This window comes from Silurus meridionalis, chromosome 15, assembly GCF_014805685.1.
Source record: "Silurus meridionalis isolate SWU-2019-XX chromosome 15, ASM1480568v1, whole genome shotgun sequence".
In the NCBI taxonomy this organism is placed as follows: Eukaryota; Metazoa; Chordata; class Actinopteri; order Siluriformes; family Siluridae; genus Silurus; species Silurus meridionalis.
The window spans coordinates 23873416-23925915 of NC_060898.1; the positions used below are offsets into that span (position 1 = coordinate 23873416).

Consider the following 52500-nt stretch of genomic DNA (forward strand, 5'->3'; position numbering starts at 1 on the left):
TCAAACTTTATGCAGTAGACTCAGACTTTATGCAGTAGACACAGACTTTATGCAGTAGACTCAGACTTTATGCAGTAGATTTAGACTTTATGTAGAAGACTCAGACTTTATGCAGTAGATTTAGACTTTATGCAGTAGACTCAAACTTTATGCAGTAGACTCAGACTTTATGCAGTAGACACAGACTTTATGCAGTAGACTCAGACTTTATGCAGTAGACTCAGACTTTATGCAGTAGACACAGACTTTATGCAGTAGACTCAGACTTTATGCAGTAGATTTAGACTTTATGTAGAAGACTCAGACTTTATGCAGTAGATTTAGACTTTATGCAGTAGACTCAAACTTTATGCAGTAGACTCAGACTTTATGCAGTAGACTCAGACTTTATGCAGTAGACTCAGACTTTATGCAGTAAACTCAGACTTTATGCAGTAGACACAGACTTTATGCAGTAGGCTCAGACTTTATGCGGTAAACACAAACTTTATGCAGTAGACTCAGACTTTATGCAGTAGACACAGACTTTATGCAGTAGACTCAGACTTTATGCAGTAGACTCAGACTTCATGCAGTAGACTCAGACTTTAGAAGACTCAGACTTTATGCAGTAGACAGAGCCTTTATGCAGTAGACAGAGACTTTATGCCGTAGACTCAGACTTTATGCAGTAGACACAGACTTTATGCAGTAGACTCAGACTTTATGCAGTAGACTCAGACTTTATGCAGTAGGCTCAGACTTTATGCAGTAAACACAAACTTTATGCAGTAGACTCAGACTTTATGCAGTAGACACAGACTTTATGCAGTAGACTCAGACTTTATGCAGTAGACTCAGACTTCATGCAGTAGACTCAGACTTTAGAAGACTCAGACTTTATGCAGTAGACAGAGCCTTTTATGCAGTAGACACAGACTTTATGAAGTAGACTCAGACTTTATGCAGTAGACTCAGACTTTATGCAGTAAACTCAGACTTTAGAAGACTCAGACTTTATGCAGTAGACACAGACTTTATGCAGTAGACACAGACTTTATGCAGTAGACACAGACTTTATGAAGTAGACTCAGACTATATGCAGTAGACTCAGACTTCATGCAGTAGACTCAGACTTTAGAAGACTCAGACTTTATGCAGTAGACAGAGCCTTTATGCAGTAGACACAGACTTTATGCAGTAGACACAGACTTTATGAAGTAGACTCAGACTTTATGAAGTAGACTCAGACTTTATGCAGTAGACAGAGCCTTTATGCAGTAGACACAGACTTTATGCAGTAGACACAGCTTTTCCATTGTGTAACTGTGACTCTAATTGTGTTTGATTTCTGTTAATTTACTGATAAATCTTCCCTCTGCAGGAGACGGGCGGCTGTGAGCAGTGTGGAGGTTTGGGTGCCGCCCCGTGTTCCCTGTGCCATGGTAGTAAACTATCCATGTTGGCCAACCGCTTCAACGAGTCTATCCGAGAGTTACGCTGCCCCGCCTGCGATCCTCATGGCTTACAGCCATGTCACTCCTGCGTCCCATAGACTTCTACCTCCTTTATAGGTACCAACAAACCTCCTGGACTGTGACTATACACACTATAAAGGGTTACATTATCTATCCTGTCTGTGAAGTTCTGACTAGAAGTTTATAAGAATGTTAAGTATGTGTGTAATAAAAATCTATAAACATTGAGATATTAATGTACCATCAAGCTGATATTCACTTTCAAATAGCTTTTAATTCAAACATTCCACATTTTTCTCATTTTATTTTATTCAATTCTATTAGTTTTTAATCTATTCATGTCTCTTCTGTCCCAGGAGCGCATCCTTTTATTTATTATTAGAACTAATTATAAAACAGATTAATAATTTTTTTTAAATTGATGTTTTCCTTATGAGATATAAACACAATCACATATTTCCGACTAATAAATAAAACACAAACTTTTATTATATCTACATTAGTTTTTTTATGACCATCGAAATTTTGTGAATTAAATAAATTTAAAAAATTTACCCCAAGAGAGAGTTTTATTCTGAGATCTCAGAGTGTTTATTCGTGTTTATTCACATCTGTGGATTTAATTTAATCCCATTTCTTTTCATTATATTAATTTTGCAAAAAGTTTAAGGTTATTCTATCTAGTTTATATTATATATATATATAGTATTTACCTTTATTCTGGTGGAAGATCTGGAGCATCAGTCGTCCAGCCAACATCCTAAACATCCTGCATAACTAAGAAGTGTTTTATTTTTAAAATATTATTTATATATTTATAATATTTGATATTAAATACTTATTATTTTTACAATTCTATATAAATTTTTATTTTTATATTTTATCATTATTTATAAACTTTATTTATTTCTATTAGAAATAATCAATAAATAATTTTTTTCAAATCTTTTTTAAATAATATTTTTAGTTATAAATATTTTGTTGAACCTCTTAATAAGAAAATAAAACAGATTTGCATAAATATTATTAACATAAATTTTTTGGGAAGGTCATGGGTCTATTTTATTGGCTGATCTGTATTAGAGGCGTGGCTTGGGCGGGGTCATTTTTTTAGACAGAAAAAGCAACACCTGCTAAATTCAACGAAAGAAAGTTTTAAAATAGCAGGAAAGCTGTGGATCATCTTGGAATCTACAGAAGCTGAAAGAGAAGATCCAGATGACCTTCAAATTTGGTGAGAAATTAATTTTCATTTTGTTGTTGATGTGAGCAGAATGAAATGTGGAAATCTGGTGGAAATGAAGTTTTTGAAGCTGCTTGGTTTGGAATTTGTCTTTCTGATCTGCATTCAGTGATTATTTTCTGAATACATGTTGGTTTGCTCAGGGTTGGTCACAGTTCCTCCTTTCAGTAACATTATAAGAGAGAAAATATCTATAAAACAATATAATATAAATAATAAATAGGCTCCGCCCCTTTTATATCTCTAGGCTGGTTCATCTTCATTAGAACCATTTGTCATTTATATATTTTATAATATATTTTATATAATTTATAATCATTTGTATTATGATCAGAGGAATATTTATTAATTTCTCATTCCAGAAGATGATCCATGTGAATGTCGCTTCAGTTTCATCAGCGTTTATTTATCGTTGTCTGGATTAATTACAATCAATTACTTTAATCCTTGTAATCAGCAAAGTACTTAATGTCTTTGTTATCAATCATTCCGTGTAGATGAACATGGAGATGCTGCATGTAACGTGGCATTTAGGAGGCGTCTCTGTAGAGCATTCGGTGTCTAACAGCATGAGATAATGAGATTCTTCTCAGTGGTGTAGCAGAGAAAATGTTCAAGATCGAAAAATCTCAAGAGCAATTATCAATTACCCAATGACAGTCTGGGTACACACACACACACACACACACACACACACACACACACACCTACTGACAACCTAATTTTAAATATAAGATCATAAACCACACTAAGTGTATGACAGTATTTTATTGATTTGCAATCAGTTAATCAATTAATGAATCAATGTCTCTGGTGATATCTGTGTTTTTTCAAATAGCACATTTTTATACAGATTCTCTTTTCTCTCACTCTGAATATAAGGTTTAGAAATCCCCTGCAGAACACATTTCATCCTTACTGTACATAACATCCTGCACAAACACACTCGATGTCCATCTGCACCTTTTCAAAGTGAAGTGAAAGATAAAAATGCCTCACAGGGAAAAGTGTGTCAGAGCTGAAACAGAGAGAAATGTTGCTTCTGCTGGATTTCTGCAGGTGTCTGTTCTGTTCTTTAGTTTTTTTTGCTGATTGCTGCACTGCTTGCATGCTGATCTGGAATTCAAGATGTGTCTCTACATGAGTCTGTGTGTGTGTGTGTGTGTGTGTGTGTGTGTGTGTGTGTGTGTAGGTAGGTGTCTGTTTTTTTGCTTCTTTTTGTGTGTGTGTAGGTATGTGTGTCTTTTTGCCCTTATTTGTGTGTAGGTGTGTGTGTAGGTGTGTCTTTTCTCAAGACACCCTTCTTGTGTGTGTGTGTGAAACCTTGGCAATGAAAAACCTCTAAGTTGCGCAAAAAGAAAACAAACTCTGGGGGGAATCAGATAAAAGTTTTTTATTTACACTTTGATAGTTGATTTGCACGCTTTGTTCGCTTTTTAAACTGAACAATTTTTCGAGAGGGAAAAAAACAACACTAGTTTATTTTAAGTAGCTTAAAGCAGCATCTTTTCTAACCATAGGCAAACTAGGCAGTCATCTTCGGTTCGGCCAGCTGGGGGCGCCAGTGAGCGTAGAGGGTGGCAGGGAACATTGTCCGTGATTACCATATGCTCAAATTTGCAATATTGGGTTCAAGACCTTGTAGTTATTTACCAGTTACTTGTTTTAAACATGAATGTGCAGAGCTATTTGATTGAAAAAAGAGATGGAGATGAAGATCAGATGCTGTATTTTTTTGTTTGTTTTATTTCCGGGGTGAAGATTGATCCTGTCTCAAACTTCTCAGAATAAAACTAATAGTGCGCCTTGTTTGTATCTGTATAAAGTCTAATCAGAGGTTATTAAACTGCAAAATAATAGAAATGTGAGATCTAACGCACACCATAACCTTAATGTAAACACATGCAGGAGTGTGTGAGTAACATCACAACCCCAGGTGGCCAGAATTCATCATATCAGCTCACGACTCCACAAAAGATTAATTACCTCTTAGGAGAATCGGCGACTCTTAATAGCGAGGAAAATTGCTCTGGTGAATGTTTCTATGTGTAGATGAGAAGACGCTTCGGCTGAAATGAAGTGCATTATTAGGTGTTCCAGAGGAACCGTATCTCTGCTTCAGGGCAATTCATTAGTTTTCATGTTTGAAGACCTCCACACCTGCTATCTGCTGACGCCACTGACTTTATGAGAAGCGTTCACTGATATTCCTGCTACATTTATCATCCTGACTCGATTTGGATTAATTATATAATGAATAAAATGCGTACAGACCTGTACTGAGCTGTAATGACCCTCACTGGCTGGAGCAGAATAATGAGCGCTGGTGTGATTCTGGTGTCTGAGAATACAAACATCTGCACAGTTCCTTCATTTCTTTTCTATAGATGAGCAGATTAATAAGCAGCTGTAATTTCCTTCTAGCCGACACGATGAATGCTGTTTTTATATATTAATTCTCAAATTAAAATATAAATGTTCAGCATGTTCTTCCTTCATGACCCCAATGTCACAGATTTTTTTACATTTATTCTCCAAGACCACAATCAGATTCTCTTCCCTCATCTTATGCAATCTTTTTATTTATTTTGTATAAAGAATTGAGCAGCTGGAAAGTTGAGTTTTTGTTAAAAGGTCTTGATGGAGGCACAAAGTAGAGAATAAATCAGACGGATTGTCAGTGATTCCAGTGAAGAGAAGTTGGAATGGAGTTAAATTGGACTGATTATCTGCACTTGTTCAGCGTGTTCTTTCTTTCTGACCCCAATGTCATGATTTTTACATTTTTACCTCTGAGAGCACTGATCACTTTCTCCTTCCTGATTTTTAGGTGATTTATTAAATTTTTTATTTTTTTTACCGTCGGAATGTGACGTTTACTGTAGAAGTCTCTTTTGGGGATAAATTGGTGGGTAATTATTTTGTTCCCAGAAGATTATTATTTAATTTTTATGTGAAAATAATTCTGCCGTTTCCTCAGTAAGATGTCCAGCTGCGTTTTTGTTTTTGTTTTCTAAGAGCGAATAAAGAAAAGCTGGTGACAGATCCGGCTGTTTTTAGCTGCTATAATGTAAGCGTGAATGGGAACTAACATGTCTTCGGGAACGTCGTAGCTTTAAATGGATAAAAAGTAATACATGTTGTTGTTTGATAAATAAAACATTGTAATTATTGGTGAATTGCTGTGGAATAACAGGAATAAAACACGAGAATTAGTGTTATATAATCAGCTTCGTGTTATATAGCATGACGCTATCCAGTGTTACGCTGGTTGTTTTTCTATTTTCAGCACACCCTGTTGTGTGTTATAGATTTTATTATACATATACAGGCACCATGTGCATAAATTGTATCACAAAATCTGTTATTTGGCAGCTCGAGCCGTGACGACACAACACGGAGATAAATAACGGCAGCGATCGTAAACGCATTTCTTTGCTCGGACACTAGGTGTCAGTATAGTGCACATTCAATACCATTCTCCTAACTAAGCGGTAAATCATTAATGCTGGATTTAAATGTTTGTGTCTGTGTTCTGGTTGGAGTGCACCAATTTGCACTAATTCATCCGAGGACAGACTTTTTCTCCTCCAACTATTTTGTGCCAAATTATTTCCTTGTTTCTCAGTCACCGAGGCAACACAAGCAGACAAATTAATGCTCAACCTCCAGTGAAAAGCTTCCCTTTATTTTTAATCGGTTTCTCTCTCTACAGTAATCAAAAGCCACTGTGGTCTTTCTTTCTTTCTTTCTTTCTTTCTCTCTCTCTCTCTCTCTCTCTCTCTCTCTCTCTCTCTCTCTCTCTCTCTCTCTCTCTCTAAACGATCCTGGCTCACTGGTATGAATTGGATTTCGGCCCAGTGGTCTGTTAATTGCCATTTCCTCCATCTCGAGCTTCCTGATGTGTGTTAAAGATAAGTGCCTCCTGTGCCCCGTGACTCTGAGTAGACCAGCTGGCTAACAGTGCAGTATCATCAGGACCATCGGTGTAAAATGAAAGGATTTTCTACATTCTCTAATGCACAGAGTAAAATATTTCGCCGATGAAAGAAATGAAAACGATTGTTGCTCCTGGCAGAGACTAGACTTCAGTTAGATTTATGCATGAATGGTTTGGCACAGGTACACAAGCAGACAGTTACACACTGTGAGGTCACACACCCTGCTCTACACTTACTTACCTTCACTTAGATCTTGGAGGATTAGGATCTCGGCAGACAATGAAACCTTCAGGGTCTGATGTATAACCCCCCGGAGTTTTGACTGGTTCTCAGTCTGTAGCCTCCAGAGAGAGAAACAAGCTACACCATACAGAGCAGAACACTCAGGAGTCCCACACACACACACACACACACACACACACATACACACATACACACATACACGTGAAGTTCATTACTCACTCTTGATGCAGGTCATGCTGCTTAGGTCACATGACTTACCCCCATCCACTACCTTCTTAAAGGAGCTCCGGTCACATGTCTTACCTCCATCAGTTCAAATCCCAGCCACACCGAGATGCCACTCCTGAGCTCCTGAGCAATGCCCTTAACCCCCTCAGCTGCTCAGTGGAAAGTTTAAGTTCAAGTTTTTTTCTATTGGACTTTTCACAATGGACATTGTCTCAAAGCAGCTTTACAGAATTTTAGAATGAAGGTGAATGATGTGTGTTTATCCCTGATGATGAAGACTGGGGCGACTATGGTGAAGGAAAAACTTCCTTAGATGAATGAGGAAGAAACCGTGAGAGGAACCAGACTCAAAGGGGAACCTCATCCTCATTTAAACGATATCAAGAGTGTAATTATAAATATTAAAAGCAAAAGCAAACACCAGCACAAGTTCATAAAATCAAGCAGCTGCAGGTCAAAACTTTCAGTTCATCTTTACATCAGTGTGTGTGATCTGTGTACCTTCTAACCCTGGCGTGACTGTTGCTACTAGAGGATTTCTCCTGGGATTTTCACACACAGCAGTCTCTAGAGTTAACACACACACACACACAGTAGCATCTTGTTTATTTGAGAGCTCAGTGGAGAATCACCAGACTCAATGAAATGAGCACTCTTTACAACCACGCTGAGCAGAAAAGCATCTCAGTATAAAGAAGAGAACGCATCATAGGAGTGTGTGTAGATGTGGAGGTTATGTAGTGTAGATTATTCGCTTATGCACAGCATTAAAATCTCCTAAGTACTGGATCATCAGCAGGTTCTTGGAGGAGTTCTTTAAGCTCGATTCCTTGTTCGAGTTCACACGTGATGATTTCCAGTGGAGCTGTTATGTAATAATTATGTACATGATATAAAATTGCCATAGAAACCGTCAGTGTGTGTGTGTGTGTGTGTGTGTGTGTGTGTGTGTGTGAGTAATCCACAGCTGCCATGGGCTGCGTTATTGCTTCTGTGTTTCACATTTTGCAACGATGCATCCTTGAGCCTGGTTTCATCTCCATCACCCAAATTCGATAAGCCATCGCCTGGTCAGAACCCCCAACCACCCCCCCTCTTCTCTCTTTCTCTCTCACACACACACACACACACCACCAGCAGTCCCTGAGCTCATATTGTCATATTTTCTATTTCTATATTCTGAGCAGGTGAGAGGAGAGTGTTTGAGATTTGCTCGTGGCTCCACAGGACTCCAGACCATTCAGCCTGCAGGGAAAAACAGCATCTCTTTTTAGAGCTCTTCAAGATCAGCTTCAACAGATCAGGGTTTTTATCTCCACATCCCTGTAACACACACACACACACACACACACACACACACACACACACACACACACACACACGCACACCTCTCCAGCTCATGTGCTGCAGAAACAGACCTGCATGGTCTCACAGGATGGAAAGAGGAAAGTAACTGGAACTTGTTTAGCTTGTTGACATGTTTGTGTTTATATCTGAGATCCTATATATTGATATCCAGGCGAGTCAACAAACAGCAGAAATGTTTTTTTTATGCTTCATTACAGCATGAAGAGGATCAACACATGGTTACATCATTTATTTGAGAGTGAAAAAAAGAATGACATCATTCATCACTTAAGTTTGAAAATGAAGACATGGTGAGATCAAAAGTTGGTTTGGGTTGTGAGAACGTGGACGGAGCAGCTGCTGTATTTACTGGAGTATCTGTCAGTATTTTTGTTGTATACAAAACATCAGGGGAAACATCTGTGAAATTATTCATAGTTTTTTTTACATTGTGTCGAGTTCTAACTACTGAAGATTTTAAAAAGTGTGCAGTGGATAAAGTTGGCATTTGTATCACGATGCATCATTTTTAACATCTTTGTGTCAGTTATATAAATTTATATAAAATGATTAGTATATGTGTAACATTTTAATGATTTAGAACGTGACCAATAATTTCTGACCAATATTGGATATGTAGATTCTCAGCACCGCTGCTGCTACGTGAATACGATGTACTAACACATAGAGACCGAGGCGTGTCCTGAGAGTCACATGGAACACAGATTAACATGGCAGAGGTAGAGCTGCATCTTCCTGCAGACAGCAAAAGAAACAAAACGTCTTTTTTTTTATTTATTTATTTTTGCACTACAAAGGCGTGCTTGTGAAAGGGCAAAAAGTCAGAATGCATTGAAATTAAAAATGTATCTTTTTTGCTGTCTGTCTGAACCAAAGAAATTTTTCAAATAAAGAAAACTACTGTATCTGTACCATGTTGAATTGCAGAGCTTCATATTTTTCCGTTAAAGCAATGGAAATTAGATCGCACTGTATCGAAATAGCGGTGAATTTTAACGTATCTGTAGCTGCTTCAAATGTATCTTTTGAAGCAGTGGTCCCCAACCCCCGGGTCGTGGACCGGCACCGGTCCGTGAATCATTTGGTACCGGGCCACACAAAGAATACGTAACTTACATTATTTCAGTTTTATTTATGATCTGATTCTGAACGATGTTTAATTTTGGAAAATGACCGGCTTTTCTCCTTCACATGTGTCTATGACTCACTCTTGATGTATGTCATGATGCCTCAGTCACATGTCTTACCTCCATCCACTACCTTCTTAAAGGAGCTCCACTCACATGACTTACCTCTATCCACTACCTTCTTAAAGGAGCTCCGGTCACACGACTTACCTCCATCCACTACCTTCTTAAAGGAGCTCCGGTCACACGTCTTACCTCCATCCACTACCTTCTTAAAGGAGCTCCGGTCACACGACTTACCTCCATCCACTGCCTTCTTAAAGGAGCTCCGGTCACACGACTTACCTCCATCCACTACCTTCTTAAAGGAGCTCCAGTCACATGTCTTACCTCCATCCACTACCTTCTTAAAGGAGCTCCGCTCACATGACTTACCTCCATCCACTACCTTCTTAAAGGAGCTCCGGCCGCTAACACATAATACATTACTGCTAAATTTTAACCCCAAGAGAGCAAAATAAACAAACAACAACACAGTGATTCACATTTATTATTATATTTAGAAAATATCAGTTTTTATGTTCTTATCATTTTTTTGTTGTTGTTGTATTTATCCGCCACACCTTAAACGCCTGTCCGTGAAAATATTGTCTGACATTTAACCGGTCGCAACAGCTTCAGCTATGGAGATGCACATCCCTAATATATGAACCAGCCAGATTAATGTTTAAGGATTTCATAAGGCAAGCAGAATAAATTCCATCCAATTCTCCATTTCCATCATCTGGTTTTCAGATAATTTGTCTTGTTTTCAGTGCACCATGAGATTCCCTCTGAATAATGTTACATGAAACTCATAACATTAAAAATGTTCAAGGCTGTAGACCCTCAGAAGAGCCGCGCAGTGCAGTAAAGGAGACTTTCTCTAAATCCACAAACACACAATGCAACTCCTTCTGACCTTCTCTATACTTCTCCATCAACATTCTCAAAGCAAATAATGCATTTGTGGTGCTCTTCCTCAGCATGAAACCATACTGCTGCTCACAGATGGTCACCTCTTCTCTCAGCCTGGCTTCCACTACTCTTTCCCATAACTTCATGGTGTGACTGATCAACTTAATTCCCCTGTAGTTACTGCAGGTCTGCACATCTCCCTTATTCTTAAAGATCAGTACCAGCACACTCCTTCTCCATTCCTCAGGCATCTTCTCACCTTCCAAAATCCTGTTGAACAATCTGGTTAAAAACTCCCCTGCATCTCAACTAAACATCTCCACGCTTCTACCAGTATGTCATCTGGTCCAACCGACTTTCCACTCTTCATCCTCTTAATCGCTGCTCTCACTTCCTCCTTACTAATAATATCCACTTCCTGCTTCACATCTCCACACCATCCAACCTTCTCTCTCATTTTCCTCAATTATCAGCTGCTTAAAATATTCCCTCCATCTTCACTTATTTAGGTTCCTGAAGTTCTCCTGCACTCTCACAGCACTGAACCAAACTGCTGTCCTGCTTCAGGAGTGCTGAATTAATCCTTCTACCTCCAAAGGGCTTTTAACTCGCTACTGAATTAATCTTGTGACATGAAATCCAACACTGGAAACCAATAGGCAATTATTTGTTCCCCTGCTGTGAACTCAGGATGTCGGGTGACTTAAGTGGAGATTTATTTGGGCTTGTTGAGCTGCTGGAGCAACAGAACTGCTAGATTCTCTTTAGACGTGTTAAAAGGCTGTTGTTGAACACATTCAGTTAAACACAACTGCAGATTAGAGGTGACAAAGGATTTACAAGGTGAAGGAATAATGACAAGCAATTTTTCTTTTTTAAAAATTGTAATCTAAAGCAAAAAGCCTTTTAGGTGAGATTTCCAACTTTTTTTTATAGATTATTAATGGAGGGGAAGCATGTCAGATAGTTTTGATGATCAGATATTTGACTTCTAACTGGAGGTTCAAGTGTTTAAATAAACAGGAGTGAAAAACAGCAGCAGGAGGTATCTCCATCAGCTTCATTATTAGTAAAGATGCAGCACAGACACCCTCTCTCTTATGTAATCTTCTGGCACTACTTTATCTGTGTGTGTGATTCAGAGCAGCAGAACTGTAGATGAACGAGTCGTATATAAAATCTGTAATAAAAGTGTTATTTTGATCCATTCAGTCAGTTTCACTCTGCAAACATCAATAACAGCTTGAACTTCTCAATGCTGGAAGTGACCATGATATCAGGTGATCCACAGCTTGGTGTGAGACCATACACCATTATAATGCTCTCCACCTCACCTTCGGACCTTCTTCACCTCCACATCGTGGATCATCACTTACTTATTATACCTCATCTGCAGTATTAAATCACTTATAATCCCAAATATTTGGAGATGTGCAGATTTTGGTTTGAGTGGTTCTGTCAAATAATCTGATTTAAAAAAATTATTTTGTCTTCATCAGATGCAGATTCTCATTTATCTTGTGAAAAATCTGGTTTCATTTTATTCACCGCTTTTTTTTTTTCAAACCTGTCATGTTTCAAACCTGTCTCAGCCATCTCTGAGGCTTTAGATTACACACAGATATGATTTGCCCATCTGCAGGGTTTGGAATCTGAGCAATCGCTGATCTTCTGATTCCTCTGTAAGAAGATCAGCCTTGTGTATCCTGCTGAAGAAAAAGCTTCATGTTGGTGTTCTTGCTTTAATCCTGAGAGCAGCATGATCTCTCCTGGAGGAATGGCGTGGAGAGAGAGCAAGAACGTTCCAAAGGCCAATCATTTGTAGATTATCAAGTCCAACCCGTGCTCCAAATCTGATCCGATTTGGAAACATATCAAATCGCTTTCCTGTCAGATGTACTTTGAATTTTCTTTATCTTTAAGATAAATGCTGTAGATTTGTAGACACTTTAAACATGTAGTTAAATAATCTGTACACAATCAACATCATACATGGTCCTACCTGGAACCTGATCTTAAGCTTGTGGTTTTGGGTCCTTGAGGACTTCATGATCTTAAAACATACATAAATCTATTAAAAAGATGGAACATCAGGTGTCTTTTTTCCACCAGACTCCTTTTCTGAGGTAAATTTTCTTGTATGAAGAGATTTTCACCACAGCGTCTCTAAATACCAGCTACCATCCCAAATCCAAGTCTCAACCTCCAAACTCTAAAGTGGGATTGTTCTGGAGATAAATGTTTTCTTTCCTGTTCAGGTTTGATTTGGTCTGATCTGATCTGATCTGATTTGCAAATGAAATTGAACAATGCAACAGCTAATTTAAACAATGACATTCTCAAACTCCAGCATGTGTTTATTCAGTCATTTATTTATTTATACATAAAAACAATTTCAAATCCTGTTCTGTTTATTACTGAAGATCTTTCAGATCACACACTTCTGTTCTGTATCATGGAACAACATTCAGCTTTGAGAAAACAGTCGTCGAAACAATCCACACATTATTTTTATTCTGATTATATTTATATTAATTTCTTTGTTATATTGTAACGAATCAGATGATGTGTATAAAGTTATTGTTACTCCACGTGTGCACAATGTTCTGGTTCACAAATAAACCCTCATCATTCTAAACCCCTTTTGTGCTTTTTTGCTACGACTCGTGTCTCGTTCCTGAACGTGGCTGTGATCTTGGTGTGGATTTTATCGAAATAAAAGCATCGGATTAAAAGGAGACTTTGGATTTAAAGCTTGTGTTTCAGATACGAGTTGATTAATGAGTAAATTGAGCTGCAGGTCGAATAATTCAGGATTTAAAACGAATGTGACTTTTTTATTAATCTGTAACAAACAATTTTTCAAACCTTTTAACGAAAAAAACATCTCAGGATTTGTGTTTTATCATCGACATGATACTGAAAAGAGATTATCAGTGATTTGTTTGTTTTCTGGAGACAAATGATCTGATCTGGTTTGGTCTGTATGACACTGGTCTGATCTAATCAGTTGTTGTCTGTTTTGTTATGTTTCCATTTGATCGGATCTCTTCTGGCCTAATCTGGTTTGTTCTATTATGTTCTGTTTATCTCTCTTCTGATCTGGTCTGATCCGATTGGGTTTGGTCCGCTGTGCTCTGATCTATTCTGTCCTCTTCTGGTCTGATCTGGTTTGATCTATGTTCTATTCTGATTTGGTCTCTGCTATACTGCTCAGATCTAATCTGTTGTTGTCTGTCTTGTTCTGGTTTGATCTGATCTGATCTGGCCTAATTGGGTTTGTTCCATTATGTTCTGTTTAACTCTCTTCTGATCTAATCTAGTTTGATTTGATATGTTCTGTTCTAGTTTGATCTGATTTGGTTCATTATGTTCTGTTTAGCACTGTTCTGATGTGCTTATGTCTAATCTGGTTTATTCTGGTCTGATCTGTATTGGCCTGAACCGGTTTGGTCTGATCTATCCTCCTCTGTTATAGTCTGATCTCTTTTATTCTGTTTTGCCCTAGAATGATCTCTCCTGATCTGATGTTTTATCTGCATGTAGTTAATAAATTACTGGATCACCATCTGAACACGTGAGATTTTACTTCTGATCTGAGATGAATTGCACTGACGTGCAGAATTCTGGTGTAAAGATCTCAGACCGGGATGATCTGCTGACCTGGGATGAGCACCAGGGATCAGTATTCACTTTGTACACGTTTTCTTTCAAGTGCACAAACTCGATCTGAATATTCAATCTGAAAATCCAATCTCACATCAAACATTTAAACATTCCGACGTAGGACAGCAGGAAGTCTGTCATCTGTCACTGCACCGGCGTATAAACCCTGAATTATAAGGAATAACTCAGCAGCTTCAGGGTTCCATGGCCTGGAATGGTGTATAAACTGAGCCTCTTTTTTATTTTAATAGAAATCGTTTCATTTCTACAGAACAGCGAACAAACACTTCAGATCTACCTGACATTTGTTCTGTTTCTGCTTTCAGAGAATCCAATTTGGTTCTAGCAAAGTTCACAGACTTCCTACAGAATAACTAATGATGGTTCTGTTCTGCTGTCCAATCTCACACGCTCACACACACACACACACACACACACACACACACACACACACATGCAACACGTCGGATTTACACTTCACACTCCAGGTTTGAGCGTAACACGTCCCAGACTCGCGTCACGTGAAGGTGGAAAAGATCTGATCTATTCGGTGAGGGAAGTGAAAAACGTTTCCACAAAATAACATGGAGTGTGTTCGGGAGTTACATTTCTTAATGTTTCTTAATGTGACACCTGACCATATAAATGGTTTGTGCTTCTTTGTGAACATCCCATTCCACATTTATTTCAAATTTCCTGTGATAATGAGCTCCACTCTCCTGGGAAGATGTTCCACTAGATTTTGTGGAGATTCAATCTGCCACAAGAGTGTCAGTAAAGTCAGGTACTGATGTAGGTGAGAAGGTGAGGAGGTTCCTGGGGTGCAGTCAGTGTTCAGTCATCCCATAGGTGTTTGGAAGGGTTGGAGCTCTATAGCAGGAGTAATTCCACCAAATCCAACCCATGGACAGCAGATCTTCATGGAACTGGAACAGGTTTTGGGTCTCGTAGTTCAGGTGAAGGGAAAATTTCAATTCTTCTGCATCCAAAGACGTGTGATACAATTGGGTGTCTCAAAATTTGTGCCAACAGTTTGGTGAAGAACCACTTATGTGAGGAAAAGGCGGGTGTCCGAATATTTATGGCAACATGATGTAAGTTGCCCAAATCAATGAGATCTCGGTGCAATAGTGGAAATAAGGCACAGAATTGGGGTTTTGATGTTTTTGTTCTATTTAAATATGTTTAGGTTTGACAGGAGATGAACATGTGGATGGTGGAACTTCTAACTGGTGTATTTCCTTTGTGCTCTTTTGTTTGTTCACATGATAGTCACTTTATAACGATTTTAAATGCAGGCTTTAGTTCAGCATCTGCAGTGGTATTTACTGAACTGGGAAAGAATAATGCAACCGAAAACTCTGAAGATCTTTATGTTCAAATCTTTACGGAAAAACAAAAAACATTTGCTTTAATTTTATTCGAATAAATCATCCAAAATGTTTGAGTTTAGTTTGTGTTACTCTGTACTACATATATAGTATATAATAGTCGTAATATTTTGAGTAAATAATTCAAATTTGAGTACAATTTGCTAATCCTAACTTAAAGTATGATTTAACCGTATCCTCCACAATTATTTTAAATTTGACACAAAACTGCGAAACGTGTCTCACACTTCTGTGATTTTTCTCAAAATCTTTCCACTTGAATCATTTTATTCTCCTAATCTTAGATTTTGTAATTTTTATAATGTGGCCCTAAAAACGCTGTCGTAACTCTGGAAACTCATTTTTGTGGCGAGATTTTATTTTCAGTTGAATTTTTCCGTGGTTTTCTTTTCGTCTGACGTTTTGCAAGATGATGAGAGATTCTTCTATCACTTTTAAGGACGCAGGTAATTCGGATCCTGTGCAAATAAGCTGAGGATTTAAAAAAAATCCCTGGATTTCTTCGAGATTTATATTTCCGGTTTATTGTTTTAAACCTCAGAGCATTTAACCTGCCAATTTCACTGAATGTTTTTAAATCCATGATGAAAAAAATAAAAGTAAATGTGCATGTATTAAATACACCACATAATAAAAGAGCATTATTAATGCAATGTATAATTTATATACATGAAGTTTATATCCAGATTTCTTTTGATTTTCTGGATTTTTGAAGTTTAGGAGGATAATGAACTCAAACCTTCTGTAAAGCATCATTTATTATTGTTCTTAATTAAACTATTAAATGTTTAGTATCAGTAACTGGTACATTTAAAAGAAATGCTTTTCTGTTGTGATATTTTTTTATAACAAACAAATGAAAATTTTTATACATTTGCATATATTCTTTCTTTTTTGTTTTTACAAAACAAATTATTAAATAAATAACATTTGGTTTCAGTTCCTATTTATATAGTGGATTCATATCGATGTAAATATTTTATTAGAACAGTCATAGGTTTGATCATATATTTATTATTTGTGATTATTGATGCTCATGTTAATCTGTACAATCTTTACTCGGTAGTTACAGATGCAATTTTATTTAATTTTTTTCGTCCGGTGTACTTTTTTGTCCTTCATGCTTGTGTGTGTGTGTGTGTGTGTGTGTGTGTGTGTGTGTGTGTGTGTGTGTGTGTGTGTGTGTGTGTGTGTGTCTGTGTGTGTGTGTGTCTGTGTGTGTGTGTGTGTGTGTGTTTGTGTGTCTCTGTCCCTAAAATGCGTATCATATGTAAAATCCATCACACTTTCAGTTTTAAACTCTGGGTTTTGGATCGATGGAGTTCAAACTGTGGTTTCGACACATTTAGAGGAAAGCAGTGTTGAGTTTCCTCGAGCCCAGACCAAATCGACGTGGAGGCGTTTTTATATATATATATATATATATATATATATATATATATATATATATATATAAAAGGTGATTGGGCCGTGATGTCGTTTCAGGAAAGCAGATAGAAGGAAACATTTAGTCCTCTGTGCTTCTCGAAGTGCTGAAATGAAACCCTGGCTCTGGCGCGCAACAAAACGCTGGCTATTTTTAGAGAGGACACAATAGAGACGGGATGAATTATTTATGATTCACGGATGCACGTCCGCCACCGACCTCTGGACCATCTGAATGTGACCTCTAATGCTGTCAAGGTCACAAACGGACATATTCGTGCTGCGTACAAGCTGGCAAGCCAAAACACATAAATAAATAAATAAATAAATAAATAAATAAATGAAAATCCAACAATTGTGCTTTTTTAACAATACACATGAGCTTCAAGCAATCCGGAGTGAAACTGGCAGTTACACAGAAGACCCGCAGATCTGAGGCAGTGGAGAAGAATTCGTGCATCCGCACACCTCATAGCTTCAGAGTCCTCCTTCCAAATTGGTCCAAATTCCTAATTATCCTAAAAGAACTATTTCCCCTTCGCTCAAAGGCGGTACTTGCGGAGAAGGTCGGCCTGCCACATGTACTTGCGCTCTGGGAAGTGCTCAGGGATCTTGATCTTATGGAAGTCCTGGATGCACTTCTCCAGCTCCTGTTCCACGCTCATCTTCTCCTTTGTGGGTCGTTTCTTGCTGCCGCTGGTGTCCCGTGAGCTGCTGGTAAGCGTACGGAGGAGATCGCTCTTGCGCCGCTGCTCGGATTGCTGCTGCTGCAGGAGCTGACCTCCTGGCCTTTCTTTCTTGGGTGGTCGGTCGAGCGTTTGGACGCGAGCTTGTCGGCTGACAGGACCCCGAATGACCGTACCCTGAGGGGAACTGGCTTCTGATTGGCTCTCTGAGCTAGAGGTGGAGAGCTCGTTGAAGGAGGTGCCGCTCTCACCATCGCCTTCACCCTTGTGGCCTTTGCAGCAGCAGTCACAAGGCGGCGAGGACCAGCGAGATGATCCACCTGGAACAAGACCACGAGACACAATATGAACCACGAAGAGCATGATGTAATTCTGAAGGAAACTCACAACATGAAACCATAAAGCATCATGGGTAAATGAACACTGTGAATATATTGCATATGCAGTGGAAATGACAAAACAACCAATATGAAGAATGAATCCATTTCAGAATGCGATATTCATCATTTAGACCTTTTTTTCTTATAAACTATTAAAAATAAAATATGCATTGTTTTAGTATTATATATATATATAATATAATACACATTCACTTGAAAGTGGTTCAAAAATCTTACAAAGGATTACAGTAAATAATAAATTTTAAATAATTTTTAAAAAAATATAATAAAAATATCATTATTATATATATATATATATATATATATATATATATATATATATATATATATATATATATATATATATATTTCAATAAATTAAATATGAATATATAAATATATAATTTATGTGAATTAATATTGCTGTCAATCAATGAAAATATTTAATCACGATCAATCACATGGTTGTTACAAGTTAACTGGTGATTAATCATAACTTAATCATGCATTTGTATCTGTTTTAAATGTACCTTAAATTAATACTTTTCACGTTTTTAATACTCTAATCAACATGGACAAATATTGATGCTTTATGCAAATGTATGTTTATTAGTGAAACCAAAGTCAACATAGAGCATGAAGACTAAATATTATTGTAAATGTTTCAAAGTAATTTTGGTGCTTTATCTAATATTCAATTTAATTAATCATTTAATTTTGATAGATTTTAGTGCTGATTTGAGATTTGGCACAAAACAAATTTTTGGAAGAGTTTTTTTATGTATTTTTTTTATATCTGAGTAAAGAAAGAATGTTGTGAATATAATTGATGTTAAAATTAATTTGCGTTACAGTGTTATTTTGTATGTGTATGTATATATAATGGAAAATGGTTTGTCCAGGTCAAATATTGGACATCAAAGATATTAATACAACAAAACAAACACATATATATATATATAGATAGATAGATAGATAGATAGATAGATACAGTGAGGAAAATAAGTATTTGAACACACTGCTATTTTGCAAGTTCTCCCACTTAGAAATCATGGAGGGGTCTGAAATTGTCATCGTAGGTGCATGTCCACTGTGAGAGACATAATCTAAAAAAAAAAATCCAGAAATCACAATATATGATTTTTAAACTATTTATTTGTATGATACAGCTGCAAATAAGTATTTGAACACCTGAGAAAGTCAATGTTAATATTTTGTACAGGAGCCTTTGTTTGCATGGAGCCCCAGTCCGAGGGAGATCGACAGTCATGTTTAGCTTCTTCCATTTTCTAATGATTGCTCCAACAGTGGACCTTTTTTCACCAAGCTGCTTGGCAATTTCCCCGTAGCCCTTTCCAGCCTTGTGGAGGTGTACAATTTTGTCTCTAGTGTCTTTGGACAGCTCTTTGGTCTTGGCCATGTTAGTAGTTGGATTCTTACTGATTGTATGGGGTGGACAGGTGTCTTTATGCAGCTAACGACCTCAAACAGGTGCATCTAATTTAGGATAATAAATGTAGTGGAGGTGGAGATTTTAAAGGCAGACTAACAGGTCTTTGAGGGTCAGAATTCTAGCTGATAGACAGGTGTTCAAATACTTATTTGCAGCTGTATCATACAAATAAATAGTTTAAAAATCATACATTGTGATTTCTGGATTTTCACAGTGGACATGCACCTACGATGACAATTTCAGACCCTCCATGATTTCTAAGTGGGAGAACTTGCAAAATAGCAGGGTGTTCAAATACTTATTTTCATCACTGTGTGTGTATATATATATATATATATATATATATATATATATATATATATATATATATAGATATATATATATATAGATATAGATATAGATATAGATGGATGGGTGGGTGTGTGTGTGTGTGTATGTGTATGTATATATATATATATATATATATATATATATATATATATATGTGTGTATATGAATATTTTTGGCTTCATTTGTGAACATTTAGGTTATAAAAAATAACCAAAAATAACAAAAACAATAATTGTTCTATTTGAAGCTGTTTTATATTTTCTCATATTTTCGACTATAAACGTGGACATTATTTTATAACTCGGGTTCCAGGTAATAACTCAGTGGTTCAGAGTAATAACTGCTAAACTTTACAAACTATTATCAGTTATGAAGTCATTTATAGGTTATTAAAATTGTGATAAACATGAACGTGGGTTTGTTGGTGGTGTTTTGAGAACAGTTCTGTTATAAATTAATCAACAGCAACAAGAAAAATAGAGATTTCCTGATCGATTACATTCTGCCTCATGAACTTGAGTGGTGGAAATATGTCACATGCCTTTATAACGGAGGGAAATCCTGAATTTATTTAACAGTTAAAGCAAAATCGTTTTCTCTACGATTTTAGTAAAACATCTGCCCTCTGAACAGGAAACCCCTGAAGTGATAATCATGAAGTCAAGACGGTGTCTTTCTTCCCGAGTTCAAGGAGTGACATTAAATCAAAATGGCCGCCCACATGAGGAACAGCATACACAAAAGCATGACTCAGCTTTCTTTATGTTCTACATCATCTTCTTTCAGCTGCTCCTAGGAGTCTCCACAGCAGGTCATCCATCTCCATACCCCCCCCGTCCTCTACATCAGACTCTTTTAAACCAACCACCTTCATGTCTTCCCTCACCACATCCATAAACCTCCTCCTTGGCCTTCCTCTTTTTCTACATCCTCAGCATTCTTCTCCCGATGTTCCTCCTCTGCACATCACATCTCAATCACCTTGTCTCCAAAACGTCCTACTTGCACAGTCTCTCATTTCTAATCCTGTCCATCATCGTCACTCTCAATGAACATCTCAACATCTTCAGCTCTGCTACCTCCAGCTCCACCTCCTGTCTTTTACTCAATGCCACTGTCTCTAAATAGGGAAAAGGTTCTTTCCCTTTCATGAGTTCGTTCTTGACACCATCTGAGGTTGAAGAACCATTTCGAGTCTACTTCACCCCGTCACTAAAGCGTCGTCTTCTCGTGTTTTCACCTCCGTCTGTACTGATCTTTGATATTTCACCACTCTGATTCGTGTCAGATTTTTAATGAAGCTTCTTCAGATCATTTGCATGAATTATGCAAATGATACTCGAGATGTCACAAATGATTCACACCGTGAACGCGCATGCTCTTCGCTGGAGTTATTAGTCGTTTATACGGATGTTTAAGAACATAATTGTAGCCATGAAGACTTTATTAAACAACATTATAATAAAGGTAATGGGGTGAGTACTGTGTCCACATGTGTGAGATATTTTTGGAAACCACCGTGTGTGTGTGTGTGTGTGTGTGTGTGTGTGTGTGTTTTCTCTGTTTTACTGCAGTCATCAGAACACAATGTAATTGTATTAATTTAAATGACACCTGTGATCGAGGCTTGAGGAGCTCTGGATCAGCGAGGGGGTACAGCACACACTTTCTCCTGAGCTCTAAATAATCCTCTGAAAACTGTATGTACTACACCCCTTTATTCAACCAAACGCAGCTTCCAGAGTTTTTCTTAAAACCAGAAGAAGTAAAGACATCATACCAAATCTAAACACGTCTCCTTCAGTGATCAGCTGATAACCTCAATAATGATGGAATTGTAATAAAAGGACATTCAGTGTCACCCAGATGAGGATGGCTTTCTTTTGAGTCTGGTTCCTCTCAAGGTTTCTTCTTTATATCATCTCTGGAAGTTTTTTCCTTCACCACGTGCACCTCCAGCTCGATCATTAGGAATAAACCATTTGGGATTCATTTTAAATTTGAATTCATCATTTATTTAATTCTATAAAGCTGCTTTGGTACATTATCTATTGTTAAAAGCGCTATACAAATTACACTGAACCTTCCAGATCTTCGGCTCAGAAAAACACAGACGCTCAGAGCAAGATGGTATTTATATGAATTCTGAATTTGATAAATATATTAATAATATTTGCATAAATTATTTCTGCACATGCTGTTTGCATGTTTTTATAAGTGATACTCCAGATCCAGGTGTGAGGTGTTACAGGTTGTTAATGCAGATGTGGAGGTGAAGAAGGTCCGGAGGTGAGGTGGTGAGAATTATAATGGTGTAAGGTCTCACACCAAGCCATGGATTATTACCTAATACCATGGTTACTTCATTACTTCATGGTAACAGCATTGAGGAGTTTAAGCTGTTATTGATGTTTGCAGAGCGAAACTGACTGAATGGATCAAAATAACGCTTCATTTTTATTTTATATATGACTTGTTCCATCTACTGTTCTTCTGCTGCGAATCACACACACAGATAAAGTAGTTCCAAAAGTTTATATTTATTTACAAAGAGTTAATAAATCTGGTGAACTTCTGGTTTTGTTTCACTTCTCATTTCAAAAGAATATGTCAAAAATGCAGCTGTTTATGAAAATCCTAATTCACCATAGAAGTTATGAAACGTGTACAATCACCATCTCACTCTGGATGGAACTGGAACTGGATGTTACCATAGTAACATGTTTATAAGCAGCGTATTTATTTAGGTTCAACTAACAAACACAAACTAACTGTGTGTTCAACAATCTGAACTCACACCTGAACTTCCAGCCAATCACAATCCACTATTCACACCTGAACTTCCAGCCAATCACAATCCACTATTCACACCTGAACCTCCAGCCAAAAACAATCCACTATTTACACCTGAACCTCCAGCCAATCACAATCCACTATTCACACCTGAACTTCCAGCCAATCACAATCCACTATTCACACCTGAACTTCCAGCCAATCAGAATCCACTATTCACACCTGAACTTCCAGCCAATCAGAATCCACTATTCACACCTGAACCTCCAGCCAAAAACAATCCACTATTTACACCTGAACCTCCAGCCAATCACAATCCACTATACACACCTAAACCTCCAGCCAATCACAATCCACTATTTACACCTGAACTTCCAGCCAATCAGAATCCACTATTCACACCTGAACTTCCAGCCAATCAGAATCCACTATTCACACCTGAACTTCCAGCCAATCACAATCCACTATTCACACCTGAACCTCCAGCCAATCACAATTCACTATTCACACCTGAACCTCCAGCCAATCAGAATCCACTATTTACACCTGAACCTCCACCCAATCACAATCCACTATTCACACCTGAACCTCCACCCAATCACAATCCACTATTCACACCTGAACCTCCAGCCAATCACAATCCACTATTCACACCTGAACCTCCAGCTAATCACAATTCACTATTCACACCTGAACCTCCAGCCAATCAGAATCCACTATTCACACCTGAACCTCCAGCCAATCACAATCCACTATTCACACCTGAACCTCCAGCCAATCACAATCCACTATTCACACCTGAACTTCCAGCTAATCACAATCCACTATTCACACCTGAACCTCCAGCCAATCAGAATTAAGACTGTGCTATAAGAGAGTAATAAACAGTGTACTGAACTGTTTAATGAGAACTCGATTTCACTCGTGTGATTTGTGAGCCACAGCATGAGGAACTTTTTCAGCATCATGTATCAGCTAAAATTCCGTCAAAGAAAGAAACTCGGGAGATTTTTATTTATTGTGTGAGCGATGAATCTCTCGTTCCTACCGAGCACGGTGCGATTCTCCACGCTTAGCTGAAGCAAGACCTCCTTTTCTGCTGTGCCATATGCCAGCCTTCACAGAGGCCTGCTGTAGCGTTCTGTCTCTCTTTTGAGAGGTGTCTTGATTAGGCTTATCTCTTTTCCCAGCCATGAATCAGGAGCCATGTTTTATGATTGTGTCCTTGTTTCATTGCCGTACGCGTCTGGAAAAGGCACAAATGGCGTTAATGTGTGTGGACTGATTTCAAGTTTTTCTAAGCACAAATGTCTGTATTGGCAAGAAGAAAAGCTTGTGGAACTGCTTGTATGTGTAATTTTAAGATATTTATTCTACTTTGACTTCACATCATTAAACACGTTCTGTACAATCTGCTTTTGTTTACTCGAAAATTACATTCATTTACATAGAAACAGACTTTTTATTATTGCAAGAGCAAACATTATTATTTATAAATCTGGGGCATACGCTATATTTAACTATCCATGTTTACTGGCCAAACTGACCTCACTCTGAGAAGACGTGTCTTCAGATTGGTACTTATTATGGAGACTTTAGAAAACAGAAACCGCCGAAAAAATCGACATCATGGTTCTCTGGGGACTCATTAAAAGTGACACAAGAATCCAGAACATTCCCAGGCACGGTTTGAGACAGGCTTCAAAATATGCATGCACAATATTTAAAGTTTTATCATTTAAAAATAAAACACACAAAGTCTCAGCAATGACTCGAGGTAAATAAAAAAAACAAACAAAACAAATAGGGATTCTTGTAATTGCTGGTTGAGTGCATTGCAATTAAGAAGTTAACAACAGATGTAATTTTATTGGGAAAATGTTTGCATACATTTGCATCCTGTTTCCTCATTTACGGCTCGGAACGAGGAGAAAGGTTTTAGACAAGATTGTTGAGTTGGAATATAATAGGCTCCTTTTTTTCATATAAAAAATGCAATTGCGGAGAGAGAAACCGAACGGCAGTCACGTTCTCATCACCCGGAGCACGGGGCATTTTTTTTGCAAACCCAAATTGTTTCCAGTTAGTGAAAACTGGATGCCGAGATATGACATTATTTTAAGAAATGAATTATTTACAGTGTGAAAGGACGAGATGTAGTCGTTTCTTACTAAAAATATACTTTGTGCTTCATAAAAATAAAACGTCTATAATAAGAAAAGTCTCGGGAGATCTGCTCTTTAAGGCACGGACAAACGCTGTTCTTGGAATCTGCTGCATTTTGTTTGGAGTCGTAGGTCATTTAGTACCACGTTTTCTGAATCTGCTTGACAGACAGACCTTCAAAAACTTTTTGCTGCTCAATTTCTGACTTTTTTTTATCATCATCATCATCTTCATCTTGTTGCACTTGTTATGACCTGGCAGCTAATCCTGGATGCAGAATCTGTTTCAGGGATTCCTGAGAGTATAATGGGGAATTCACCTGTGATGAAAAGCCAATGCTTTGTACACACACACACACACACACACACACACACACACACACACACCCTCACACACTCACACTTAGTGTAGACAGTACATGTATTGGCTTGTTTTGGAGAGGCTGGAAAACCCTGGTGAGGAAACCCACACAGACTGAACATGTGAAATGCTGTGCAAATGGTCATCTGAGCTCAGGGTGGAACCGTGAACCTTCTCGCACTTCGAATAAGTGGTGTTTTGACACTATAAGTACAGGACGCCACTTACAGAGTGCAGCAGTAAGAATGCACTTGAACCCACATAATTAATCAGCAATATAAAATGTCTTTCAAAATCGAAGCTTTCACTCTCGCACTGCTGGAGCAGAATGATTCCCAGTTCATTGTTTCCAAGATTGCTTCCCATCACCATCATCACCATCATCATCATCATCATCATCATTATCATCTCAGGGAGTTTCTTCCTCCCTAGCATTGCCTCTGGCTTCCCCTATTAATGCTCTACATTTGCCCCAGATTGATGTAATGCTGCTTTGTGACAGTGTTTATCTATCATTCCATCATTCCTAAAAACGGACAAAGAAATTGTTAACTCAAAAGAAGAGCCAGACAGAAACCACTTCATCGATATTCTTAAAATAGAAATAGGAATGTCAGTGTGCATTAATAATTCAATGAACTTTGACACTGCTTTATTGCTCATGTTCATCCACCCAGAACATTCCCCAAAATCAGGAGGAAACATGAGCGTGAGCACAAGTGTAGCAGAGTGTAGCAGAGTGTTACGCTAACGCCGTCGCTCCATCTATCACAACTCACTTCATCTAGTGACCTGGGTATAATTAATACCATCGTTCAGGTCATTCTGCTAAGTGCTGCAGACGTTTCTCGCATGTTGCGTACGTAATGTTCACATAACCTGCTTCTTTAATTCCTTCTAAACAACCTAATAAGACGATGAAATCCCTGTTCCCTGATTGGGTCATGTTTAAGAATACACAGAGAGCATTTTAGCATTTGTACATAAATGCTAGAAATAAACAATAATAAATAAGAGATTAGTTTTTCTTCAAAGCTGCTAGAATCATCACTGTAAATATAGAGCAATGCAAAAGAGATCATTTGAATGAATTTATTAATTTGCATGTGCATAAAGTTTTTTTTTTAGTTTGGATAAACAATCTTACACTACGATCTCTAACAATAAACCATCCAAAGCATCTCGATTCTGAATGTCCAAAATCCAGCGGTCTGATGATCGTACTGTTTTCATATCCTCAGGTCTTTAAACTGGGATGTCTGTTGTGACTTTGCTATACTCTTGCAGCTCGAAACTGAGGCAACGTCGACACTAATCCAGATAAATTCTTCCGAAAGTTGCTCATCCACACTGAAACGTCTTCCACCTGCGTCATTTCCACCAAGCGTTTATTTACTTTCCATCTCTTTGCATTGTCATGGCAATAACTAAAAATGTGCCATCGTCTTCGAAAGCCTTTGTTTTCACACACAGTCCACATTGCGACACGTAAACAGCATTTTCAAAAATCTACGTTTTCATTGATTGCAAACGCCGTCAGTGTGAACGAAAGGCCAAAACACAGAGAAAAATATCTTCACAGAAGCATATTAATGTGCACATGGCCTGAGAAATGAGCAGAATATCAACTGTCTAAATTTCCAGATGTGTACAAATGCTTAAGACTGAGCTAAAAGATCAAATCCCTGATATGGTTACTGTCTCTTACTGGCAGATGGATGAGGGAATAACTGCTGACATTGATGGAGAAGCCGAGAATGCCCCTAATCACACACTCATGCTATCGGGTCTTTCTAAAGGACATCTATAAATAGCTAAATAGAGTTCCAGGGATTCCAAGGATTCCAGGAATAAGCACTTGATGTGTCTGTCTGATTCTACTGATATTCTGTAATAAATGGATATTCTGTGCCACCCAGATGAGGATGAGGTTCCCTTTTGAATTTGGTTCTCTCAAGGTTTTTCCCTCGTACCATCTCAGGGAGTTTTTCTTTGCCACAGTCGCCACTGGCTCACTAATCAGGAATAAACAATGATTAGGAACTACCTTATATGCAATATAAAATGCAACCTCATTACTGCTTTATCTGTGTAAAGCTGCTTTAAAACAATGTCCATTTTAAAAAACACTAATTAAATTGAATTGAATATTATTTGTATACACTTATGGTATGTATAAAAATCTGTACCATTCCCATATATTTAGGCGCTTCCAAACTATTCAGGAACTCTGGAAAAGATGGATGAAGAGGTTCAGCATTTTCACCTTCAGGTTCCTGCACTGTTGGAGATTCACTTTGAAGCCAGTTCATTATACCACATTATCTTGAGGACTGATGTTCACACTTTTGCTTTGTTCCAGACATTTAATAACTTCATGCTGGTGCAATAAAAGCAAAGAAACTCCTCATACCTCACTGGTCTAGAGATTGGTCTTTCTGTTGATTAAAGGCATAAAAAAAACAAGAATGTTTATGCTTTTTTTTACACAAAAACTGATTATGAATAAAAAAGTCAAGACTTTCTTGAATTAGCCGAAGGCAAAAAAGAAAAGCTAACAATATTTCTGTTGTAAGTGGGTCAGTGTGAATGTGAGAGAAGTTTTGAAAAAATATACAGAAAACAGGTAAAGGTCAAAACATAAAAGGTGCAGGTACTCAAGCATTAAGATATAAAGACAAACCAAAAACAATAATCAAACTGGTCACTTACACACAATTCCAGAGGTTGCTTTGCTATGCTTACAAGTAGGAGGACTGTAGTAGGAAGACCGTGGGTTTGCTGGCTGGATGAATGGGAATGTACCACAAACAGTCTTTGGACAAACCATCTCGCCTGGCTTGTAGAGTCAGACCTGCAGATCTTTTGGTCAATGTACTTGACTTGCTCATTAGACTGGGAATTAGTACCCTCATAGAGCCTGTTTATGCTGCTTACCTATTTGTTTTGAGTTTGGCTTTTTGGTTTCTGGAATCTCTGATTCATCAGTTTTGCCAAATTAACTGGAACCAATAGGTGATTGCTGGCTATCGATAAAAACCAATACCGCTAGTTTTTCCGGGTTGCGTTATACAGTGCAAGGGCATCCTCTAGAGGTGAATCACTGACACCACATGCTGTTTATTTGAAGTGTCTTTATTATTATTATTCATTTTTGAACATTTTGGATGTTTTTATTTATTTGTGAGTGTTACTTTTTGTTTTAGCTTAAATGCATGTATTTTTTATTTTCCCCAATATTTATTAATATAATTAATATATTCATGTTTGTCATTTTGCATATTTTCATGATTCAGTTTTAAATTTTGTAATATTGTACTAAAGTTAAGTAATGTTTGTTTGTTTGTTTGTTTGTTTTTTATCCATTATTTATTTTAAAAACAATCGGTCAATCATTTGGTTATCGGCAGGTACGATCCAACCTAGCTATTGGTAAAATCCACTGTCGGTAGTAGGAGCTTTGAAAGGAGATGTAATGTCTGATTTTCTCAATATTTTTATGAGAATGAGGAACGAGTTCTCAGTAGTCTCTAGACAGTGTCTCCATTACTCGAAGGTTGCCTCGATTCCAAGAAGCTATCTGTCTTCCATTTAAAAATTTCTTTTCACTGAGCCGAGAAACAAATGGATAGGGCGTTCACTTCTGTGACAAATGTCAGTGAAGGGAAAAGGGTTTTGTGGGATGTCTTAATGCATTTCCTTTTAGTGAAGGCTGCCATTGATGTAAAGCTTGCGCTTGGAATATAGAAAAACCAAACCAGCTGTGAAGAACTGGGCCTCATCTACTGTACATGCTGTAGAGTCGCAGGAACTAGTGAGAGTGACTACATTAATACACTTATAGTCAATCTGTGACCATAGACCAGCCTTCACACCACTGATATCTTCATCATGTACTTCAGCACACCTGTGGATGCAGCAGACAGGTAGCAGGCTGCAAGCAATCTTTAGACACTGCATGTGAGCACAACATTAGCAAGAGACAGATGGATGTAGAAAAAGGAAAACGAGTGGCAGCAGTGTGTGTTGGTGATAAGGAGGGGGAGAAATTGAAGACGAGTAAGTGGAAATAAATCATGATAGACAGCAGGGGAGGAGGATGACAGTCTGTGCCAAATGAGGCCATGGCCGCATGTATAATTGCCTCTATTAGCGCCGTCACTCTAGCATTCGAGCGCTGCTCCCTTTAACTCTGCACCTCATGAACAATCCCAGAATAGATTTCAATTATAAAAGAAACAACAACCAGAAGCTGGTTCTGTTTTTTAGATCCACCATCGATCATCAAATCAGGAACATGTTAACAGGCTGCATTCTACTCGATAAGAGAAGGGGAAGTGGATTAATGTTGTGTTTTAACAACCTTCTCTGTAATTACTTCAAACACTGTTTACTTATAAATGCAAATAAGGTTTAATTCATGACTTTGTCAGTGGAGCAGAGGTTCGTGCAGTGAGTTTCCTCCATATTAATGTTACGATATGATCTTAACTAAACGTTGAAAGTGTTAATGTGCTTAACTACAGTAAAGCTGACACTGATATTGATGTAGTGTCTCGAAAGATATCGAAGGGTTGCCTCAAGGTCATGAAGCCCTCTGTGGTCCGTTTCATAATTTTTTCCCACTGAGACGGAAACAAATTGATAGCACATCCACCTCTGTGACAAACAGGGTTTTTTTTTTTTTTGCTAGATGTCCTGATGACTTTCCTTGTAGTGAGCAATGACACCGATCTAAAGCTCTGGATAAATCTGTACAAGTGGAATTTTGGGAAGGATCTTTGAGGGAACTTTGTGGATTTTAATGTCAATATAAGCGACAACGAATTCCCAGCATATGTCAGTTAAAAATGCACATCACGTCATAACTCCTCATTATGTATTTGTATTGTTCTGCACTATTATTCCTTTAATTCACTTATTTTACTTGTAAAGTGATGTTAACAATAGACATTGTTTTAAAGCGGCTTAATAGAAATAAAGCACTTATAAAAGAAAGTTTGTTGCTAATAATTATACGTTAATTCTTGAGAGAGCCAGTGGAGACGGGGTTGAAGGAAAAACTACCTGAAACTCAAGAAATCTTAATAGGAACCAGACTCAAAAGTGAACCCATCCTCATCCTCAACATCAAATGTCTATTTATTACGGTTCCATAATTGGTGAGGTGTGCGATGATGTAACTCTGGTCCTGAGCACATTGTAGCTATCTGTTACAGCCCAAATCCATCCTTAAAGTTCTTGAATTGCTCAGTAGGCTGTTGATGTGGAACCATCTCCAGCTGCTCAGAGTGGTCTCTAATTAAAGAGAACTCCATCCAGTGGTAGGGTGTCAGGATGAATCAGGAGCACTGGTATCAAAACGTGACAAATTTCCATTCATCTCCGCCTCACTATTTAAGGTCCAGCTTGGTGAAGACCTGGGCCTCATGCACTGTAAATGCCATTAAATCAAGGGAAATGGTGAGAGGTGGAACCTCTACCTGGCAGTGGCTCCATTAAGATCATTATGATCAATTAAAAAACAGCAACCAGATAGTATAATGTTCTACTTCCAAACTTTAATCTCTAATACTAATGGTGATTTTCTAAGACCATTTCTCTCTTCTAAATACCCCTCAGGTGTGAAGGTGTATGGAAATGTACCTATTAACAGTTATAGATATGAACTTACACATTGAAGGAACACAAGCAAGTTCCTATGATACTGATGCTGGAAGTCTCAGAGCATCCAAATGCTGAATAAAAGTTCTGAATCACTAGAGGTTCATAAGTCAGTAATCACCCTGGTGCTTTAATACAGGCTACACATTCATACGAGGTATAAATAGAGTGAATCCACCCACCCAGGAGTATTTGTGGTCTTCATGGCAGCACTCCACCTCCACTCTGTTACCAGATCCTTTCTGCAAGGACAGGTGGAGCCAGTGTTTAAAAATAAATACTCCTGGCTAAGAGATTTCTCTTATAGGAACACAAAAGGTATTTTATAGGATTCAGAAACACAGGCCTACAGGATACTTACGGATTCAAGTTGATTATTTATTCAGTTGAACATGCATTTTGATGTACATTTTCAAGAGCTTTATGATCATTGATCAAACACTGTCAGTTCTATAATAAGAATCATTATAAAGTGTTTTATTTACATTGATGAAACATTAACAGGAACTAATCTGCTGAGTGATCGTGCTAAACATATCCACAGTATGTAGTTCATAATGTGTTCTTAATGGTTAAGGCATTGGACTTTGGATTAGAAGGTTACGAGTTCAAATACCACCAACAAGCTTCCACTCCTGGGCCCTTGAGTATGGCCCTTGACCCTCCCCTGCTTCATTGAAAGTCGCTCTGGATAAGGGCGTCTGCTAAATGTGGTTCATCTGCTCAGTGGTTAAGGCTCTGGGTTTCTGATCACAAGGTTGTTGGTTCAGGCCTCAGTATCCTCAAGCTGCCACTCTTGGGCCCTTGATCAAGGCCCTTAATCTTCTGTGCTCCAGGGGCTCTGTATCATGGCTGACCCTGTGCCCTTCCTAACTTCACTGGAATATGCAAAGATGTAAATTTGCTGTAATATACCTTTTTTACCTTTACATTTAAAATTCATAAATGTATTCCTATAGATGAAGCCAGAGGTGATAATGAAGAGAAAAAACCTCATGAGACTTCACCAGAACCCCACAAAGGAACTTGTCCTCATCTTGGAGACAGAAGGATATTTACTTTATAACAATTTACTATATAATGAGTTGTAACCAAAAAGCGTTTTGATTCATTTCTTTCTAACTTTAGTGTCATATCACATTCTGTAATCCATCCAACACTAAAAATGTCCTGTGTGTTATAAAGCAACATTCAATAAATCAAGCAACCAATCAAGAGCGTAATGTAACAAACATTTCACCCTCGGACAATAAGCAGCATTCTAGAGCAGGTATAGAACATTTCCACCATTACTTCCTGTGAAGGAGGGGTTTTACAGCACATGCATGAATACAGAGATGGTTAGTGAGAAGCACAGGTAGATGTGTAGAACATGCAACATCTCAGTATTTCTGTTCCAGCTACTTATTTTCAAATTCTGTAAAAACTGTAGTCAAATTCCAAACAAGAATGACTGTAGCGCTGGTCTCACTTTCTGAGCCAGAAACTGCACTATAGAGTAGCATGAACCTTCTGAAGCTCGAGCAAAATCACAACCTGGATTAACAGATCTTTCTTTAGTTAATTTAGTGAACTACAACACTGCTGTACAGTTTGGTACATTATTTATTTGATGAAACTATATATATATATATATATAAAAGGCACATGCTGAAGACCAAAGGGCAACATACCAGTGGTATACATTTACACTGATGGCATTTGGCGCATGTGACCTTATGCAATGCTTTGAAGTCACAATCAATAAATACATTCTGAAGCTGGTTCATTAGGACACAGGCTCCATCCGTCTAAAACTCTGAGAGAGAGAGTTAGAAAGCAATGAGTGTAGTGGAATAAAAAGCCTTGGGGGTTTATAAGAAACTTCTCAGTAACCTTTTCTAAATTCTGTTCTAAACAAAGAACACAAGCGTATGTCCTTGGTGGTAAAAAGAAGATAACTAGGCATTTTTAAACAGAAAACAGACAAGACTGGCATGAAAAACACAACAAACGTCAAGACCAGGGGTCCCCAAACTACAGCTCGAACAAATCCAAGAGACATATATTGTTTTACTATATGTAATCGTGTTACTCGTATCATATCTGTATTTAATAATAAAGGTCTGCTTTTAAACTAAAATTTCCCTTAGTTATTAATAGAGGTCAAGGCACAGGTTATCGATATCAGCTATCGGCTAAAATCCATACAGATAGTTTTTCCGGCATACGTTCCGCTGTCATTAAGAGAGCGGCCTCTAGAGGTAAATAACTGACACCACGTGCTGTTTGTTTTTACGTAAGACTGTGCGCTGCACACAGAGCGCTATATTATATTATGAATTAAATTATGAATTAAATAATTATATTTATTTGTGAATATATGCATATTTATTTCCTTTAGCACAGTTTTATGATTCAGAACTTATTTAATTTCAGTACTATTTTACATTTAGTGTTTATTTATTTATTTTTTATCCAGTATCCACTTAAAAAATCGTTTGATTAATTGGTTATCGAGGCTCACGATCCAACCTCGCTATCAGTATCCGTAAAATCCACTCTCCGTCGACTTCCTGTTATTACCGTAGCCTAATTATTTGTTCGATTCGCCCACCAACCACATGCATATGCATGATTAAGTAAATGCTTTAATTTGAATAGAAATGAATATGAAAAGATTTCATTATGTTAGTAATAATGCTCTTTTAATAGGCAACTTATCTTTTAAAAAGTGATGCTCATTTATCTGTCTGGTGCAGAACAAAATAATAAACTAATCCAGCATTAGGAAGCAAAATAAATACATTTGAAATCATAATAAAATCTCCACAATAATACTGGTAGTCACTCCACCCATGGCATTTTGTGTAACAGACCCCCATTAAAGAAAGGAAACATTATGGGCCCTCACGGAAAAAAAGTTTGGGTTTGCACTTTGTCGTTCTCAGACAAAGCTGTAAAAATCTAGGTAATTAAAGTTAAAAACATCGCTGCAACAGCAAACTTATGTTTGTGCAACATCATTTCAGTATTATTACATCATTTCCTTTAAGGGAACGTAGTGATCACTGATGCTTCCTGGGTTTTACATTGCATTATGGGAATTTTAGGGAACGTTCCAGTGCACTGGAAGGATATTGCAAACGAAACAGAACTTAAAACTGCTGACTTGATGATCATCCCCCTGAGCAGTGAATACGTTTTCTGATTGAGACACGCTTTGTATCTACTCCTCTTCCTCTCCAAGCTCACCATTACCTTCACTTTTTAATACCCAGTGACACAATTAAGAAACGCTTTGCTTTTCACTGAGTACATGTTTTCATTAATCTTCTACAATACACACGAAAGTCCTCAGCATGCTCCACGGACCACGACACATCCGGCTGACAGGATTAGTTCTTCTGTAATTACCTCTGCTGAATTACACGTTGAATGGGAAATTATGCTCCTGCTGAACTTCAGCATGATGAGACTCTTGTCAGGCGTCAGGAACACCACAGTGGGGGAGGAAGACATTTTACCGTAAGATGATTCCGGATCTAATTGTACTCAGTAATATGAACTTACTCACTTTTACACAAAAATATGTCAATTGTACATAAAACAAATGCACTATGAAGTCAAAAGTATTGGGACACCTGATGTTTCCAACCATACATGGCTCTTCTCCAAACTTGTATCAGACATCTTTGGATGCAGTCAAATCTAATTTTCTGCTTTCCATGGAGTGGAGTGGAAGATCTTCTGCATTGCATCCTTTGGAATGAATGTGAACGCTGACTGTACCCCAGGCCTCTTCACCTTCACACCTACATCAGTACCTGACTTTACTTACACTTCACTTGTAGCTGAATGAATCTCCAAAATCTAATGGAACATCTTCCCAGAAGAGTGGAGCTCATTATAACAGCAAATGGAAACTAAAAGGTGTCCACAAACTTTTGTCTGTATTCTGTATTTCAAAGCCGATAAAATAAACCCTAACAAAAGGAAAAAACAGTTTCATCATTTCCAGTTCTAAAAATAGATCTTTTACTGCTCAACCACAGCTGTTTGTTACAGGATCTGAAATCTGAACCACCGGGTTTCTTTTCCTGGTATTGGGTTTACATAATATTTTACAGTAATTACATAATAAAAATGACCTGTTAAATAAATCGTTTTTTGTTTCATACATCGCGTTCTTGGTAATAACATTTGTCAGCTCGATATTTAATCAAATTCGATCCAAAGAAAAATATGCACCGGCTTCAAGGAAATCCGTCTCTACTCACAACTAGTGCTGTTTTTACATAACAACTAAAGCACACACATCTGGGGGCTTAGACAAGAGACTTTCCCCTGTCTATTCAATTCAATTCTTTTCTATTCAATTCAATTCAATTCATGTTTATTTGTGTTGCACTTTTAATAATGAACATGGTCTCAGAGCAGCTTTACACAGATAATGTGGAGATAAAAATGATGTTCTTTGTAAGTGTAAGTTTGTCCCTGATGAACAAGTCGGTGGAGACTGTGGTGAAGGAAAAACTCCCTGAGATACAGAAGGAAGAAACCTGGAGAGGAACCATACTTAAGAGGAAAACTCATCCTCATCTATTCCAGTATTTTGGATATATTGTCTACTTTTTATTGTGGATTTGTTAATAAAAAGATTTTGTACAAAGATGCCTCTTTTTTCTGGGTCTGAAAAGAGAAAAAAAAGAGGCCTCTTTGTACAAAAAATTTAATCTTTACAACCTGCATTGTGAGCAGTTTCACCTGGAGCAGAACCAGAACATGCAATTAAACAAACCATGGATTTTATATATAAATATATATCCAGGTAGACCCAAACTTACAACATAGATAGGGACCGAGAAAAACGATTGTTGAAGTCCATCAGGTCATAAGTCGAGAAGAGTGACTACTCTATGATGCGTTCCGACGGTAAATAAAGCAGCAAAGGGTAAAATCACTTCACAAAATACGAGAACGCACGAGATCACTCTGAACACGTCTGAACTATACGAGGTCATGCCAACTAGAGCGTCTCTTATACCTACAATGCCTGGCAGACTTGTATGAAAATTAAAATGCAGCGTGAAAATGTTATTTGTATCGCTATCATCATCGTAAAGTCAAAAATCACAGTCATCGTAGAAAAGTCCAACTCTACCTCTATATATATATTCCATGTTTGATTTCTGAACACATTTCACCATATTTTGACATTAAATAAATATTTGCAGTATTCGCTTTTCCTCCCTTAGAGAAATGTTGCTTTTTCCTCAGCTTGAACCAACAGTTTGCTCTGTTCATGAAATATGGACTAACGAGTGAGAAAAAAACCCAAAAAGAACTTCTTTAAACATTTAAGAAAAAAACATTTACAAACAGAAAAGAACTCATACGGAGATCCACAAAAGCACTGACTCTCATACTGACCTGAGTCGAATTAAATACAGGAGAATTTCTTTTACAAAAGAATTAATGAAACTTCAGAATCATGTATATGTATGAGATGCTGTTTATTTTTTATTATGGCACTCTGATGTATATTTTCTGGTAATAACTGCCAAAAGAGGGTTCCGATCCAGGCATCTATTTCTTTCTAAAAGATACAGACATTTCAGCCTTTAGAGCTCTGAAAGCCACATTAAGGCAGCACAGTCTCCTGGGTCTGGATGTGAGACTCACCCAGCATCTGAAGCATTCGACCGTGTCCACACAATCATGTCATGTTTATGCAATATGCAAATTATAATCCTGTGTCATTATTTCTGCTATTTTCCTCCCGAGCAGGTTTGAAACAAGTACCCAGACAAAGAAAGCAAAACCTTAGACAAGTAACACTCACATCACACTTACATTTATCTCAATCATACAACGTAGCAGCTGTGGGGTTAAGGGCCTCGCTGAGGGACCCAGCAGTGGCAGCTTGGTGTGGCTGGGATTTGAACTCATGACCTGCTGATGTAAAGTCCCTGCCTTAACCACTAAGCTCCCACGTCCCCATGCTTCCAGGGTTCCATCACATACGATGGGATATGGATTCCTAAGAATGTGTTTTAATACACACCAGCTGTTTGTCTGTTAATAATCGATTCATGATCGTTTACCGGATCAATTATGATTGTCTCTATTACTGGTTTGTTCACTTATCCTAAAAAAATCTTTAAGCATTAAGAATGTTCAATTTCCATTATCTTCTTCCTTTTCAGTGGATCACACTAAAGCTAGTCGAGTTTCCACTGCGTCCTTGTGAGCTCAACATGAAATACCACGATTTCCCTTTCGACTGTATCCAGGAACAGGAACAGAAGGATGTTTAAGTCCACACCTGAGCTTCAGAACTGCAAATCACAGGAGGGAAATACTGCTGCCTCCAGCTGACTTTCAAATGTAATTAGACTAAAAATGCCATTGGAAACAGGGACAGAGCTCTCCCCTAATGGTGTCTCTACTAGAACTTCTACAGATCATTGGTGGGCCATCAATTCAATGTGCTGAATTATTTGGAAAGGATAAAAGCTGGTTAGTTATTTGGAATAAATCACGTTTTATTAAAAGCAGATAGATGTTCGGCACCAAAGATAAAAAATGTACGCACCAATCAAATTAGACCACAATTGGGTTTCAAATACACTGATTCCTAATAAAGTGGAAATAAAAATGCAGTGTATTAATATTTACATTATTACGTTACCGCTTCCATTTTACTGTGACCAGTTTCTGAGTAGCTTCTAATTCATGGCATGTGCAATTCAGAGGAAGTTCCATCTGGAACTAAATCATTAAATTAAAGTGAAGTTTGAGAAAAACGTCCTGTGCATTTCTTCATTTTATCCTCTCCTCCACCTCTCAGTGAACAGCATTTCACTTGAGTGTCACCAGAATCATTTGTACTGTCGATATCTGCCCTACGCATCCATCCCGATCTAGATTCATGTATATACATATATTCAATATACTTTTTTATTGATCTACTTTATTTTTTATCCCTTATATTCGATTTCTTTTTTCATGTTTGAATGTTGGACAGTCGTATAAAGCATTTCCCTGCATGTCGTACTCTGTGTGTATGTGTATGTGACACATAAAATTTGAACTTGAACTTGACCATGATGACCCTGTGCTCTGACCCCAGCTTCCGAATCTTGTTCGGAAATAAAGTCTGTTGAATTCTATTGGATGCACATGAGAAAAGCATCAGAAATTCTCTGTAGATTATGTACAGGAAACAGAATTGAGTAGTTCACCACTCGACTGTTCTAGTCCCAGTCGTTCGTTTTTTTCTTGTCATGTGACTCCCATTTACGCTATGCAGTTATATAAACATATACAAATTATTGGAACTATAGTTAACAATTTTATTTCTGATCAAAGAAACAATATGAACTAAATTACTCAAAAAAGATTTGTTTATTTTGATGAACAACATTCAATGAACCAAGTCACTTGTTTGATAAAGGCTATGGGTATGTAATAATGGGTATGTGTATTTGATGAAGGTTGTGGGTGTTTGATGAGAGCTATGGGTGTTTGATGAACGGTAAGGGTGTTTGATAAAGGCTATGGGTGTTTGATAAAGGCTATGGGTGTTTAATGAAGGCTATGGGTATTTGATGAAGGGTACGGTTGTTTTATAAAGGTAATGAGTTTTAGATTAAAGCTATGGGTGTTTGATGAAGGGTACGGTTGTTTGCTGATTGTTTTGGGCATTTAATGAAGAGTATGATTGATGAAGGGTACGGTTGTTTGCTGATTGTTTTGGGCATTTGATGAAGAGTATGATTGATGAAGGGTATGGTTGTTTGATAAAGGCTGTGGGTATTTGATGAAGGCTGTGGGTCTTTGATAAAGGGTATGGGTGTTTGATAGAGAGGATAGGTGTAGAGTAATTTCGCTGAGCTGCATGGGTATTTAATTAAAAGTATACATGTTAACCATCAATGCTGATTTCCTGAAGCATCATGTGATAAATTAATGCCATTAGTAGATTCTGTCTACAAGCAAAGATGAAGACCACCATCAACATGACTCTCTTCTGCAAATACTGGGCACAATGAGTAATTCTGCCATCAAAAAACAATAAAAAAAACCTTTGGCTGAAACCCTGAGTTCAACCGCAAGGTCAAAGTTTTCTGTCCACCAACATGGGAGGCAAGAATATTACCAGAAGGCCCAGTTCTCCCACTGTTTTTAAGAGATTGCTAAAAAAAAGTCAGATTTCAGATTTGGTTCCTTGCATAAGCTCGGCGCTTAAGAGACTCTAACACAAAGTGGAGATCCCACGCCTGTCTTCTGGGGAATCAGGGCAGATGGAGGCTGAAGTTTGCCTAGCAGAAAATGTTCTATTTTGAGGCTCAGGCAATGCACAGGATAAGGTCAATGAGATAAACGTCAAGAGGATGACAAATAAAGACATTCTCAACACCTCACTGACGATCTGTTTCTGTCCAGTGGTGTCATTTGCGTTGCTAATTTCACCTCGAGAAAGTCATCGAGAAATCAATTGCATCCATTTATCTGCTGCATTACCTCTCAGAGAACAATTTGGAGACCACCAGCATTCTGATTCTACTATTGCAATGATGTGCAGTGAGAAGATTGTATTTAGAGAGCACCGTTTCTCCTGGGATTCTCCAGCTACAGGAGATGATAGAGGCAAATAATAATAGTCCAGTGTGTAATATTACAGAAATCTGTAAGAGAAGGGGGAGTTTAGTGGTTAAGACATTAGAGGGCTAATTGAAAGGTCATGAGTTCAAATCACAGCACCACCAAGCTGCCACTTGTGGGCCCTTGAGCAAGGCCCTCAACCTTCAAGTGGTCAGCTTTATAAGCTTTATAGATCATTATCATAAGCTGCTCTGGATAGTGAGTCTGTAAGTAAGTACGTCTGCTAACTCCATGCCATTGCATGCTTTCAAGGTTCTCCAGCTTCCAGCGCACCAGACTCATCCCAGGTTGAATCTAATGCTCCTGAGGAACAGGACGTTAGAATTACACCAATGACTATTTAAGGGCCTTGCTCCAGGGTCCAAGAGTGGAGCTCGGTAAAAAGCTGGGGCTTGAACCCCCGACCTTCTGATCAGTAATCCAGTGCCTTAACATGTGTGTAACAATGTGTACACTGAAAACTGAGATTTATTTCTTAAGTGAGCATGACTTTGTTCTTCTGCCTCAGAAGGTTCCACTGTTCAGACTGAGGTGTCTGGAAGACCACAGAGAGCATCAGAAACAAAAATATGTATCTCCCGTTAATAACGAACAGGTGGACAAACAAAAACGTAGTCATTTTGTAAATAAACAAGAGCAAATAAATATGAATGCACACGCTTTCAGACAGTCCCGAGGCACCTACATCATCAGAATTTATTTGCTGAAATGCAGTTTTTCAGCGGTTTTATTTATTTTAAATTCAAATGTATGATTACTAAAAATAATGTTTCGTACTAAGACTTGAACTGCTGCCAGGGCTTTATTTTTTCAGCATAAAAAAAAGAAAAGAATGAGAAGAGAAAAGGCACATCAGTTGCTCCTCTTTCTGAAAGGCACTTAAAACCATTTTCTTCACTTCTATGGAACTACAAATTGCTGCCGAGGGAGATCACCCGTGAGCCAAATGCTTTATCAGTTCAAGACGGTTATGCAGAAACTCTTGATTATGTTTGGAATCTTCAGAAAGTAAAAAAGTGCAAACAATGTTCTTTAGTTTAAATCAAACCATTTACATGTTTAATAAATGCTGATTTACTTTGAAATGTGTATGTGCATGTGTATGTTGCAATACAAGTTACATGTAACAGCTCATTTGCATTTAACCACACCTTCAAAACTCCATATAAGGTAAAAGAGAGCTGGGAGAATGAAATGAATGATCAGAGGAAAGTCTGCTAAACAGAAGTGGAAGGAATTTTGACTCTACATCAATAATAATAATAATAATAATAATAATAATAATAATAATAATAATCTTATTCATCTTCTTTTTATTCTTTTGGCTGCTTTTGTTAGGGCTCTCCACATCATCTGTCTCCATACCCCCCTGTCTCTTTCAAACCAACTACCTATTCTGCATGTCTTCCTTCACCGCATCCATAAACCTCCTCCTTGGTCTTCCTCTTTTCCTCCTTCCCGGTGGTTCCATCCTCAGCGTTGTCCTACTGATATACCCTATGTCCCTCCTCTGCACATGTCCAAACCATCCTAATCTCACCTCCCTCACCTTGTCTTCAAAACATCCTTCATGTGCTGTTCCTCTAATAAACTCCATACTCTCACCACAAATCACAATGCCATCCACAAACATCACTCATGTCTGACCTCGTCCTTCAACCTGTCTATCAACCTGTCTATCACCACTGCAAACAGGAAAGGGCTCAGAGCCGATCCTTGATGCAATCAAACTTCCACCTTAAACAAGTCTGTCATTCCTACTGCACACTTCACTGCTTTCACATTGTCCTCATACATGTCCTGCACCACCCTCACATACTTCTCTGACACATATATTATTAATGATAATAGTAATAATTTCTGCATGGTGCTCGTATTCCCTGATCTAGTGATCTACATGATGTTTCTGAAGATTTCAAAGATCCCAAAGTCTCTCTGAATCAGAATGTCTGCTAAACACTGTACATTTCATAAACAGTCATCATTTATATTTATTCAGACTTCTTATGTATAAACCTACACACAGTCACATGAGATTGTCATTCCGTAGACGCCTTATTCCATGATGATATTCATCTTATTTATACACTGAGCCATTGGAGGTTAAGAGCTTTGCTTGAGGAGCCAGCAGTGGGAGCTTGATGGTGCTGGGATTTGAACTCATGACCTTGCTTTTAGTCCATCTCCTAAACCACTACCCCGATGTGAATGTTTTTCAGAATGAACATGATGTGAATATGAATACCAAATGCTCAAACTAATGATTTCCATAATTCGATAAATGAGGCTCGTCATCAATCAAATAAAAATCTAAGTCTGTATTTGAACCGATCACAGGCGATGTTTTTGTGTATCTCAGTACTGCATTTTTGTTCCGTTTTGTTTTATGAGTAGGAGGAAGGAAGCATTGAGGTTAAACAACAAGGTAAATTCATGTTTTCCCACACAAACCTCACATGGATCATAAACTCTGATCGCCAAACAGACGTTTGAAAGGGCAGATACAGAACAACAGCAAGGCATAAGAAGCATGCATCTGATTTTTTTGGTTACACTGACGTTCTACCTGAACTCATTCTGGTGTGTTTTTACACTATGTTTGTGTGCAGCTGTTCTTCTGTGTGTTTGTTTTGTATGAGAAAAACAATGCAGTAAATCAGTTTGTATGTAAAGAAACATTACAGGAATGAGTATGACTGCATGGATCAGTAAAATGTTCAGGGCTGGAGATGTTCACATGGGGCTTACTCACTTTTTTCACCGACTGATGCACTTTAACGTGTTACCCGTGAAGGTAGTTTCAGGAATAAGGTTAAGTTTGTGGTCTGTATTATCATACATCCATTGTAGCATACAGGGTGGCATCAAAAAGTTCAGAGACTCGTTTTGTTACATGCTAACAGATGTTAGCACAAGGCTGCACGCAGTCACAGGACGCACCGACCTGTGTACAACGAGTGCTATTCTGACCACATGTATTACCAGGTCTGTGATTCTGACCACGAGGAGCTCTCCTCCCATGTGAGTTTCTCACCATTAATTTCCATTCATTATTTTTTTTGACGTATGAATTAAGGATTCGCTCTGTCTTTTTGTCTTTTTGCTTTGTATAATAACTTAAATTGGGAGAACAACCCTAATCCAAACTGCATCCAAAATAAAAGTATGAAATTTCACTTGAATTCAGACTCAATAACAGAACTAATAGGTGTAAAGAGTAGATCCTGTAACTTTGTAATAACACTATAATGACTCTTTTCTGGAATATACTGCACTGTAGGTAGAGTATAATGAAGCTTCAAGTCACTGAGCACTGCAGCGAGAACAATCCTTTCGGACTCAATCTCATTTTGTTTTTTTTTTTACCTCCCTATTTAATGTCATGCAAGCCAATTAGGTAAAGCCGTGTTTGAGCACGGGCAGCTGTGTGCTTTCTGTCTGACTTCACAAGGCAGAGAAAACAATTTGGCTCTGTGACAGAGTTCAAAGAGAAACCGAGACATTCACAGATGGGAAGAAAAAAAAACATGAAAAGAGTCAACAGTGTAAAAAAAGCCCAACAGCACAAAAGATAACGAAGCTAGAGGTGATTGTACAGCGTGTCGCATACGTGATGCATACGGCAAACATCAAAATAGGAAAAACTAAACACCAAGACTAAAGATTTCATTTTAAGAAGTTCTTTTTTTTTACATTTTTAATCTCTTATGAGCACGATTTATTTAGATTCAGACTTCAATCGTGTTCAAATAATATTAACATCTATTCCAGCCACTTCTGTTAACGTGTCCTGGAAGTCGTGTCAGGCACCTTCTGCGATTTGCTCTGAGTCTTCACATCGGGGTTAAAACGGCGACCTCTGAGCTTCGTTTTCATCTTCAGGAAGAGAAGCCAAATTGGAAGTGAGATCATGTTGTTTCCGGCAAAAACTCACATGAGGAGAACTTGGTGACAGAGTGCATTGTCGTTGTGTGATTTATGATGATCAGTGCTCCCTGTGACTGTGAGTGCAGCCACGTGCTGCCATCTGTTGGCGTGTTACAAAACTAGTCTCAAACTTGATGCCACCTTGTACATTAACCTTGTGATTCTGCACTTAAGGCGGAGGCAATGTATTACTCACATAAGTATTGGCACCCTTCATAATTCCATCAGGAAGATTATTTAAAATATATATCTTTATCTGTTCATTTTAGAAAAATGTTGCTTTGTGACAATGTTCATTATTACAAGTGTAATACAAATTAAATATGAAACTTTTGAAATGTTATAAACAATGTTCATGGTAATAAATGGGTCAGATTGTTTGTAAATGTTCAGGACACATCATGACAACAGACACATGAAAAATAAGAAGCTTTTCAGAGCACCGTCAGCCGATAACTTCACTTAAATGGCCAAAATGAGATTCAGGGATGATGGATTTGGGTAACCGTCTGCCTTGTTTGCCAAAGGAAACGTCCGTATGCTAAGTGTCTCACATATCAACTTCACAAGACCTCCACTTAATGTGTGAAACAGACAGTCCATGCAATTATCCCTCCACCTCCAAGGCATGAAGATCGCTGCTAAAGTTGATACAATTAAGACAGAGTTCTCACGGTTCTCTAATGGGAGAAGTGATGGTTAATTTTCATGCTGGAAATTTTAAAGCTCAAAGCTCTGACCATAATGCGGCTCTTGTCATCTTTTTCACCAAATTAATGAACCATATAATTCTAACCTTCACTTCAAATTCACAAAAGCAGGAGGTGAAAGTAGCATGAATCGTACAATCCTGTATAAACTGCTTCATTCTTAACAGAACAAAACCAAGCGAGGTTCCAGAAAGGAAAACAGTGATGAGTTGCTTAGGTACGGTGTCTGTCAAAAGTTTGGAAACACCTAGTGGTTTTTGAGAGACACATACATGTTCCTTTTCTTTATATGCAACAAACTGTGTCATGAAACAGCATTAATTTTCATCAAACTAAAATCATTTCTGTTCATATTTGGAGAACATGCAAACCCATCAAATACATGAAGATTAAATGGTGAAAGGAATCCTGAACCTACATGTCTCCATTCCACACTTCATCATCATGCAGTTCCGTCTGGACTGTGGTTCATTGGAAGCGACTTCACCGTACAACAAGTTATTTAGAGAGCAGACAGACGTCTGGAGTGATATCTATCATAGAAACACCTGCCCAGACACTGCACTGCAATCCTACTGAACTGCTCTGAGATGAACAAGAAACATCCAATTTATGAAGATCATCTTTAAAGAGTTTTTCATTGAAAATAAAGTTATGGACATTTATAAATTTGTTTGGTCAAAGTAAAAGAAGTTGTGTATAAAAAGGCTACATGAATGTGTCTCTCAAAAACCATGAAAGACTACCCCTGCACACACACACACACACACACACACACACACACACACACACACACACACACACACACACAGACTATGACCCAACCAGCCGGTCCAGGAGAATAATTTTAAAAGAAATTGCCCCCTGGTGTGCAACAGGTTGAAGACCCCTGCCCTAATGTTTATCACCTGTTCATCAAGGCACCTACACCTGCTGTTTGTGTTCTTTGTTGCAAAGTCTTTTCGAGTTTCCGTTCATTACTGAGACTTGTTTTATGTTCCTGTATACACCCTCGTGTTCTGATTTCAACCGCACATTACACCATCGATCTGTGGTTCATGATCTGAGACGAGCATGTAGTTCTCTGTAAGAAATCTCCAAATAGAATTTATTGTACATAGAGAAACTTACTGTACACATTCATAACCCTAACCTTCCCCGAGCACAGCACTGATAACTGCATTTACTTTTATAACGAGACAATTCTGGGACAAAAAAATCAATTCAGAGACAAATCAAATCTCTGAACAATGAGATTTTTCTTTTTTTTAGGTTTTGCACTCTTAAGATGGATTCGGTATTTTATTCTATTGTGTATTTGCAATACTGGGAATGGGGTTATTATGGTACAATAGTATTTGTGTATAGTATATATATATATATATATGTTCATGTGTCATTTGGGAAGATTCATGTACATGCTTCTGGAGGAACATTTATTAAACTAACACTGTTCTCTTTATGGAGCATCTTGCTCTGGTTTAAAGGACAACTCCATTCATTTATCTTCTTTACAGGTAAAACTGTCACTGTGTTGTCTCTCGGCATCCTTACGAGATTTTCTTTCTATTTTTTTCATGTATAAATTGACTTAAAAAAATATATAGCAACATTCAGAAGCAGAAAAATGAAATGCATAAAGAGCTGGAACTGTCTGGTGAGAGTTTTCATCAGAAAAGTCAGAACATGGAGCTGATAGTGACATCAAGTTGGTGCTGGAGGGAAGGAAATGATTGCTCTGACATTGAAAAAGAAAATGACACACTTTTATGATTTAGACTTGAGACGAGATTTCAGGTCAGGTCAGGATGTCAAACACAATGATGGATTGTCAATCATTTAAACAATACAACGAACCCGGGAAATAGATTTGTGCACTCGGGAATTAATCTTACACAAGACAGTTAAAACAAGAGAAGAAGAATGACAACAGGGTTGATGGAAAAGTGCAGTGAGGCAGAACAGACTGAACCAACTCTGCATTTCAAATATACATATTTCTTGGTGTGTTTTAAGACTTTTTGGGGTAATAGAATTACAAAGCGGATGTTCAGGATGGACTGGACCTCGTCATGACATTAGGAGGTCTGTAATTATCTGTACACTGTGGTCAATGTAAACCTTAACATTAGATCAGAACAAACTGCAACAGTCTAATCTACTGATTAGAAACAGCAAATGTTACTTATAAGTGTCATGTCATACTGAAGCTGATTTTCCAAGATCCATTAATAAAGTGTAAAATCAGCAACCGAACTGCAGCAGTTTATATTAATATTAATGCCATGAGCCATCGGCTAAGTGACAAATGTTTTGCATTTATTTATAGCTAATAATCAAATATAATTGATTTGTAATGAATATAAGACTCTGGAAGAGATGTCACTGAATACACAAAGACCGGTCTCATGATAGTCTAGAAAGTCTATGGAACCATGTTTTGAAATGTGCAGACCTCAGGAGGATGGTGAGATTTCCTCCATTTTACCCCCATAGTGAAACTTCACAATGAACACAACAGTGCATTAGCTGCTCACAGAGCAGAGTGGATAGAGTGATTCTTTTACCCTGTTAAATATTATGAGAGCCATTACTAAAGCCATCATCTTTCACTTCAGGATAATGACTGAGATAAAGATCAGGAGAGAGAGATGGAGAGAGGGAGAGAGGGGAGAGAGAGAGAGGGAGAGAGAGAGAGAGAGAGAGAGAGGTAGCGAGGTAGAGAGAGAGAGAGAGAGAGAGAGAGAGAGAGAGAGAGAGAGAGAGAGAGAGAGAGAGACAGGAGAGAGAGAGAGAGAGAGAGATAGTGTGTGTGTGTGTCAGAGAGGTAGAGAGAGAGAGAGAGAGAGAGAGAGGTAGAGAGAGAGAGAGAGAAGTAGAGAGAGAGAGAGAGAGAGAGAGAGAGAGAGAGAGAGAGAGAGAGAGAGAGAGAGAGAGAGGAGGTAGAGAGAGAGAGAGAGAGAGAGAGAGAGAAGGAGAGAGAGAGAGAGAGAGAGAGAGAGAGAGAGGGAGAGAGAGAGGAGAGAGAGAGAAGTAGAGAGAGAGAGAGAGAGAGAGAGAGAGAGAGAGAGAGAGAAGAGAGAGAGAGAGAGAGAGGAGAGAGAGAGAGAGAGAGAGAGAGAGAGAGAGAGACAGAGAGAGAGAGAGAGAGAGAGAGATAGTGTGTGTGTGTGTGAGAGAGAGAGAGAGGTAGAGGTAGAGAGAGAGAGAGAGAGAGAGAGAGAGAGAGAGAGAGAGAGAGAGAGAGAGAGAGAGAGAGAGAGAGAGAGAGAGAGAGAGAGAGAGAGACAGAGAGAGAGAGAGAGAGAGAGAGATAGGAGAGAGAGAGAGAGAGAGAGAGAGAGAGAGAGAGAGAGAGATGAGTTTCACTATGCATGTTATTTGGTGATATAATTTAAGGTGTGAATAATTAGGGATGGATGGATGGATGGATGGATGGATGGATGGATGGATGGATAGATAGATAGATAGATAGATAGATAGATAGATAGATAGATAGATAGATAGATAGATTAGATTAGATTAGATTAGATTTCATGTTTTATCTGTTGTGTAAAACAGAAAATCTCCATTTGGGGCAATGAACTAGAAACCAGGTGTGCTCCTGGTGGCATCTGAGGACAGGTGGAGAGGTTTGAGGAAGTTTCATCAGTAATGTAACTTACGGTAAAAGACGTATTCGGTGTAGCTGGACCACATCTTGTCGTCGGTGGTCTGGCTGAGCACGGAGGCGGTGAGGGACGAGTTGCACGCCACCATGTGGAAGCCGCACTCGGAGAGCACGTCGAAGGCGCGCTCGAGCTGCTTGAATTTGAGGTAGAAGCGCGACGTGTAGCGCTCGGGAGTGCGGTCCGGGTCGCGGCTCTCGTTCAGCGTGTCTCCGAACACCTCCTTGGCCAGCGCGATGCGACCGCACACCATGATGCGCGGCACGCGCCGGAACCGCGCGTCCGCCTGGCTCTCGCGGCCGGCCGTGCACGAGCCGCGGTAGCCCACCGTGAGGAAGCCGCTCTTCCGGTCGGCGGGCACGAGGGACGGCGGCGGGCACGCGCGCTGGTCGCCTCCCAATGAGCCGTCCTCGTAGTCGCTGTGAGCACACTCGTCCGGGCTGGGCTTCACCTCCTCGGGCGTTAGGAGCTTCACCAGGTCGGGCAGCTGGAAGTATTCCGCCTCTTTCCGCAGGCGAGCTTTCTCAGGGAAGTGCTCAGGTAACACCACCTGTCTGTCCCGCAGGAAGTCCAGCACGTAGCGGAACAGGAAGCCATCACGGTCGATGAAATACCGACCCTTGGGGTCTCGAGCCAGGTCTGGCACCGCGGGGCTCTTTGGAGAGAATATTTTGCCGAGCAGGGATCCGGGGTGGCTCAGGAGTGTGGCGTGGCGGGTGTAATACACCTGACCCCCCACATTAAGCTCCAGAACATCTGGAAAGCAGTTCGGGGCGCATGGTGGCTCTTTGGTCGCGGGTTGAGTCCTACAGTTCCCACTTAAAGACATAGTTTCAGTCATCAGGGAAGAAATAACGACAATAATTATAATAACACTTATTATTAATAATAATTATTATTAGTCTCGAGACTCCTCCCTAAAATGTTCAGGTTTAAGGATGAAATCTGCGATGACGGGAAAATGGGAAGGGAAAAAAAGCCTCCATATATCTGAATTAAAAAAAAAAAAAGCTCTACGCGATCATGAAAGAGGATTTCAACAGAGCTTCGAGTGGGCTTCAGGAGAGCTTCACAGACGTCTGAGTGCAGAATTAGGAAAGAATCTCGCTCCGGTGTCTGGTTTTCCGAACAGCATCCTGGCTCAGGTTCTAGGCGGAACAGGAAACATCTGCGCTACTTGGAAGTGAATGTAAAAATAAACACTAGCAATAAGTAACGTGAAATTGAACTCCAGCGCACGGATGATGAAACTTTGGAGGCGAAACCCAAACCTTGAAGACGCTGGAGACGTGCTGAGAAGGAAGTTGAAGATGGAGAGGTTTTACTCACTGTGTGTCCTGAGGAGAGCCGGAGCCAGCATCACTCCTGCTCTGTTCGACATGATGCTCCTCATGTGGATTAGCATCTCTCTCTCTCTCTCTCTCTCTCTCTCTCTCTCTCTCTCTCCTCCGACGTACGTACGTGCCGGCGCCCACCGTCGTGGAGAAGCACGAGAGAGCGCATCGAGCTCCCTCTTCCCGCTCAGGGTGGTGCCAGTCTAAAAAAAACAGAAAAGAAAAAAGGAAAGAGGAGAAAAAAAAGCCCCAGCTGATATTTCCTCAGCGGTTTAGGAAGAAGGAAAAAAAACCATAATGGTTTATGAGGAATTACATCATCTTAAAGGAGTAGGCGCGCGGACCGGATGCAATCTGACACGCACGAGCCTGGATCTCTGATCTCTTTCTGGCTTTGATATTCGTCTTTTTTGTGTTATAGTGTTGTGTAAATCCAGTTCACTTCATATTCATGATGAGCGCTATAACGCTGGTTTAGATTCTCAGGGGTCGACTTGCTTCTGCTTGCACATTTTCATGTTTTATGGTTTTTTTTTATGATTTATGTTATTGCACTGATTTTTTTTCTCCATCTTTTGGCTGGTTTGATGAATTTTGGAAACTTGTCTCGGCATCACAACAGCAGCAAGCAAACACACTACTTTCCATTTCAGCACCACGGACAGAGACACTTGAACCCCCGCCGGGGCTCCGAAAATATCTTCATAAACACTAAAAAGAATCCCTGCAGAATCTAATCTTCATCTTCATCTTCTGCTTATTACTTCCTCTAAAAGGGCATTAATGTGTAAGTCAGCTCAGTCATGCCTCGTTCAGAGGGGCAGGTTCAGCATGCTCTGGGTCTCACTGAACTGTATATATCATCATTAATCTTCATAAAGTCTTTATCCAACTCCATACATTTTTAATTCAACTAAAATATTAATCACCTCTTTAGACTGACCGATAGTGATTCGTTGACTGGTTCGCCTTTCTAGATGTTGTGCGATAGTAGTGCAGGATGCTCACTGCTCTATTTAACTCCACAGAGTTAGTATTGCACCCGGTGAACTCACTTGAGGAGAAGGTAAGGGGTAGTATCTCAGTGGTTAAGGCATTGAACTTTGAAACAGAAAGCCATGAGTTCAGATCCCAGCACCACCAAACCCCTGCGCAAGGCCCTAAACCCCCAACTGCTCATTTTTTAGTCACTCTGGATACGGGTGTCTGCCAAATGTCATGAATATGAAATGTGAGCCAAAAGGAAAATTAATGACAAAATTTATTAGATTAGTTATGCTCTGAGACCACCAAGATCTCGCTTTATAGCAATTGATCAGAATTAAGTCTAATCAATCTCCAGAAATTAGGAATTAGTTATAGAATTGTTTCTATTGTAAGATATAATTAGAAAGCCTGAGTCAGGAAAATGGGGATTATAGAGTGGATATTGGTTGTGCTTAAAAAATGCGTGTGCACTACGTTTTTTTCATACAACATGCTGTGACTAGATTCAGGTCTTTTGTTTAGCTGGTAAGCAAAAACAAACCCAAAAGCTCTTTCTCATGCATTGTAACACACCTGCTGTATCGTACACAGCTGAATACGTTTAAATAATCACCAGCCATTTTATTAGGAACACATGTACACCTGCTTATTTATGCGACTGTGCATTCAGCCAGTCATGTGGCAGCAATGCATTAAGTGATGCAGATAAAGGTCCAGAGCTTCAGATAATGTTTACATTGAACATTAGAGTGGTGGAAAATAAAGGGCATGGCACGGATGTTGGTCTGAGTATTTCTAAAGCTGCTGATCTACTGGGATTTTCACATACAGTATTCTCTAGAGTTTACACACACAGAGTGTTTAAAAACATCCATTAAGTAGTGGTTTTGTAGACCATGCTCATGAGAGAGTTTAGGGGAACATAATCTGACTCACTGGAGATGAACAGAAGGCTGCAGTAATAAAAAACTTTATTTGCATAGTAGAACATTGACCATCACAAAGTAGCTTTTCCTGTTTCCTGTCATTGATGGTGGAAAAAGTCCCTGAGAGAAATGCATGAGTCAGAAACCTTAAGAGGAACCCAACAGATAGTGGCATTACAAATCATTGCTGGATATGTGTTCAGTTTAAGTATAGTTATTCTTCGAGTCTGTCATATTCAGCTGATTTAATTTACTGTTTAAAGAATAAGACTTGAAATAGTCAGTCTTTACATGCATCAAACCTTGAGCCAGATGTGCTACAATAGCAGAAGACCAAATCAAGTGTTTCAGTGAGTGTATAAAGTGTGGATATGCAGAACTAACAGTGCAGTGCTCACTAACTAACCAGCACTGAACGTGGTGTTTCATTATATCAGTCATCTTTAAGCTTTTCTTCACCCTGACAATTATTAATGTATCATCATATTTTCCAGTCTTGCACCACTGGTGATGTTCTTCAGCTACACACACACACACACACACACACACACACACACACACACACACACAGAGATCCACAAGGCTCCCATGAGAATGTCAGCCTGTGCACAAAACACTGTTGTATATTAAAGGGTCTAGCTGAGGCTTGTCCAAATGAAGTTTCTGCAGCTGACTAAGCCTCCACCCCCTCTCTCTCTCTCTCTGTTTAAATAGGCCAGAGGTACATTATTGCATGCTTTGTTAATGCTGGAGCAATGCACCATTTGCTAGAAATGGAAAAAAAGCACATGCATACCCCTAACTGCTGCTCCTTTATGAGCCATTAAGGACTCATAAGAATCACAGCAACACATGGTGTATACAGCAGGGTCAGGCACCGTGTTATAGAGCATTCAGCAGTCAGTATTCAGAACTGTCAGACTGTACTGTGTGTTACCGCAAAGAACCACACAATATGTTTCAAAAACAATCATGCACCTGAAATTTATGCTAATTACAATACAGCTCATGTGAACTCCAAAGGCCTGGTCATGATTAGATTGTCATGTGGCTCACATCCTGATATAGCGGAGATCATTTTATCTCCAAATGAGAAGACTCAAACCTTCTGGCTCACCATCACCAGGGTCTCTAAAACATGCAGTTCTTGTCTTAGACATCCAGCCACTCCATAAATATTTTCCAACTTGTCTGTCACAAAGCTGAAGACTCCCATATGAATCTTGCAAGAGCTGCACTCGTTCTCCCGACTTGGACCATTTTACAGTGAAGTTGCTCTGAATGTTTGGAAGTTGGTTTTTGATGTGAATGAGGATTTTTCAAGGTTGCTGCAGGGAGCAAACGTTGCCAAGCACAGGCTTGACTCAAGCAGAGGGAGGTGCCATGTTCACTCTGACCTCCACTGGGATTTACTGCCATCA

At 38.7% G+C, this 52500-nt stretch overlaps 2 protein-coding genes across 3 annotated transcripts in view; one reads left to right on the top strand and one right to left on the bottom strand.

Moving 5' to 3' along the window:
• LOC124398274 (glutaredoxin domain-containing cysteine-rich protein 2) overlaps positions 1-1685 on the top strand; it is a 4748-nt gene extending 3063 nt beyond the window's left edge. Inside the window, exon 3 of the mRNA XM_046868370.1 lies at positions 1364-1685. Coding sequence (XP_046724326.1) covers positions 1364-1534 — 171 coding nt within the window. The 3' untranslated portion in view covers positions 1535-1685. The remainder of the gene's footprint in view (positions 1-1363) is intronic.
• A 15405-nt stretch (positions 1686-17090) lies between these two features.
• kctd16b (potassium channel tetramerization domain containing 16b) lies at positions 17091-50758 on the bottom strand. Of its 2 annotated transcripts, none has more exons than XM_046868757.1 (3): positions 49162-50758; positions 47830-48980; positions 17091-18052 (listed from the first exon to the last, which is right to left on the bottom strand). In XM_046868757.1, the coding sequence occupies exons 2-3, from the start codon at positions 48671-48673 to the stop codon at positions 17589-17591; spliced, it is 1308 nt and encodes a 435-aa protein (XP_046724713.1). In that variant the 5' UTR covers positions 48674-48980; positions 49162-50758; the 3' UTR covers positions 17091-17588. The 2 variants fall into 2 exon arrangements, with proteins under 2 accessions (XP_046724713.1, XP_046724714.1); XM_046868758.1 differs by lacking the exon at positions 17091-18052 and adding exons at positions 30589-30648; positions 31061-31120 and having other exon boundaries at positions 47830-50758.
• Between the last annotated feature and the right edge of the window lie 1742 nt (positions 50759-52500).

Excerpts from the sequence above, each read along its gene's own strand:
- kctd16b (XM_046868757.1), bottom strand. The coding sequence starts at position 48,673 with ATGACTGAAACTATGTCTTTAAGTGGGAACTGTAGGACTCAACCCGCG. Across the intron at positions 18,053-47,829 it reads CACCGAATACGTCTTTTACC|GTGGATCATCTCGCTGGTCC; the intron begins GTAAGTTACATT and ends GTCTTGTTCCAG.